The sequence below is a fragment of the Saccoglossus kowalevskii genome, chromosome 20 (genome assembly GCF_978046115.1).
Source record: "Saccoglossus kowalevskii chromosome 20, keSacKowa6.1, whole genome shotgun sequence".
NCBI lineage: Eukaryota > Metazoa > Hemichordata > Enteropneusta > Harrimaniidae > Saccoglossus > Saccoglossus kowalevskii.
This window is the reverse complement of record NC_140660.1, coordinates 26,987,713-27,059,801: the sequence shown is the minus strand read 5'-3', so window position 1 is coordinate 27,059,801 and position 72,089 is coordinate 26,987,713. Positions and strand designations below refer to the sequence as shown.

The 72,089-nt window shown below is 38.1% G+C and overlaps 3 protein-coding genes and 1 long non-coding RNA gene across 5 annotated transcripts; 1 reads left to right on the top strand and 3 right to left on the bottom strand.

Annotated features, from left to right (window-relative positions):
* Nucleotides 1-14,149: 14,149 nt before the first annotated feature.
* LOC144345248 (uncharacterized) lies at nucleotides 14,150-29,522 on the bottom strand. The gene is made up of 2 exons (XM_078006830.2): nucleotides 29,314-29,522; nucleotides 14,150-14,911 (listed from the first exon to the last, which is right to left on the bottom strand). Exons 1-2 carry the CDS (start codon nucleotides 29,399-29,401, stop codon nucleotides 14,301-14,303), a joined length of 699 nt encoding a protein of 232 aa, XP_077862956.2. The 5' UTR covers nucleotides 29,402-29,522; the 3' UTR covers nucleotides 14,150-14,300.
* Nucleotides 29,523-42,438: 12,916 nt separating this feature from the next.
* LOC146730186 (uncharacterized) lies at nucleotides 42,439-47,943 on the bottom strand. Its single transcript, XM_085494630.1, has 4 exons — nucleotides 47,750-47,943; nucleotides 46,441-46,620; nucleotides 45,585-45,684; nucleotides 42,439-43,093 (listed from the first exon to the last, which is right to left on the bottom strand). The coding sequence occupies exons 1-4, from the start codon at nucleotides 47,817-47,819 to the stop codon at nucleotides 42,943-42,945; spliced, it is 501 nt and encodes a 166-aa protein (XP_085350756.1). The 5' UTR covers nucleotides 47,820-47,943; the 3' UTR covers nucleotides 42,439-42,942.
* A 5,548-nt stretch (nucleotides 47,944-53,491) lies between these two features.
* On the bottom strand, nucleotides 53,492-55,495 carry LOC144357716 (uncharacterized). Its single transcript, XR_013421696.2, has 2 exons — nucleotides 55,449-55,495; nucleotides 53,492-53,675 (listed from the first exon to the last, which is right to left on the bottom strand). It is a non-coding gene; the product is annotated as an uncharacterized LOC144357716 (long non-coding RNA).
* Nucleotides 55,496-59,568: 4,073 nt separating this feature from the next.
* LOC144357032 (small ribosomal subunit protein eS27) lies at nucleotides 59,569-71,017 on the top strand. Of its 2 annotated transcripts, none has more exons than XM_085494319.1 (4): nucleotides 59,569-59,654; nucleotides 65,050-65,158; nucleotides 67,680-67,790; nucleotides 70,824-71,017. In XM_085494319.1, exons 1-4 carry the CDS (start codon nucleotides 59,649-59,651, stop codon nucleotides 70,850-70,852), a joined length of 255 nt encoding a protein of 84 aa, XP_085350445.1. In that variant the 5' UTR covers nucleotides 59,569-59,648; the 3' UTR covers nucleotides 70,853-71,017. The 2 variants fall into 2 exon arrangements, with proteins under 2 accessions (XP_085350445.1, XP_085350446.1); XM_085494320.1 differs by lacking the exon at nucleotides 59,569-59,654 and adding an exon at nucleotides 60,136-60,181.
* Nucleotides 71,018-72,089: the final 1,072 nt, after the last annotated feature.

Genomic DNA, 72,089 nt, shown 5'->3' with positions numbered 1-72,089 from the left:
ACATCAATTTTGGTGCTTGTCCTTTTCATGGTAAGCATTCTAGTAATGTGATTGGGACTCACTGGTGGTGATTGTCAAATCAGCAACGGTTGATTCTTGCACTGTGTTTAGGTCAGTGGCGATTTCAGTGGTAGCCACAGATTCCATAGTGCTGTCAAAATAAGTTATGTAGTCCACTGTTGTCTCCGCTTGAAGTTCTACATAAAAAACAAAAAAGTGAAAATTGATGGAGTTTGAAATAAAAAGAAAATAATTGTAATGACACAAAGGAAATAAGAAAGAGCTCTCAAGTGCTGAGAGTATAAGAGGCATATAAATTAAATGTTCTGCATATTTAAAATTAATTCAAAATTTTAGATCATTCCATTCAAATGAGAAGTCTGATAACTAATATAAGTCTGCTTTTTAAAATGAAACAATTGTTATTAAGATACTAGTAGGAAGCTGGATATTGACAAATGTTTATGCAAATTGGGTAATTTAAATACATATCAATACAAAACTGAGCATTGTTCAAAAACATATATGTACTAAGTTTCATTGAAATCTGATGACTGGTTCTATGACATTGATGGAAAGATTGCAAATTGGCTAATTAATTATTATGCAAATTAGGTGCATGATATACATGCATTTTAACCTAATGCTAATCAAATACTTGCATTTCCTCCAGAGCATATACATACCAAGTTTCATTGAAATCAGATGATTATAGTAGTTGACATATCGATGGAAATGCCCAAAATTGACTAATTATTATTAAAATTAGCTAATATGCCTGAATTTTTCCCCAAAATTAATCAGTATAGTACATTGTGCCATAGTTTCTATTTCTATTTGTTATTGAGATGATGTATAGACATAATATTCATGGAGGGAGAGCCCCTTAAATAGTGTTCACTGCTCCAAATACCATAGTTCCATTAATCAGAAAAATAATAGATGTAACAACTTGAGATAATGGAACACTATTTTAGGAGGGAGCAAACATGTCTGTCTAAGGTCTATTGTAAATAAAAGATTCATACATACCAGAAAATTCAACGCTTGATAATAAAATCTCGAACTCTGATGACCCATTTATTGCCTTTACGTAAATATCTTCAAATTCGCTGGCAGTAATATTTGCATCTTTGTCCAACGTAACAGTATTATTAGCAATAACACTTCCTTGTCTGAATAAAAGCAAGATTTTAGTAACCTAATTTTTGATTACTACATAATTTTTTCAGTGATGGGTTATTGATTAGAATGAATGAAATAATTTGATTTATTTAAAGCGAGGATTTAAAGCAAGGATGCTGTCACCTGCGCATGCGTCAGATGGCCATAGCATATCATTGTTTACAAACAAGCGTCTGCTCATGAGCCTTTGCGTTTTTAGCGTGTGTTGTTATCATCGCTTTGGACCCGTGTGTGCACAGGTGACGGCTCTCCCGTTTTAATATGAAGTGGATGATTCGCACATCATTAAATATTTGACAAAAATGCTACATTATAAATACCATATGCATACCTGAATCCTGTAATAGCATTGCAGGTGTAAATACTGCTGAGAGGGCTGCTCTTTAAAGATGTGTCAACCTATGAGAAGAAATGAAATAATATGAAATAATTTAGTCTTTATTGCTATAATTTTCTGAGATGCATGGACAATGTGTGCATAAATGAATGTTTTTATACGAAAACATACAATACAGTATTGGCTGCTGCTCAGCAGAGGTCGATGTGACCATGTACTGCCTGAGTGCATACTTTGAAGTATCCTCGCAATACTTTTATTATTATACATGTTTTCCTCCCAAAACATTTGGAAACAATTTAATGAACTTCTTTGTGTGGGGTCCAGTGAAACCTTGAGGGTGCCAAGTTTGTTTTTATTATTCATGTTTCCTAATATGGCACGCTGTACGATATTAAAAACTTACCAGAGTGTATAAGCTGTGAGCTACTCTTCTGTACAAGCAATCAGTGTCATCCGAATATCTATCATCCCATGCTTGGTTCAGAATTTTGAAGGAACCAACAAATTGTCTCCCTGGAAAGTTACATTCAGTATATATAGGGCAATCAGTGATGTATGTTACAGATGCATCTTCTGTCGTGATCAGTGAAGTTGGTTCACTCGTCATGGTCACATCACCTTCTACGGTGGTTGCAACATCCTGTTGTGTGGTTGCATCTGACACTACTGCAGTTGTATAAACACCCTCATCTGTTGTCGCATAATCTGCTTGGCTTTCATCCACTATATCCACTGAAGTGGGCTCACTCATCATGGTCACATCACCTTCTACTGTGGTTGCAACATATTGTTGTGTGGTTGCATCTAACCCTACTGCAGTTGTATAAACACCCTCATCTGTTGGTGTCGCATAATCTGCTTGGCTTTCATCCACTATATCCACTGAAGTGGGCTCACTTGTCATGGTCACATCACCTTCTACTGTGGTTGCAACATATTGTTGTGTGGTTGCATCTAACCCTACTGCAGTTGTATAAACACCCTCATCTGTTGTCGCATAATCTGCTTGGCTTTCATCTACTACATTCACTGAAGTGGGCTCACTCGTCATAGTCACATCACCTTTTACTGTGGTTGCAACATATTGTTGTGTGGTTGCATCTAACCCTACTGCAGTTGTATAAACACCCTCATCTGTTGGTGTCGCATAATCTGCTTGGCTTTCATCCACTATATCCACTGAAGTGGGCTCACTCGTCATAGTCACATCACCTTCTACTGTGGTTGCAACATATTGTTGTGTGGTTGCATCTAACCCTACTGCAGTTGTATAAACACCCTCATCTGTTGGTGTCGCATAATCTGCTTGGCTTTCATCCACTATATCCACTGAAGTGGGCTCACTCGTCATAGTCACATCACCTTCTACTGTGGTTGCAACATCTTTTCGTGTGATTGCATCTGACACTACTGCAGTTGTATAAACACCCTCATCTGTTGGTGTCGCATAATCTGGTTGGCTTTCATCCACTATATCCACTGAAGTGGGCTCACTTGTCATGGTCACATCACCTTCTACTGTGGTTGCAACATCTTTTCGTGTGATTGCATCTAACCCTACTGCAGTTGTATAAACACCCTCATCTGTTGGTGTCGCATAATCTGCTTGGCTGTCATCCACTATATCCACTGAAGTGGGCTCACTCGTCATAGTCACATCACCTTCTACTGTGGTTGCAACATCTTGTTGTGTGGTTGCATCTGACACTACTACAGTTGTATAAACACCCTCATCTGTTGTCGCATAATCTGGTTGGCTTTCATCCACTATATTCACTGAAGTGGGCTCACTTGTCATGGTCACATCACCTTCTACTGTGGTTGCAACATCTTTTTGTGTGATTGCATCTGACACTACTGCAGTTGTATAAACACCCTCATCTGTTGGTGTCGCATAATCTGCTTGGCTTTCATCCACTATATCCACTGAAGTGGGCTCACTTGTCATGGTCACATCACCTTCTACTGTGGTTGCAACATATTGTTGTGTGGTTGCATCTAACCCTACTGCAGTTGTATAAACACCTTCATCTGTTGTCGCATAATCTGCTTGGCTTTCATCCACTATATCAACTGAAGTGGGCTCACTCGTCATAGTCACATCACCTTCTACTGTGGTTGCAACATCCTGTTGTGTGGTTGCATCAAAAACAACAGCAGTTGTATAAACATCTCCCAGTGTTGTACTATTTTCATCAACATTGTCGGTAATGTCGTATACTTCAGACGTGACAAAATCTGGTGTGGTATGTATGTCCAATGTTGTCCCATATTTTGTAGAATATCCTGTGTCTCCATCCTCTGAAAATATTAATACCCATAGTTACGTTTTTTTTATTTATTTATTTATTTATTTATTTATTTATTTATTTATTTATTTATTTATTTATTTATTTGTTTGTTTGTTTGTTTGTTTGTTTGTTTGTTTGTTTGTTTGTTTGTTTGTTTGCTTGTTTGTTTGTTTGTTTGAATATGTATTCAAATTTCTAGAACTTGAGCAGTGCATTATAATAATTCAAGCAGAGTAATTATGATTTACCACAATAAATGTTAGTTGGGTCAATCTTATTACGTCATTAATGAGGTATCAACAAAAAAAGGTGCAAGATTTATATGTTTAGAAATTAGGCATGACACACACTATCCATAATCCCTGAGACCTGTTTTTTTCACTTGCAAGAAATTGTATGTACAACGTTACAATATTGTATAATGTATACTGTAAAATGCTTTATTTTCACTTGAAATCAATTTTCGCTATTTTCTGCTGAAGGAATAATTCAATGAAAATAAAATCCAGTGATCATATCTTTTTTTCCTATATTTTACATTCAACTTGTCAAAAACTATTGAAAAAAAACTCCATACAAAACACCCAAAAAGTCTTTTCACCAAAAATGTATTCCAGCTAAAATATATTATTTAACAGTATGTTCTCAGTGTCAACATTTCAGTTATGAGTGTTACAAATTGACACTAATGACAAAGGAAATATTTTAAAATTAAAAGAAGGAATATTGGGTTCATGGGCTGACTGATTCCTGTCATAGGATAGGCGCCTGTTGAGTATGTGTCTAATAACCGTGCACAAATTTACGCTCAAATGAATCGAGCGCCCTCTATTGACTACATGACAATCTGGAACATTAGTTATAGCGCCATCTACGTGAGAACAACAATTATATTCGCACTGTATGTAGTTTCTTTGCTCATTTTGCCTCACTTAGTTTTCAGATTTAGCTACCAAACTTTACAATACCTTGATAATTAACGCTTGACGCATCAATGTTGTATCTTGATGAACCATTCAGGACGCTGATTAAAACATCATTAAGATTGGTGGCAGTGATATTGGAACTTGCATCACTAATTACCGTATGAATAACGACCACACTTCCATTCCTGAAATGGGATATGTATTGGTTAATGCAATAGACCATTTTCCGTACACTGCGAGAATCACGCGTTATGCGTGAAATCGAACGTAAAAACAGGACAAACAAAGGACATAGCGTCGTAGTGGCGTCAAACATCGCGTGGGATTCGACAAACGCGAAAGTATTTTGGGGACATTTCCATGCTTAATAATGTGCTGTCCACATTTGATGATAGGCAATTTCGATTAAGTAAGGGTATTCGGAAGCAATATTCCTCTGTCGAAGATCGACCGGTCGGTGTGAGCTACGAAATAAGGAAATTCGAGTTCAAAATCAAATCGTTCGATTTTTGCGGCAGACGTTCGACGCGCGTCTTTCATGCATCTTGCGAGATCTCGCAATTGTACGGAAAATCACCTATTAGGTACTTTGTAAGCTGGAACACTACATGTATTGTCAAACAATCATTGCGTTCAAATGTGTACCGTTCTCTGCGTGATAGTGATCGGTGTACCTGGCTGAGGTCGTCGGGCTGCGCGTTTCCCATATTCCATTTATGCTCAGATTGACGCGTACACAGCAGGAATTGGGCCGCATCGAATGACTCGTATTTAGCGCCTATTGCGACCAGTTCGAAACTCATATTCATGCTTGCCGCCGGAAGAGCGCAGTGGCTTGTAGAGAATTCCTGTTTATCAAAACAAATCTCTATCGTGGTGCAACAACAATCGCGCTTGATATTAACCTTGCTTACCTACTGAAAATGAGTTATCAAACGAAAATCGTGACAACAGCTACGGTAACACTGGCACAAATATATGTCATTAGACGTCACGGAGTTATTTGGTGCATGTAACGGCAAATGACTCGAGTCGCGAATCTCGTCTACATGACTGCGAGAGTGCCCGCCCCGCCAGGGACTGGTGTCAACGTCCTCAACGATTACGATTGTAAAGCATTCTTGATCGAAATAACATTGTAAGCGCGAGGGTCAACGAGGGCACGTCGGTTACAAAAGTGCGCGAAGAAACCAGAGCAGTAGTTCGCCGTCATTTTTCCTGGTTTGGGGGTATAATTGTGAAAGGTTACCGCGTGAGGTCGCACAAATCACTCGAGTCACCACACTTCATAAGTGATTTCACTATTTGTCTTTTGATAGTAAACAGTTTTGTCCGTCAGCTAGCGAGGGTTCTACCAACTTGTTCACAAGGTGTGCATGTTTGTTGGTTGGGGTTAGGGTTAGTTTCGTTGTGAAGTACCTGTACTCGCCCGCCAAATATTATTATGAAAAGTCCGCAATTTACTCGTGATTATATAAGATTTTTTTCAAGCATTTATATTTCCTGATTACACTAACTGTGACGAAAGTTAAATATACGTAAATTGCGTTGGCGTTGTATTATACAAAATATGAACTCGATAGGTTATGTATAGGTACTTATACTGCATACTGGGGGAAGGGGGTAGCTGGTACAGTTTTACGGGAAATAAAAAGGGCTTTTACAATTTACAAGGAAAAAAAGACGTTTTTACAGTTAATTTACAGTGAAAATTGAATGTTTACAGTTTACAGAGAAAATAAAAGTTATTTTACATTTTACGGAAAACCTAGAATAATCTTGAATGTACCGAAAAAATGACACATTTTTACAGTGTACGAAAACAATATTTGATCGATTACGTTGTACGTCTAGCCTGTGATTACAGAATTACGGAATTTATATTTTCAATTTACATTGTACGAACAAAAAAATATTGCAATTACGTTGAACGAAAATAACCATTGCCCCTTGTAACAAATGACTAGAGGAATACAAATGTTGAATAATTTGAAAGCCTATATTCGGAGATGTATTTATATGGTAACGTATTCAATGTAATGACTAGTATTCAGTTATGTATGCTATACGATGTGACTGTCAGGCAAACACAACACACAATACCGTCGATGACACAGCAAGAAAGGAGTGCGACGGAGCGTGAGTATTGTGCGCTTGAATTCTGAAACTCAATCTGTATTGAGAAACACTTATACCTGTAAGTTTCTACGGATACTGTTTTGCACTGATATATGGCTTTGTCGTATACGCGTTATCACCTAGGTGTAAGGTCACCATAAACACCAAATCAGTACATGTGTGTGATATGGCACCGGACTACTTTACAGTCTAGTTTGCCGCAATTGTAAAGTTGGAAGTGTTTTTAAACAGGCACAACGTGTGGGGTACACAACAAAAACGATACATGTACTGGATAAATATTTACAATGTTGTGTCGTTTTAAGTATTTTTGTACGGCGACAATTTCTCATCGCCTTTCCCGGCGTGTGCCGGCAGTGCCTGCACCAGTTCATTGGTATGATTCGTACGATCGTTCGTACCGTTCAAATTGAATTTCACCAACAGAATTACTGACAAATTTGAATTGGACATAACCAGAAAAATAATTTTGTAAATAATAATTATTTTATTAAACATTAGTCAGCTCAATTGTTTGCATTCGAGGCGTTACGTTTTTTGAGACGAACGGACATTCAATAACAATAAAAACTTTATTACACTACTAAAAACCTCCAGAGGGTTTTTGTATGGTAATGAACATAAATACAAAGAAATAAAAAAAACATACAATACATAAGAGATAAAATAAATGTTAGTAAAATGAAAGAAAAAATAAATTAATTATTTCTGTGGTTTTAAAAATTGTGCTCTTTAAGTATTTTGCTAAAGCTATATTATTCTCCATAATCTTTTTAAATATGGAATTCACATCCATTGTGTAAATATTTATTGCACACTCATCAAACAGTTTTTTTCTTTGTTCTATATAGCCAGTACAAAATAGCAGGAAATGTTTTTCATCTCCTAATGCTTTAGTGTTACATTTATTACAGTGTCTATTTTCTAATTCTATTTTGGGCTTTGTTCTTCTACCTAATTCTATTTCTAAGTTGTGGTCACTCAGACGGAATTTTAAAAGCATTTTCCTGGGGCTGAAATTTGAAATGTTTTGCAAATATTTTTCCATATTATAACTTACTTTGAATAGTTTGTATGTTCTCAGTTTTGTTCCCCTATTTTCATTGGTTTCACTGAAATTTAGTTCTTCTCTCCATCTTTGAGTATAAATCTCAGATAGTCTGAGTTTTACTTTTTTTAGTATTTGATTCCAATTTTCCATATTGTGATCATTTTTTATTTTAATTAGATCATGTCCCAGTGTAGCATTAATATTCCTTACGCAGTTTGAATTAATAGACAGTCGGTGGCGGTGTTAGCGAGCAGAACTGTGATAAAAATTGAAATATTTTTCTCGATTTGTTACAATACCTTGTAAATGCGTAACTCAATTGCAGCACATTTCCGTTGAAGTATGTTAAATATTAACACACATCTGTAAAATAGTTAAATCCTGAGAAACTAGCCGAGCGAATCGCGACAATGGAGTTCGACCGCGCGTTAAATAAGCAGTGCGCGACGTATTCCCGCGTTTGAACCCCATCGGACGAGTGACTCCCCCTATAGCTGTGTCCCTCCTCGTCCGCTACACTGGGAGCCCATTCGTCCTCGATGACGTCACGGTCATTCGGAATATTGAAAGAATTATATATATTTATATGTATGTGACTGCATTATGCTGATGTGTGACTATATCGCACTGTTATCCTGGGACTGGTATGTGACTATATTGTGCCAATGTGCGACAATATTGTACTGATATGAGACTATATTGTGCTGATGTGTGACTATATTGTGCTGATGTGTGACTATATTGTATTGTTATCCTGGGACTGATATGTGACTATATTGTGCCAATGTGCGACAATATTGTACTGATATGAGACTATATTGTGCTGATGTGTGACTATATTGTGCTGATGTGTGACTATATTGTATTGTTATCCTGGGACTGGTATGTGACTATATTGTGCCAATGTGCGACAATATTGTGCTGATGTGTGACTATATTGTACTGTTATCCTGGGACTGGTATGTGACTATATTGTACTGATATGTGACTATATTGTGCCAATGTGCGACAATATTGTACTGATGTGTGACTATATTGTACTGATGTGTGACAATATTGTACTGTTATCCTGGGACTGGTATGTGACTATATTGTGCCAATGTGCGACAATATTGTACTGATATGTGACTATATTGTGATGATGTGTGACAATATTGTACTGTTATCCTGGGACTGGTATGTGACTATATTGTGCAATGTGCGACAATATTGTACTGATGTGTGACTATATTGTACTAATGTGTGACTATATTGTACTGATGTGTGACTATATTGTACTGATGTGTGACTATATTGTGCCAATGTGCGACAATATTGTACTGATGTGTGACTATATTGTACTGATGTGTGACAATATTGTACTGTTATCCTGGGACTGGTATGTGACTATATTGTGCCAATGTGCGACAATATTGTACTGATATGTGACTATATTGTGATGATGTGTGACAATATTGTACTGTTATCCTGGGACTGGTATGTGACTATATTGTGCAATGTGCGACAATATTGTACTGATGTGTGACTATATTGTACTAATGTGTGACTATATTGTACTGATGTGTGACTATATTGTGTTGATGTGTGACTATATTGTACTGTTATGTGACTATGTTGTACTGATATGTGACTATGTTGTGCTGATGTGTGACTATATTGTACTGTTATCCTGGGACTGGTATGTGACTATATTGTGCCAATGTGCGACAATATTGTACTGATATGTGACTATATTGTACTGATGTGTGACTATATTGTACTGTTATGTGACTATATTGTACTGATATGTGACTATATTGTACTGATATATGGCTATATTGTACTGTGTGTGACAATATTGTACTGTTATGTGACTATGTTGTACTGATGTGTGACTATATTGTACTGTTATGTGACTATATTGTACTGATGTGTGACTATATTGTACTGTTATCCCGGGACTGGTATGCGACTATATTGTGCTGATGTGTTAATATATTGTACTGTTATGTGACTATATTGTGCTGATGTGTGACAATATTGTACTGTTATGTCACTATATTGTGCTGATGTGTGACTATATTGTGCTGATGTGTTACTATATTGTACTGTTATGTGACTATATTTTACTGATGTGTGACTATATTTTACTGGTGTGTAACTATATTGTACTGTTATCCCGGGACTGTTATGTGACTATATTGTACTGATGTGTGACTATATTGTACTGATGTGTGACTATATTGTACTGTTATGTGACTATATTGTACTGATATGTGACTATATTGTACTGATATATGGCTATATTGTACTGGTGTGTGACAATATTGTACTGTTATGTGACTATGTTGTACTGATGTGTGACTATATTGTACTGTTATGTGACTATATTGTGTTGATGTGTGACTATATTGTACTGATGTGTGACTATATTGTACTGTTATCCCGGGACTGGTATGCGACTATATTGTGCTGATGTGTTAATATATTGTACTGTTATGTGACTATATTGTGCTGATGTGTGACAATATTGTACTGTGATGTCACTATATTGTGCTGATGTGTGACTATATTGTGCTGATGTGTTACTATATTGTACTGTTATGTGACTATATTTTACTGATGTGTGACTATATTTTACTGATGTGTAACTATATTGTACTGTTATCCCGGGACTGTTATGTGACTATATTGTGCCAATGTGCGACAATATTGTGCTGATATATGATTATATTGTACTGTTATGTGACTATGTTGTACTGATGTGCGACAATATTGTACTGTTTTGTGACTATGTTGTACTGGTGTGTGACTATATCGTACTGTTATCCCGGGACTGGTATGTGACTATATTGTACTGATGTGTGACTATATTGTACTGATGTGTGACTATATTGTACTGATATATGATTATATTGTACTGGTATGTTACTATATTGTGCTGTTATGTGACTAAATTGTGCTGATGTGTGACAATATTCTGCTGATATATGGCTGTATTGTGTTGATATGTGACTATATTGTACTGGTATGTGACTATATTGTGCTGATGTGTAACTAAATTGTGCTGATGTGTGACTATATTCTGCTGATATATGGCTGTATTGTGTTGATATGTGACTATATTGTACTGGTATGTGACTATATTGTGCTGATGTGTAACTAAATTTTGCTGATGTGTGACTATATTCTGCTGATATATGGCTGTATTGTGTTGATATGTGACTATATTGTACTGGTATGTGACTATATTGTGCTGATGTGTAACTAAATTGTGCTGATGTGTGACTATATTCTGCTGATATATGGCTGTATTGAGCTGGTATGTGGCTATGTTATAATAATATATGGCAACAATGTACTGATATGTAGCTGTTTGTTTATATAAAGCTGTGTTGTACTGATATGTGGTTGTATTATAATTATATGTGGCGTTCTGGTGAGTGTGACTATAATGCACTAGTATGTGACTGTATTGTGCTTTTTGGTTTACGGGTAAAATAAAATAAAAAATGATCACATAACAGTACAAAATCATGAAACTATGTAGGCAGGCCGGTAACACCGATTTGCCCTTAAGGGGTTACCCCCCCCCCCTCCCGCCAAATTCGAGGGGAAAATTAAAACATATGATATACGGTTGTTTTGTATTGATGTGAGTCTGTACTGTACCCATGTGTGGCTGTACTGTACTGATATGTGGCGTATTGCACTGACACGTGATTTTATTATAACAATACACACTCACCTAAACCCTGTTACTGCATTACAAATGTAAATACTGCCTATGGAACTAGCTGAGAGGGATTCATCAACCTGGAAGACAAACAAATATATGAATTATTTAACAAAATACTGTAATGACACTTTGGTAATGTCAGGTGGTAAGATCCCATGGTAATGTCATGCCTGTGTCTCATATGTATGTACCGTGGTTATTTCCTGTGTAAGTCTGGTGGTATTGTTCAAACTCGAAGTTAAGGTCACGTGGTAATATCATGTGCTATGGTTCCATGGTAATGTTATGTTGTATAGTGCTGCGACAATGTCATGTAGAAATGTATCATGGTAATGCCCTGAAGTATGATCCCATGGCAACCGTGGCCATGCCGTATCTGTGGTAAGATCACGTGTTAAAGGTCAGTCCCATATTTATATCATGTGATAATATCCTATGGTGTTGTGCTGTGCTAAGATCCCGTGATATGGTTCTGTGGTAAGATTTGGTAAGATCACGTGGTAAGGTAACGTGGTAAGATCTTGAAATAATGGAAATGTCCCATCAGTTATGTCTCATGTTATTTTTATGTAGTAATGTGCAATGATTATGTCTCGTGATAATGATCCATGTTTCGGTCCTGTGGGTATGTTTCGTAATAGTGTCATGTGGTAAGCTATTGTATTAGGTCACGTGGTAATGTTCCCCAGTTATGTCTCATGACAATATTCCGTGATACCGCTTCGTGCTAATGTCACGTGGTAATGTCACATGGCAAGGTCCCGTAGTAAGGTCTCGTGGTAATTTTCCTGTCAATTTCCAAAGCAATGTCCTGCTTGTTATAAATTCTCATGTCGTACACAATGATAAGATACTGTACTGTGGTAATGTATACTGGTAGTGTACAAAGGTCAAGTCTGATGGTAAGGTTTTATAGTAATATCCAGTGGTAATTTCACGAGATAAGGTCTCGTGGTAAGGTCATGTAATAATTTCCTGCGGTAAGGTTCTGTGGTATTATCCCGTAGTGATGTCCTGTCGTAATGTTTCGTGGTAATATCCTGTGGTAGTATCCCATGACAAGGTCTCGTGGTAAGCTCCTGAAATAATTTCCTATGGTGATGTCAAATGATAAAGTCTCGTGGTAATACCCTGTAGAGATGTCCTGTCATGGTAATACCCTGTAGAGATGTCCTGTCATGGTAATACCCTGTAGAGATGTCCTGTCATGGTAATACCCTGTAGAGATGTCCTGTCATGGTAATACCCTGTAGAGATGTCCTGTCATGGTAATACCCTGTAGAGATGTCCTGTCATGGTAATACCCTGTAGAGATGTCCTGTCATGGTAATACCCTGTAGAGATGTCCTGTCATGGTAATATCCTGTAGAGATGTCCTGTCATGGTAATATCCTGTAGAGATGTCCTGTCATGGTAATACCCTGTAGAGATGTCCTGTCGTGGTAATACCCTGTAGAGATGTCCTGTCATGGTAATATCCTGTAGAGATGTCCTGTCATGGTAATACCCTGTAGAGATGTCCTGTCATGGTAATACCCTGTAGAGATGTCCTGTCATGGTAATACCCTGTAGAGATGTCCTGTCGTGGTAATACCCTGTAGAGATGTCCTGTCATGGTAATACCCTGTAGAGATGTCCTGTCATGGTAATACCCTGTAGAGATGTCCTGTCATGGCAATACCCTGTAGAGATGTCCTGTCATGGTAATACCTTGTAGAGATGTCCTGTCGTGGTAATACCCTGTAGAGATGTCCTATCATGGTAATACCCTGTAGAGATGTCCTGTCATGGTAATACCCTGTAGAGATGTCCTGTCATGGTAATATCCTGTAGAGATGTCCTGTCATGGTAATATCCCGAAACAAGTTCTCGTGTTAAGTTCCTGTAACAAATTCCTATGGTAATTCCTTTGGTAATGTCAAATGATAATATCCCGTGACAAGGTCTCGTGGTAAATTCCCGTAGTCATTTCCTGTGGCAAAATCCTGTGGTAATATTAAATGATAAGATCTCGTGATAATATTCTGTAAGGATGTTCTTTAGTGTTGTTTCATGGTAATATCCCGTGATTATATCTCGTGGTAAGTTCCTATAGTAATTTCTTGAGATAATATCACAGGATAAGGTCTCGTGATAATATCTCGTAGTGATGTCCCGTAGTAATGGTTGATGGTAACGCACCGTGGTAATGTCTTGTGGTAAGGTCTTATAGGATTACCCTGTGATAATATCTCGTGGTAAGTTCTCGTGATAATATCTCGTGGCAAGTTCTCGTGATAATATCTCGTGGCAAGTTCTCGTGGTAATATCTCGTGGTAAGTTTTCGTGGTAGGTTCTCGTGGTAATATCTCACAGTAATGCATCGTTGTGATGTCCCATAGTAAGGTCACGTGGTAATGGTATTTTAATTCTAAAACATTGTAATCATTTCGGAATGCTTTTATTTGAGGATATTTTGTTTTCACTTTTAATATTTGTTTTTCAATTTTGAGAGTAGAGAGCACTGGTGAATAAAATATTCATTATTTACCAATATTGCATTGTCTTTATACCGCAATGCATTATAGATAAAGCAATGGACCAAATACACACCGGAATTAGAGAGTAACATTATATAGTAACAAAGCAATTATAAAAAGTCGTTTATTTTTCAACTTACCAGATTATATAAGCTGTTTGCTAATGTTTTATACAGGCAGTCTGATTGGTCCAAGTATCTATCGTCCCATTCTAGATTGGTCACTCTAAAAGAGCCAATAAACGTTCTCCCTTCGGAGTTACACTCCGTATAATCGGGGCAGTCTGTCGTAACTTCCGGTACATCAGACGTCTGGGTTTCGTGCGAAACGGAAATTGCTGTGTATAACGCAGTGTCGTCTACCGTGGTTCCGTCTATCGTGTTCTCGTCTGCCGTCGTTTTGTCTGCCGTCGTTTTGTCTGCCGTCGTTTTGTCTGCCGAGGTAGATGCTCCTGTAAGCCCCGGCGTATTATTCGTAAATTCGTCGGTTGACCCTGAGGTATCACTCGGTATGTTTTTTATCGTTTCAATTGTTGATAGAACATTTGTTTCTGATTGTGAACTTAAATTGTCACCAAATGTCGTTGTACTTGCAGTAAATGTATTCTCAGTGCTAAAGCCTTGCGTATTTTCCACGGTCTGTGTTGGCGAAAATGTGGTCCTGGCGGTGGTGCCTGTATATTCAGATTCAATTGTAACATCAGTATAATCCGTGGCGTAGTCCTCCGTGGTTATCGAGAGTGCTGCAAATAAATATATAATATAGATGACGTAATATTACAATACTACAGTTCAGTTAATAAATCTTAGAAATAAATGCGGAAAAGCCACGATACTTGTTTTAACTACCAAATATTTGTCAAGTCTCCTCTGTTATCGCGACCACTTTTCAAAATACCATATTTACATGGACAGTTTAATAGTAGGTGCAAATACAGGAGCACTATTTCAGAACGGCATATCCCCCCCACTCCCTATATTTAGGGGGGGGCTATGCTTGTTCCCTCATTTTTTTTTACCCCCCCCTATCTAGGGAAAAGAAGAAAATTTAACCACCCCTTTCACGGGCTTTTCCGATGAATTTCACCCCCTATCTAGGGAACTTTTCAGTCTAGAACTCCTTTTAAACCCCCCTTTTTTGTATATCTCGGGAAGTGTTTTGAAATACACCCCCTATTTTGAGAATCTCGGGAAAACAAGCAAAAAATACCCCCTTTTCTACGATTTTCTCGGGAAAATGTTCCCGAGACAGATCGTCAAAAAGTACCCTCCTTCCCGAGAAAATGGGAACGCGCATGCGGCCCCCTATGGATCCTGAGTGGGGGGGGGGCATATCTTGTTGCTTTGTCACGTTGGATTCAAAGTATCCGTTTTCATCAAGATGAATTCACGATAATAGTTGTGATTGGCGCTATGGACGATGTTTTAATGGGTTTGTTGTGTTCAAACGCAGACAACTAATTCATAGCAGTCATATCTGTAATCCATTGGTTACTTAATCAGACTGATGGTCGCGTGATCCATACAATGGGGATATTTAATTTTTGTTTTCTTCTTTTCAATTGTCTATGAATGTCTTGTGTTTGTTTGTTTTTTTGCTATCTTATTGTATTACTTTATTGTATTTTCAACTAAGATCCCACTCCGGGATACGGTTTCAATCAAGATTATTATTATTATTATTATTATTATTATTATTATTATTATTATTATTATTATTATTATTATTATTACGAAGGTCAATCAAAACCGGGTAAAAGGACCAGATTTAATTATAATAAATCGATACGTTTCGGCTACAACCGTACATCGGTCAGACTGTGCAGACTAGCGTAACTATGTCTTGTACGTACATGCATCATATGTGACGACGCCTTGTACAAACATCACGACATAAAGATTGTATTGATAACGGCAATAATGCAAGTACATACCACAGTCCGTCTATAGAGGGACTATGTACATACACAATACATACATTCAGTTATGAACATAAAAACGTTTTACAATATACTTCATAAACTTAAAACATCCTTGACTGGTGGTTGACGGAAGCAACAAAGTACTGACTTTCAATTGTAAATAATATTCACACCGTATAAGTGGTCTACGATGGAATGTCTGGTTATATTGATATAAGTGAATGCACATGCCATTCACAGTACGAGTGAAAAACAAATTCGACTTTAACAATCATGGAATTCTGAGAATATTCTGAATTTAAAGCGGGAGTCGTCACCTGCGCATGAGTCAGATGGTCATAGCGTGCATAGACAATCGTCTACCCATGAGCCTTTGCAATTTTAGCGAGTTTTTGTCGTCGCGTGCGCAGGTGACAATCCTCCCGCTTTAATATATATGCTATATTTCCAAAGATAAACGTTTCTTTGCCTTTAAAACATGAACGGTCATGGCCCTGTGACGTCACTGCCCAAAACAGTGTCATTCCTGCTTTTCCTATCTCGGTAACAAGCTTCTGTAGACAACCGGATCATTATAATAAATAAGTAAAGTTATTACGCATTAGTCTCTTAGTTTACTTGTGTTCTTATACGGAATATTAATGTTTTTGTTAGTCTAATATGTATACTATTTTACTATAAGTAATTTTACTTAGACTTTAGTTATTTATGTATTTTCTTTGTCTCGTGTGTGTACTTGTGTTTTATTATATTTAATGTCTTTTGACCACAGATAATGTAACAAAATATATTATTTAGTGTCAAATAAAATATACTATACTATACTATACTATGTAACGAATGGTCACACACATGGTTCATGTAAACAAACGATGTATTTTATACGCGTTGTGGACATCGCTGAGTCCCATATCGAACAGGACGCGGACGACCACAACCGCCCTGGTGATTAATCTTCATATGTGGTGTTACCGTGTTAAATCAAATCTATTGACGTGGATGCATTGTACGAAGGGACAGTGTGACACTCTGCCTTCCACTGGTATATATCTGTTAACATTGTGAGTGTATACGATCAGCAGCGTGTCGTAACGCTAACCCGTCCGTTCTTTTACAGACAATACCATCAACATATGCATACAAAATATAATTTTTGTCCGGGTAAGTCTGCTGTCTCGTTCGAAGCCATTTGTGGATGATAAATAAAATTATTCACCAAATGTCTATCTAGGACATCACTGCATGGCAGATACAACTAAAACAAAATCACAGAATACTGAAAATTTGCATTTATTTGACTAATTTGTTGTTATGCACAGACCGTGACAGTATGTGTCATGAACCAACCTCCAACGAGACTGAAGGAATCGGGAAAATGTCGCGCGCACATAACACCGCGGTTTTCGGGTATGTCACGTGATTGTATACTCTAGTTGTAACCGACCATATTTTGTAATGAGTTACCACGTTTCAACTAATCGTCTAAGGTCATATTTGTTATGAGGTTAATCCCAGTGGGTGTATTTACCTACGTGGCTTTACAATTTAGCTCCAGGTTCATTTGGCGCCCTCTTGCAGGAGCGGCGGCACTGTATTTTGCATGGGGGGGTGAGATCTGCTCACCATCCCCAGCGCCGAAGATGCGACCTTACTAGGGGGTGCTTCCCATTAACAATTTTGAAATTTAGATTCTCTGAAACGCTATTTCTAACATTTTGAGAGGCAAATTTTGCTGGCACAAAGGGTTTCTGATTGTTTTTAGGGGGCGATGCCCCCCTCTCCAATATTTGTTTCGAGGGAGCGACCGCCCCCTCTGCCTCCTGTGCCGCCACTGCTCTGACAAGGCCTATCCATGGGGGTATAAACAAATCTGTTTGTACCTCCATGGTCTATCTAACACGCACATATTATACTCGCATATAAAAGTACTATCCCTCGAAATATCTAAATGCATAAGTCACACAAAGTCACCGCGCTTATGGTCTTTATTATATCCGCTAATAATTTACATTTTAAACATGGTAAGCATATGTGTTTAGAAAGAAACCAAACGATGTGTCATGTGATAACTTGTCTGAAGAGGATAAATACCGTCTTACTAGCTCAACATGACATTCATATTTAAATGGCAATCACCACATTTAAAACATTAGCAAACTGCGTTCGTGGACTCGAAGACATGGAGAAATGCCGAATACATTCATATGATAAGTATCGCAAATTAGTCATACTGATTTACTGTAATGTTTTTCCCGTATAGGCCTATTTAAAAAAATGTATATTTTAGGAAGGGCCTGGTGGGCATGCAGTAACAAATAAATCTCAACACGTTAGGTAGAAATCTGGGACACAATTAGACACAAGTTACCATTTATAAGTAGTGCGTTGACCTCTACTTGTCCCTGCACTAGACCACGACGGTAAACACAGGTTTAGGGTGTTTTTTTCCACAAGCTTTCGCCGATGATTAAAAACTGACATTGGAAAGTAAGCACTTGTTGCGCCACAGATTATTGCGTGCGGGCATGTGCATAGAGCAAAGGCATATGTCTTATAAAAACATACACTGAAATCAGACGAAAGTTGATGTATAAGATACAGTGTTATCGTCTATACTGCACATTTTTCTATTTTACTCACTCCTTTTTTGTTGTGATTTTTTTTTTTCATTTTTTTGATCATTTCTCTAATATTTGAAATTATCTTTTCGAGAAAGCTCGAGTTCTAAAAAAGTAAACACTCGGAGAGCTCACGTTCAACTCTCGCAAATTTCAGTAACCAATCACAGAAGGCTTTATATACAGACATGGTTGGATTTTGACGCTTGCGCACAAATGCCATAATTACTGCATACAGAACCTACTCTGGTTATTTGAGATAACACAAACGAAATTTTCTATGTACGTTGTTTATATTTTTGAAAAAAAAAATAACAATTAAAAGAAAAAAAAGAACAAAGCAAAGCCTAAAAAGATCTGACTATAATAAGAATGAAAATTCCTACAAACTTTGAGTTCTATTGTTGCGGGAAATTGAATCTATTCAAGTCAGAAATATGATTAAAAAATCACCAGAAAACAGAACAACCGGAGACTTTAGGAAATCCCTTTAATTTAAGGTTTCTTTCTAAACTATATACGTAAACTGAACGATGATTCCCAGTTTTATTCAAGCAACATTACATCGCACGACACAGTGCCCGATAAAATTGTTCGTATTTACGTGCCTGCAGTGTATGTAAAGTTTACCTGTGTATAGTGTACGTGTGTATCTGTGTATAGTGTACCTGTGTATAGTGTACCTGTGTATAGTGTACCTGTGTACAGTGTACCTGTGTACAGTGTACCTGTGTAGAGTGTACCTGTGTACAGTGTACCTGTGTACAGTGTACCTGTGTACAGTGTACCTGTGTACAGTGTACCTGTGTATAGTGTACGTGTGTATAGTGTACCTGTGTACAGTGTACGTGTGTATAGTGTACCTGTGTACAGTGTACCTGTGCACAGTGTACAGTGTACCTGTGTACAGTGTACCTGTGTACAGTGTACCTGTGTAGAGTGTACCTGTGTAGAGTGTACCTGTGTATAGTGTACGTGTGTATAGTGTACCTGTGTACAGTGTACCTGTGTATAGTGTACGTGTGTATAGTGTACCTGTGTACAGTGTACGTGTGTACAGTGTACCTGTGTACAGTGTACCTGTGTACAGTGTACAGTGTACCTGTGTACAGTGTACCTGTGTACAGTGTACCTGTGTAGAGTGTACCTGTGTAGAGTGTACCTGTGTAGAGTGTACCTGTGTATAGTGTACGTGTGTATAGTGTACCTGTGTACAGTGTACCTGTGTACAGTGTACCTGTGTAGAGTGTACCTGTGTATAGTGTACGTGTGTATAGTGTACGTGTGTATAGTGTACCTGTGTACAGTGTACCTGTGTACAGTGTACCTGTGTACAGTGTACGTGTGTACAGTGTACCTGTGTACAGTGTACGTGTGTATAGTGTACGTGTGTATAGTGTACGTGTGTATAGTGTACCTGTGTACAGTGTACCTGTGTACAGTGTACCTGTGTATAGTGTACCTGTGTATAGTGTACCTGTGTATAGTGTACGTGTGTATAGTGTACCTGTGTACAGTGTATAGTGTACGTGTGTATAGTGTACCTGTGTATGGTGTACCTGTGTACAGTGTACCTGTGTAGAGTGTACCTGTGTACAGTGTACCTGTGTACAGTGTACCTGTGTATAGTGTACCTGTGTATAGTGTACCTGTGTATAGTGTACCTGTGTACCTGTGTATAGTGTACCTGTGTACAGTGTACCTGTGTACAGTGTACCTGTGTACAGTGTACCTGTATACAGTGTACCTGTGTATAGTGTACGTGTGTATAGTGTACGTGTGTATAGTGTACGTGTGTATAGTGTACCTGTGTACAGTGTACCTGTGTACAGTGTACGTGTGTATAGTGTACCTGTGTATAGTGTACCTGTGTACAGTGTACCTGTGTAGAGTGTACCTGTGTAGAGTGTACCTGTATACAGTGTACCTGTGTATAGTGTACCTGTGTATAGTGTACCTGTGTAGAGTGTACCTGTGTACAGTGTACCTGTGTATAGTGTACGTGTGTATAGTGTACCTGTGTATGGTGTACCTGTGTACAGTGTACCTGTGTATAGTGTACGTGTGTATAGTGTACCTGTGTATGGTGTACCTGTGTACAGTGTACCTGTGTAGAGTGTACCTGTGTACAGTGTACCTGTGTACAGTGTACCTGTGTACAGTGTACCTGTGTATAGTGTACCTGTGTATAGTGTACCTGTGTACCTGTGTATAGTGTACCTGTGTACAGTGTACCTGTGTACAGTGTACCTGTATACAGTGTACGTGTGTATAGTGTACGTGTGTATAGTGTACGTGTGTATAGTGTACCTGTGTACAGTGTACCTGTGTATAGTGTACGTGTGTATAGTGTACCTGTGTATGGTGTACCTGTGTACAGTGTACCTGTGTATAGTGTACGTGTGTATAGTGTACCTGTGTATGGTGTACCTGTGTACAGTGTACCTGTGTAGAGTGTACCTGTGTACAGTGTACCTGTGTACAGTGTACCTGTGTACAGTGTACCTGTGTACAGTGTACCTGTGTACAGTGTACCTGTGTATAGTGTACCTGTGTACCTGTGTATAGTGTACCTGTGTACAGTGTACCTGTGTACAGTGTACCTGTATACAGTGTACGTGTGTATAGTGTACGTGTGTATAGTGTACGTGTGTATAGTGTACCTGTGTACAGTGTACCTGTGTATAGTGTACGTGTGTATAGTGTACCTGTGTATAGTGTACCTGTGTATAGTGTACCTGTGTATAGTGTACCTGTGTATAGTGTACCTGTGTACAGTGTACCTGTGTACAGTGTACCTGTGTATAGTGTACCTGTGTACAGTGTACCTGTGTACAGTGTACCTGTGTATAGTGTACCTGTGTACAGTGTACCTGTGTACAGTGTACCTGTGTACAGTGTACCTGTGTACAGTGTACCTGTGTACAGTGTACCTGTGTACAGTGTACCTGTGTACAGTGTACCTGTGTATAGTGTACCTGTGTACAGTGTACCTGTGTATAGTGTACCTGTGTACAGTGTACCTGTGTATAGTGTACATGTGTAGAGTGTACCTGTGTATAGTGTACCTGTGTACAGTGTACCTGTGTATAGTGTACATGTGTAGAGTGTACCTGTGTATAGTGTACCTGTGTACAGTGTACCTGTGTATAGTGTACATGTGTAGAGTGTACCTGTGTATAGTGTACCTGTGTATAGTGTACCTGTGTACAGTGTACCTGTGTACAGTGTACCTGTGTACAGTGTACCTGTGTACAGTGTACCTGTGTACAGTGTACCTGTGTATAGTGTACATGTGTAGAGTGTACCTGTGTATAGTGTACCTGTGTATAGTGTACCTGTGTGCAGTGTACCTGTGTACAGTGTACCTGTGTATAGTGTACCTGTGTATAGTGTACCTGTGTACAGTGTACCTGTGTACAGTGTACCTGTGTATAGTGTACCTGTGTACAGTGTACCTGTGTACACTGTACCTGTGTACAGTGTACGTGTGTATAGTGTACCTGTGTATAGTGTACCTGTGTATAGTGTACCTGTGTACAGTGTACCTGTGTACAGTGTACCTGTGTATAGTGTACCTGTGTATAGTGTACCTCAGTCACATTCGCATTCAGTCACAATTACATTCATAATTTGAATTGTCATCCTCAACATAACAGGTGGGTAAAAACGAAAAATGTCAAAGGTGAATTCTGTATGTTACGACCCAACATTCGCTGTAATAGGATGTTAACATAGCACATCCACACCTACAGTGGTATCATTATTTTAGCATTACTGAAAATGTTAATGCACATATACGCAATGCATTATGGGATAGAAATTCAAATTTTACTCCTTTGGGTATGTTACTGTGCATATGCAGTGCATTGTGGGATAGAAATTCAAATTTTACTTTATTGGATATGTTACTGTACATATGCACTGCATTATGGGATAGAAATTGCCATTATAAATAATGAAAACTATTAGCATTACTAAGTATCATACTGGCAACTTAATTATATTGAATGTAATTTTGTTTAATGTTTTATCAGTAATAAAAATATTAATAAAATTCTATGAATTTCATCTCATGTCGCTGAGCAATATTTTGAGATATATTTATATATATATTTATTATATTTATGTTATCATATGTAACCAAGGGAATTTTAAGATATAGCATTTGGGTTTTACCATAGAAACCAAACGTGAATGACTCAAAAACACAATGTTCATAAAAATTGATCTGCTGCTTGTGCGAATAGTAATTTGGTAACCACATATTTTTTCAAAAAAACAGCATGAAATAAAACCATATTGCAAAATTAAAAAAAAATTAGTAGCAAACTACCTTCAGATTGTGTTTAGAAAGTCGAATATACAGAGCGATGTATTGAACGGGAGTAATTGTGAGAGAGTTGAGAGAATATTAAAAGACATGCTGCAATTTTTTCACGAATTCTTTAGGTTTTGAACACGTCCATTCTGTTCTTATAACAATACAATAAAATCAATGGGCTGAACACACTGGTATGACTATTGTAAAATACGAAGAATACGGCTAAATCGGTTAGCCATAGAATTTAATACAAAGATATTCTGTTCTTTTGATTCTAAGTATTAACCCGAGGTATCGCTGAAAGTTGATTTTATCTGATATACCAAAGACACGTAAATACGTGGTAAATGATAAACGACATTGAGGTTGAAACCAAAGAATAGTGTAACGTTGTGGAGGGTAAAATAACATTACAATATTGGGAGTCACGTTAATCGCACTGCATTGTGGGCGGATAGGGTGCGCCTGTTTTGTCTCTATTCGCAGTCGATATGGTGTTCTTGCTTTGAAAGAAAAACCTCGATGTCAAGAATATATGTGAATTGACGACCAGACATAAACATTAATTGCTTATAACAAGGCAGCAGAATCAGCGTGTCGCTGGGTTAGAAGATTATCTTTCTTTATTCAGTAGATTTGAAAGCTTATTCCTAACAAGTTGTTAACATCAGGTTTTGTGATCCAAAGCTTCAGTGGAATAGATTTGCAGCGATTACTGTGAAAAGGTTTTATAAAGCGAGCTATCATCAAGTGAAATGGTGTTATTTTTCTTTATTTTTTATTTTTATTTTGGAAATGTCCAAATCAATGTAGATCACTTTACCAAAACACACATTCAGCTCAATATGTCCTAAATATGGTTTTAAATACTTAACGATGTTTGATTGTATATCACAAACAAGCGTAGTTTTTAGGAATTTCCTGAACGCATGTACTTGTACGAAGATTTGTAAATGACACGTCCGTGATGCAGGCGAAATATATTTTTGTTAGTATTCAGTCAACAAGTGGTCGTAATTATGTTTTCTAGTAGCACACGTCTAGTCTCAGCTCGAAACTCAATAAACAATATGGCGTACTAGGACAAAAATGTCACGTGAATATGAAATATCACAAATGACGTCATTGAGTTGGTATGCTTGGTTAGACATTATTACCACGTGAAACTGGCCTGGTCGACATTGGCCATTTACATGATCATAGTCGTATGAGACCAATGTCGAATACGGCTGGCCGTGACCATCCTTTAAGTGTTTTGGTTTGTCTGTATCGATACAAAATATATTGGCATTATACATTGTACATAACTTTGTACCACTGTTATCGTGAATTGGCCAAAAGGCTTTTTTTAGAATTCCCGTAACAGTGGCGGATCTAGGGGTTCTTGGGGTCAGGACCCCCCCCCCCCGTTGAAAAATGTATTCAATTTGTTTTTGTATAATATAAAACAAATCATTAACTTAGTCTGGCAATTTTAAAGTTCCCGCCCCCCCCCCCCCCATAAAAAAATCCTGTATCCGCCCCTGCGCAACGTGGTTATGACATGGTATATCAGATACGATTATGCGGTGCTACTGAAATGTAATTATAAATATGTTCGCCACACAACACAGCCAAATATTTTGTAATATAAGAGACATTCAAACAGAAGATGAAATGACAATACACCATGACTCATCAAATTATCACACATGTTCTCTTCCGGTCATGTATATTATGTGTACACCCAGTATCTATAGCAACTATGTGAACACGGCAACGTTAATGAACACCTTCTTAATGTTGGTGGCGTGTTTTATTTAGCAATATGACTGTAGAATCTCATACTAACTTCATTTATTCTACAATTCTTGTTACCATGGCTCCCAAATAATTTCAGAGAAACCGGAGAAGAAATAAATTCTCATGGATTATCCAGGTATGAAGATCAAAATATTCAGAAATGGGCGAATGTGCGTTGTTAAGTTTGTTTGTGTTCGTCATTTGTTTAAAGCGCGGTGGTCGTCGCGCAGCGCGTGCTCGAATTTCATGTAAATAAACAATGTATTTTACACGCGTTGTATACGTCGTTTTGAGTCCCATATCGGGCATGACGCGACACGACGACTGCCGCTCTTTAAACCAAATTCCAAACTATTATTGTGTGTTTTAATAAAATGAACTCGTTTCGATCACGTGACTATACTGGTGTTGTAACACTATTGTACTAATATTACTGCTCTGTGAGAGACTTATTTGTACAGAAATTCAGTAAGCCCCCCTAACTCGTTCTATATTGTATATGTATACAAACCAAGTATTCATTGGTTTAACGTAGTCACCCCACCCTTTAACCCCAATTTACAGGCGTGTTGGACACAAAGAATGACACATTACACTGCACTGCTTGTCATAGCGGTTAGACTAGATAGGTCTGTGCGGGGCATGCGGTCTATTATTGTCGGGTCAAACATTTGAAACAGTGGGTGACTGGAAGACTTGTTTTAAAAAATGCAAGTTAAACACTAAGAAGGAAAAAAAAAATGCCTTTTAGGTGTTGCAGGAAAAAAATGAAATTAAAAATGTACGACACCGCGGAAAACAACTTACACGCCCAGCGACTCCCCGTGATTTCGAGTGATTGATTCTATAAGCGAACATCGCCGTGTTCCGTTGTTTGCGCGTTCACTTGTTTGCGCATATCGCATGTAATCTCTAATAAATTAGCTGACGACTGACGGGTGTATATATACATACACAGCAACCTGTTGATTTACGTGATACCATGGGTCACGTAATCTCACTGGGGTTTGTTTACATGTAACAGAAATGACAACCGTGTTCTGTGTATATTCAATACTACTCTCAATACCTTGCAGCTATTTCAAATCAAACGTCGCAATTACAACTTACGCTTCGTGTAATAGGGGATTTTCCTTCACTGCGAGATCACGCATAATGTGTGAAAGACGCGGGGTCGAACGGTCCCAAACGAATTGAATGTTTCTTTTTTATAGTTCGATGTCAAAACATCAACCTTTTAGAGAGCAATATGACGTCAAGATATCCATACTTTATTAAAATTGACCGTCATCAAATGTACATATCACATTATTAAGCATGGAACCCCCCCCCCCCAATATACTTTTGGGTTAATGAAATCCTTCTCCTTGTTTGACGTTACTCCGACCCTATGACCTTTGTTTGTCCTGTTTTGACGTGTGATTTCACGCATAACGCGAGATTTTGTAGTGAACGAAAGTGGTTCAATAAGTTGTAGTAGCAATATGCTAGAAGGTGATGGATTCCCCGTATAGCCGCGAATAGACATAGCTGGATATGCATAATACAAGGCGCAGTTCTGGGTCATGAATTGGCGTTAAAAGTGTTATCACTATAATAAGGTTCATCGAATGGGTTCTGAAATGTAGATTGCCATTCAGCGCGTTGTGAGCGAGGACGCCGTTTACGATAGGTGGCCGTTCAAAATACGGTATGCCCCATATCTCCAAATGACGTCACGTAGATACACGATGTGTTGTTCGGGTAGCCATTCCCTTTAAGTTTATTTGACATTTCAAAATTTGTTTGATGTTACTTGCGTACGACTGTGAATATAAAACACTACTATCCTCGGGGGCGGAGCTACGTCACAAGACGTTCCACGTTGCTAAGACGCGCACCACTGTACATGCATTTCTGTTCTGTGCGCGCTGCTGTGGAACGCCGGTCGAGCCGGTGAAAATTCGAGAAAACAACACAAATTCAACTTTGAAGTAATCCCGAACAACCGAATTTATATATGTTACACACGTAGGGCTAATCTTATTACACTGTTCAGGGGAGTCTCAACAATCATCCCAAACAACTGTTTTCTGCGAGTTTTGGGCCTTTGTTTTCACCGCCGCGGGTTGCCAGGCGGTGAAAATGCCCGGATGTCCGCCCCCCGAGGATAACATGAAGTAACAATGGTGCGGACATTAGACAACACCCCTATACATTGCATGTACGTCTTTGAGTAAACGTTGAGACATTCCGTTTGGTACGCGTATTACGGTAAAAGCCTGCTCACAATATTTGAGAAAGTGATAAAGTTGGTCATAAATCGAAAGACAATGTTCATTGGTTTATTACTATGTTAAATCATGCCGCTATTGGAACAATGAAATAGCATTCTGTTTTGGGTTACACTAAAATTATGCTGATAAGCCCTCCCCCTTTTTTGTAAAGTCAATATTCTTAAATTGTCCGGAATTACAATTTATTGCAAATGAATAAATTGGTATCGGAAATCATAATAGTAGGCTTCTAGCTTAAAGCGCGGTGGTCGTCGCGCAGCGCGTGTTCGAATTTCATGTAAATAAACAATGTATTTGACACGCGTTGTATACGTCGCTATGAGTCCCATGTCGAACAGGATGCGACCGCCCTTCAAGGTACATTTTCCTCAGTGCACGAGGATATTTGCTCTAACGGTTTATATTCATTTGATGTTCGCTAAAATATGTGTATGTTTTGACTGTCCAATTTACACCTACGAAGGCATAGTTGGGAATAAGCCAGAGAACAAACCTCAATATCGGTAAATAAGACTGCACGAATTGTGACACCAACATGAGGCGTTGGGCAGCCATTTATCAAATCATCAAAACGATAAAAGTGCATACAAGTCAAAAAGAGTGGGTCAAGTGCGTTGTATTGAGGAAGTTTTTTTCTGAATAAAAACTCTTGACATGTGTTTGTGTTTCCCACTGTCAAGCGAACAAGTGCGTGACATCGCCGTGACATTGTGTGAATACATGTCAATTCACTGGTATCAGAGAAAGCTACATAGCCAATCAAGTAGACATATGCACCACACTTTAGTGGCATTCTGCGGGAGATCTGTAATTCGCAATCGCGAATCACGACACCTGTTCCACTCTACAATCGCATGACCAGTAGGTGAACTCAGTGATTACTCAAACAAACTCAGTCCCCTGCGGTTCTCGTTCAAATCCTCAAACACGACTGTACCCAACGTGGTAATTAAGCGACAGTTCTTGTGTCGCCAGTCAACGCCGATTGTTTGTTTTCTTCAGAAAATCGAACTTCGATACTAGTTGCATATCGACTGGTTTATCTCTCGGTGTGGTTGAACAATGCTTTTTCCATCAAGGGCAACTTTCGGCACCGACCATGTTGTCTAATTATCATTGATGAGTAGGTGTTATCGAACCACTACATTCTAGCCGCGTAAACACGGGGAACGTAAAGGATTATGAGAGATGTGTGACGATTGCACATGGCTACGTCGAAAGCAATCAAATTAGTATTTTTTAAATAAAGAATTGGAGTTGTTATAATGCGATAGTTGAGTGAAATCACTGAGTTGCTAAGTACCATGGGATACTTAAACGTAAACTTGGGTTCCGCCAAAATGAATAACAGCACTGTATTATTCTATTGTTTTGTTTGTTTTATTTGGAATGCCTATCGTCACTGTCAATATTATCCTTAGTGACGTCATACTTGGTGTATGACCATTACGCGTTACACCTTAAATTCAAATTCAAATATTAACTATTCCCTTTACTCAGAAGTGGCGGTATACAAAAATCTCAACGGATTTCATCCGTTACTGCGATATTATTGCATCTGACAATTGACACACTCCGTGTTTTAGTCGTGGCATGGCTCCAATGGCGTGCAATAAACAAACATGACATCCGTCACATAGCGCGTATGTGTTCTATGGGTTGGCTGAACGCCTGCCGGTGTTTGGTACGTAGCATAGCAGCGCGTGTTGACATTCTAATAATACGTATCGAGTCTGCACGCTACTCTGTATTCTACTTCAGTTTTACTAGTTTGTTGACTTAAATAATTTGACATTATGCGAGTAAGCATTAAAACAAAAAATAACAATAGATTGTGAATTGTCAGTGTCCGAAGCAGGCTTGGTCGGTCTTTAAGTCACTCACAGCGTGTTTTCAGTCATTTATTCGCTTAAGTTAAAAAAACATCCTAGGAAAATGTCAACGTATTCACGTCGTTAAGTTTTGATGATACAACATATAGTTTGTTGTTAGCGGTAAAACTTTTGGGAAAATTCACCCCCTCAAAAAAAAAATGATAGTCATCGTTACAATGGCCGAACTTGAATGTCTTCGGTGTCAGGATGAACACCCCTATAATGGGAATAGGCCAAGGATAAACCATAGTGTCATTCCCACGGCGAGTAACGTAAACTAGAACGACATATTACGTCAAGCAATCAACATGAATTGAGTGAATGAAATGAAGTGAGTATATACACTTACCTGTGGCAGTGAGGAGAACTATTACAACAAACACGCACTCAATCCCAAGTAAGTAGCCACAACCGCCGTGGCGGTAGTCGCCTCCCATTCCCGAAATTGCTATATATAATCCTATTTTTTCGTTTCGATAACGAGAAGAAAAAACTTTCCTTAACAGTATAAATTAAGCAGGATCCAGCGATGTCTGCTTTCACTAAATGCCACAATCGAACCATGTGATCATTCTATTGGTCTGACAATGTTCACACCCATTCTGTTAGAGTGAATAGGTGCAGTACAGGGTGGGGTGACTTATTATCGTTATTTTAAAAGAAAATAAAACATTTTAAAAAACATGATATTCACCAGTATAGAAAGTATTGTCAACTATTAAGACTTGTTCATGTTTCTTTTTGTTTTGCTTTAAATACGAGATATGTCGTGATTTTGATAAATTGAGTTTTTTTTTTTTTTTTATAAAGCAGATCATTTGAATATCAATACAGTACATCAAGTTCTCATTGATCACAGCTAAAGAGTCAAGTTGAACCAGATTCACGCAGGTCTCTGAACCACACAACTAAAACTCCGCGCCTGAAACACGTATGTGCGGTCCGTGGAAATGTCTCCACTAGTCTGTCTGGACATTGAAGGCGGGGCTCGTAACACAACTCGTTATGTTTCCTATGGCGAGGATTACGCTCCCTTCTTTGCCATTTATTGTTGAATTTTCTGATAGTGAGAGCACAATAAGAAAGTACTCGATATTTTTACCAGTGTGTGAATGTCTGTAAGTATGGCATTGTTCCGTAAGAAAGTACAGTTTAAGGCACTGAGCTAAGCTATTGGGTTCATGGATGATGACATCGTCAACAACCTGCAGTCATCCACATCTTGAGAATTCAAAAACATTTCTGAAGTAGGCACGTTTACTTTCCTCTCTCGTAATTATGTCGCATTCTCGTTCAAATTCATTGTCACGATCAAAGCATAATTGCCTTTCTTCACACACGTTCTTTAGTTGTATTTCTTTTGCTTGTCAAGTTTGGTTCGTATTAGACAGATTTTAATCTCAGGTTCGCCGTGTTTTCATCCAAATAACCGACTCCGCTATGATGAGTTAGTTGACCTATATGCGCCTGAAAGCCTTACAAAGCATCATTGAAGTGAATTGAATAATTATATACACATGGCCCATACGTCTCAACTTTAATAGGGGAACTTGCATTCTATTAAGAGGTGTGTTGCAATAAATTCGGGCTATTAGCTTTTATGGACCCTACACCGAATCGTATAACCCAACAAACAAATACTATCCAACTAACATTCAGCTATTAAAGAGCGACAGTCGTCGTGCCACGTCCTGTTCGATATGGGACTCATAGTGACGTATACAACGCGTGTAAAATACGTTGTTTATTTACATGAAATTCGAATACGCGCTGCGCGACGACCACCGCGCTTTAAGCGTCGTTATTTCCACTCACTGTCATTCTCTGAGTTTATGTGTTCGCTTATTTGAAAAGCCACGTAATTCGTACGTGTCAGACGTCATCTTTATATGAACAAGTAATGTCGTGTGTCGTATAGTGCGGCATGTTCATCACTTTGCAAATACCAATACATCAGGAATTTCTTCGAGGTACTGACGTCACACCTCGAATTACTTGCAGTGCATAGACCGCCACAGTAACTGCTGTCGAACTTTGAGCGCGTTGACGTCACAGTGCACGCTAGAACCAGTCGTTTACGTGATAACGGCTCTGTTCGCTGCTGTTATAATATAACGTGTAACTGTCGCCTGAGTTTATAATTATTTATGTTTATACAATATTGTATATCGTACCAGCATTTAATATCCGAAGGCAGTTTATTGGAAGTCGATATACTGTAGAATGGCTAATTTTCACTGGGTTTAAATTTCACTGATTTATCATTTCAGGCATATTCAGTGGGTTTTAAATTCACGGTTTTGTCATTTAGATAATGTGTTCTATGCTAAATTTTACATATTCACTGGGTTTTAATTTAGCGCATTTTTCAATCAGCAAAATAAGCAAAATTAAAACCCAGTGAATAATTAACCTTTTTACATTACCTGTATTGTTCAACTAATTTATTTTTTGTAATGTCAACACGTAGTTGACCCTCCCTCTTCTATTATGTGTTGTGAACGTTTAATGAGAAGACGTCTTCAAGTTCTAATAACACAGTCTCCTGTATATTTAAAGAACAAATTATTGAAAATGAATTATATTTATTGGTGAACCTCTCCTTTGTTTAAAAATAGATAGTTTTTTTTTATAAAAGTTGTGGCCCAGTCAACGCTGCAATAGTTTCCATTAACTCCTACTAGGACGGTCAATATCATATAATATGGAATGTTCAGGGTTGGGCAATATTGTACACTAGTTTCTCGTAACGTTTACGTAGAAGCACAATATCCTGTACTGATCTCCCATAATATCTGCAGATATCATAGTAGGGGAATCACCTTCATAGTTTGAGAGCATTGAAGCGTGGTTAATGATGCGCAATGCACTTTGGTCTTTGGTTTATAGTCTCAGCTTTCTCTAATCCCTCGGGTATTGAACGTTGTTCAGTCATCAGGTCAATGTATGCACAGCGTGTCACACAATGCACAGCGAACATCCAAACTGTACAGTCGTCTGTTTCTTGTTGGTATTTCTGCGCAATAACTCACACAGAATCCGACTTTAGAAAAACACATAAAATGACTGGATGAACACCGACTATGTGTAAGCGCACTACTAGTCGGTCGGACTCGGGCATCTCAAAAAACCTCTGAGAAAAATGTTCCCTTCCACACACACACACACACCACCTTACCCCATGCAGCGATGACTGTCCACTTATTCCAACATTTGACAGAGAATAACACAAACACCATGCCGTCTATACAATATACAATACACAGTAGACATTTTCATTGAATATGCCAACGTTTTTTTTTTCCATGCAGCACCTTGCGTGCTTACGTCAGCACCTTGCATGCTTATGTCAGCACCTTGCATGCTTATGTCAGCACCTTGCATGCTTATGTCAGCACCTTGCATGCTTATGTCAGCACCTTGCATGCTTATGTCAGCACCTTGCATGCTTATGTCAGCATCTTGCATGCTTATGTCAGCACCTTGCATGCTTATGTCAGCACCTTGCATGCTTATGTCAGCATCTTGCGTGCTTATTTAAGCATCTTTCATGCTTATAGTTCGCTCGGTCTTCAGCTTGCATTTTTTAAAACAAATTTCCGCCCATCCCCGTAATTTCAAATCGTCGACCTCTTTCACTGAAACAACTAATTGATATGACAATCATGTGTTCATTTAACAGAAACCAGTAGGGCAAACTTGACACTAGAAGAATATGTCTTTGTTAGTGACGTAGTGGACACATTTCTTGAACCAACCACCAATGATTAGTAAATGGCTTTGAGAAAATAACCCACTCCATTATTCAAGTTTACCACCCATCAATCACGAACAGTAGTTAAACACATACACGACATGCAGTCGTTATTATATAGCCTGATTTACGGGGACAGTTTTGTGTTTTGACCTTAAACATGCTTCAAGGCATTTTCCATCGGTAAGAGTTCTTTAGGGCTCATATCGCTAATTAGAACTCCGACGACAAACTTAACGTTTGGGTAAATTTACACATCAAGAAAAACAAAATCAAAATATTGTTTTAATTTGTTGAAACTACATGTATGTAGTAGAATTCTGGCCAGAAAAACGTACGTTCGCAAGCTCAGACTTGTCAATATTGTCTCAAAAGCGGCCAGTCTAATCGAAGCTGAGAGGCTAATTGGTGGTATGAGACCTTAAAGCCCCCCCCCCCACGACCACAACTCTAATCATAATACCGGTAACCTTGTCCCTCTAGTGCCCTTTGTACATCGTTTATTCCAGTCACGTGTTGTTATCTTGTCGGCATATATAATTACATTTAGGAGTAGAGTGTTAGGGTCAGGGGTCAGGTTATTGGTGGGGGTAGGAACGCTTCATTTTTTATACATTGATGTTAAAGAGTGCAGAGGCTGTTTGTAAAGCACTAAAAACTAGACAATCACAACAGTAATATGAACATCACACTTCTTATGTCACTTCATGATAAGCTTATAATAGCGTATAATATAAGTATGTATTGGGTGACGAAGCTACTATAAAATCGGCAATTGAGGATGTTCATCTTCATTCTGCAGATTTGTACTAGGCATCTCTAAGCACACATAATAGCAATCCATGGTGAATTGATACTTGGTTGACATATTCATTTGACTTATGTAGGGCAGTATTTGTCTTATTCTGGGCAGTATTTGACCTATGTAGGGCAGTATTTGATATATGTAGGGCAGTATTTGACTTATGTAGGGCAGTATTTGATTTATGTAGGGCAGTATTTGACTTATGTAGGGCAGTATTTGTCCTATGTAGGGCAGTATTTGAGTTATGTATAGCAGTATTTGTCTTATTCTGGGCAGTATTTGACCTATGTAGGGCAGTATTTGATATATGTAGGGCAGTATTTGACTTATGTAGGGCAGTATTTGATTTATGTAGGGCAGTATTTGACTTATGTAGGGCAGTATTTGTCCTATGTAGGGCAGTATTTGAGTTATGTATAGCATTATTTGACTTATGTAGGACAGTATTTGACCTATGTAGGGTAGTATATGACTTATGTAGGGCAGTATTTGACTTATGTAGGGCAGTATTTGTCTTATTCTGGGCAGTATTTGACCTATGTATGGCAGTATTTGATATATGTAGGGCAGTATTTGACTTATGTAGGGCAGTATTTTTCCTATGTAGGGCAGTATTTCATTTGTGTAGGGCAGTATTTGACTTATGTAGGGCAGTATTTGTCCTATGTAGGGTAGTATATGACTTATGTAGGACAGTATTTGACTTATGTAGGACAGTATTTCATTTATGTAGTGCAGTATATGACTTATGTAGGGCAGTATTTGACTTATGTAGGGCAGTATTTGTCTTATTCTGGGCAGTATTTGACCTATGTAGGGCAGTATTTGATATATGTAGAGCAGTATTTGACTTATGTAGGGCAGTATTTTTCCTATGTAGGGCAGTATTTGATTTATGTGGGGCAGTATTTGACTTATGTAGGGCAGTATTTGTCCTATGTAAGGCAGTATTTGAGTTATATATAACATTATTTGACTTATGTAGGGCAGTATTTGACCTATGTAGGGTAGTATATGACTTATGTAGGACAGTATTTGACGTATGTAGGGCAGTATTTGACTTATGTAGGGCAGTATTTGACCTATGTAGGGTAGTATTTGTCCTATGTAAGGCAGTATTTGAGTTATATATAGCATTATTTGACTTATGTAGGGCAGTATTTGACCTATGTAGGGTAGTATATGACTTATGTAGGACAGTATTTGACTCATGTAGGGCAGTATTTGACTTATGTAGGGCAGTATTTGACCTATGTAGGGTAGTATATGATTTATGTAGGACAGTATTTGACCTATGTAGGGTAGTATTTGACTTATGTACGACAGTATTTGACTTATGTAGGGCAGTATTTGACTTATGTAGGGCAGTATTTGACTTATGTAGGGCAGTATTTGACTTATGTAGGGCAGTATTTGACTTATGTAGGGCAGTACTAGTTTTATTTGGGAAGCGTAGCACCAAGTGACGTCATTATACATTATACTGGAAATGTATAATTAAAATGCAAACATATCGTTTCTAATAATGCCACATACTAGCCACGTGTCGCAATGCATGATGGTGGGAGTGTCCAAGTGTAACACCACCTACCATCATCGTCAGAAATCAGGAATCCATATAGAGTGATATACAAGAGAACTGGTGATGGTTGTGAACCATAACTGCCTCAGCACAAATGCTGCTGTGTAATACCAGGGAATGTAAAGGGAAATGTATTGTAGTGTTACCTCTGTGTAATTTACAATATATCTGCATTAACCTTCACTATTAAGGACAATATGGGAGTAGAAGCAAGGCTACGCAAATTTGGCGAAATAGTAGTTAGTTAGAATTACCAGACATTGTGGGATATAATGAAGTGGCCTATTAACCCATGAAACATACTCGCACATATCCATACATGTCTTATTGTGTGGGACAAAGCTGTCATGTACACGATCATAATAACTGGAAATGGTTTCACAACAGAAAACAAGTGTTATTGCTGTAAATAATTATGAACAATAAAAACTGAAATTTAGAAAAACTATGAACAAAAAAAATGAAAGTCTGTGCTTTTCTGCACAGTTACCAGGAAATTATTAACCGAACCATAACATTTATAGAAAGCACAGCGCTGAGATTCACTTCGAGTATATCAGAAATATAATCTTACAATTGCATACGAGTCATCAAAACGTACGGTTTGGTGACACAATTCAAATTTTGTATAGTTCAATATGCATACAACCACCCATATACTAGTACATTTTGACAATAAACCCCTCTTTCACATTGTGCAAATACAAACAAGACATTAAACCTTCTTGACATTAACATGTAAGGGTTGTATAAACCCGAATGAAAAGTCTTGAGTCACGGCGAATACTTCTATCGAGTCGCCTATTTAAAAACCGCTTCAACTATCCAAGGCCAGTCAATAATGTGCGGGGTCATTAATTAAATAATATTAATTGTATTAACACTTACACATTCCCCGGAGGGATTGGCAATGGCTACAAATGTTTAAGAAAGAATAAAAGGTTAAAAAAATTAAATAAATAATATAAAATAAAAACATACACAAAACTAAGCTAATACATTACTGTGACAGAGAAAGAAAATATTAAGACTAAATTATTATACAATAAAAAGATAGAAAATACGCAAAACTTAACTGGAAAAGGAAATCACTGGGGTTGCTGTCTTATTTCAAAACACTTCTTTAGGTACCTTTCTACAGGGAGTGTTAGACCACTGTTGTTTAGCAAGGCTATGAATTGTGTCTTTTGGTTTTTGACATTTCTATCGGGGGTATAAATTTTGCATGACATCATTAGGTGATACTAGTCTTCTACTTGATTCTGATCACAAAGGTTACATAATCTATTAGCAAGGGGTATTCCGTTGTGTCTGTCAGTCTCAGTTTTCAAGTTATGGTCACTGAGGCGGAATTATTTAAATTTTCGCGAATCTCAATATTTTGCAGGGTAACAAGGTAGGTTTCAAAAGCAAAATTGTTTGTTTTTTTAATTCTCTGTGTGTTCTTAATTTATTTATATTTCATTTTGGTTTGATTGATTGTCGTTTTGTAATTCACTTTTCCAAGTTTATGTAAATGATGTTTGTATATTTTTATTATTTTGTCCTAATTGCCTTGCTGTTAGAATTTCATTGTTGTCAACCAGGTTAGACTGGTTGATGTTATTCAAAAGGGAGTCTACCATTTACTATTAATTTCTTAATATTAATAATTTACTATTAAATTCGAAAACATTGTAATGTTATTACTTCTACACCAGGTAACACCAATTAAAACCAACATCGATTTAGAATTACTGTGGCCAATGACATTGAAATTTGCTCTTCCATAAAGCAGCAGTTTCCCTTTTTTAATAATCAAAACTACCCTTGATACCCTGGAGAAGTATGTCCATTGTTTCACAACAACGACTGTCCTAAAAGATTTTCGTCTTCTCAATTTTTCAAGATAAACGTCCCAGGGTTGTTTTGTTTACTAGAAGGAAATGTCCTTTAATTTCCATTGCACAAAAAAGCAGCAAATACTCTTACTGAAGCACAGAATTGGCATGAATTATTTCCCCGGCCATTCACGCAAACTGCAAATCAAGACTTTTACCGCATCCATAGTTGTTGACAGCCGATGGATGATGATGGATGTATTGTGACGTATTTTGACCCCCGGATTCTGACCTTGCATTCTTGCCACATTTTACTGCCCTTTCATACCCGTTCAATTTCCTTTTATTATTTCATCCAGATTCCATGATATTTTATATTTAAAACCAACCTTTATTTCACAGTCACTCAAGTTTTCACTTTTCTAAAATTATCTTACTGATTGATCAAAAGACTTTTCACTCCCATCATGCAATCTCCCATAGTACTTCCGCAGACACAGCGACGATTGCCAACATATCTACAAATAACCTCGCTCTCAGGACTCGTTTTCATAGTTCATGCATCATCCCCACCATGTCAGGGACAAATGTGACGTGGGTCATTGATTATAGTTGCGGGGACATTGTAACATGTTATGGTTCTCGTAAAAACAGGAGCCAATATACAACAAAGCAGAACCGTGACATCAACTGGTGTCAAATCGATATATATATAGTCGAGATACAAGGAAAAACTAAATAAATAAATAAAGTCAAAAAGAGTGCGTGGGGGTATGTTAACGTGAACTTCCACTTCGCGGTTCTCGTCTCAATTATTGAAGCGCGGTTGTTATCACGCAGCGCGTGTTCGAATTCCATGTAAACAAACAGTGTATTTTACACACGTTGTGTACGTCGCTATGAGTCCCATGTCGAACAGGACGCGGCGTGACGACCACAACATTAAAGCGGGAGAGTCGTCACCTGCGCACGCGTGGGAATTGAGTCTCAAGCAACGATAACAACACACGCTAAAAACGCAAAGGATCATGGGTAGACGCTTGTTTATAAATAACGACACGCTATGGCCATCTGACGCATGCGTATGTGACGACTCCCCCGCTTTAAGTTAGAGATCTACAGTTTTAAGTACAACTTACAAATTCTCAGTCTGATTACATGCAAGTCGTATTACAGTTAGTAGTAGCACGGTTAGTAACCGTGGTAGTAGTTGGAGTCAGATGGAGGTAACATTCCGTGATAACGTTACAGTAACATAAACAACACAAGCGCCTTACAATGTTGCGTGTCAAGTATAGAGTAGGTTTATACGTTCCACTGTATGCTTCACTGGATTTGTTTTCTCTGCGTCTTGGAGTTGATTTCTCAAGGGGATCATTTAAAACACGAAGTTCTTACAGATCCGGTGGAATGTGCTGCATCGCTTGTGATTGTGATTTCTACCGGTAATCGACATACAACATAGATTGGTTTAAGTATGACAATCGTTGGCTTGTCCAAACACTAGTTGACATTCCGGTTAACACCAATGTCAACATTCTACATCGAAGCTAACTAGTGTGTCGATTGAACGATGTTATTAGCGATGTAAAACCTAATTGAACATGGAACCAATTGCAAAATTTAGTTTTCCTACATACTGTGATCACGTTAAAGTGAAGGGTCGTCACCTGCGCACGCGCGGGAATTGAGTTCCCAAGCGACGATGAAAATGCACGTTAAAAACACAAAGACTCATGGGTGGACATTTATTTGCAAACAACGACCCCCGCCTCTTAAATATAATCTTGTGGGACAATCTCTGACTGTCATCAGCAAAACCTGTCTGATCAGAACGGAATTACTGGGATTATAGTGACATTTGAACTCCATTTAATCACTTTATATTCTACATGAAAGAAAATAATACTTTGTCTCTAGGTGGATACGTAACGATTTACTAATTAGCATAACACCTGTAACTTGTTGACAACATTACGTGACACGTGATTACATTCTCATTGTCAATAATAGTCACATGTTTCTGTTTTTGTTGTTGTTGTTTTTTAAATCAACGCGTCGTTATTTTGAATTGAGACCAAATCCAAGCTAACCCATATACATGTCATTGCATTCACAAATATTCATACCGTGATAATATCATATCAAAATCCTAAAAAATATGAAAGTGCAATGCAAGATGTCCAATCAATAAAGCCCTTACTTACGAAAGCCTCATTACGAAATCGTCGTCCACAAATGTAAGCCCGTCGCTGATCAATGTTCGAATTTTGTTGGCGGATGGCTAAAAGTTACTCCCAACTAATAAAACGATTTTCTTACGATTAAAACAGTATATATATATATATATATATATATATATATATATATATATATATATATATTGTCACGTGTATATATATATAAATATATATATTATTTTTAATGATTTTATACTATATATTTTTCAAGCGTCGTACTCGTGTGCGGCCGCTGTCACGGTGCTTTCATTGTATTCAGTTTTCCTAGCACATACTCGTACACAAACACGTGAAAGACACGATGTTTTCAAAGACATGATGTACTAGTATTCTCTCAGATTGTAAAAGTATAATTGCTATTCTCCAATAATACCACCACCAGACATTGAAAACACATAAACCATTAGTGACGTCACGAGTTGTACAATTACTTGTTTCTTGTCTCCGTTAAAAGCATTCCAGTACATGTTCATTACATCCTCGCCCAAACTTAAAAACTTTCTCCACCCAGAAATACTAAGTAGATATGTACGGATCCCAAATCAACAAAAGGGCGCAGCATGTGAACAAAATAACGGACTTAGGTTTTACCGTGAACTTTGCGGGGATGGTAAAATAGTAGGACTGTTTGTTAAAGATTTGCCTTCTGTCCTGTGTGGCAATTTATTCCCCCCGAATGGCTTCATTCTGATTATCTAGGTACGAAATAATATTTCAATGTGATTGGGGGGGTTCTATCAAAGCCAGTCCATTAAGAGAAATCAAAAGCGGCGGCACGAAATTTGTGCATGGAGGGCGAGATCTGCTCAGCATCCTTACCTTACTAGTTAGAGGGTTCTTGGGTATCCTCCCGGGGGGGGGGAATTGAAATCTAGACCCTCTGAAACGCTATTTCATGTATTTTGAGGGGCAAATTTCAGCTTGATTTTTGGAGACGACGCCGCTAAGACGACAATTGGGAGAACAGCCTTGCTGATAATGGGAAATAAAAGCAGTATCTTCACTAAGAGAGAATGAACTGTTTCCCTCAAGAAAAGCGAATACATGCATGAGTCAGATCGACCCCATTAAGTCTTGCGTGTCTTGCGATACATTCTGTAGAAAGGAAGGGCGTTGGCATGGAAAGCGAATGCTCTATTGATCGACACAATACCCACCCTCTACTGAAATTGATGTTGTTTCAGGCGAACTTGCAGACTGTCGACAGTCCTCGGGCCTAATGTAATTGTGTATCCCAGACATCCAAAGACGTTTGAATGGAAAATGCATAGCATTTCACACGAGGGACTTTATACCCGATTCCCACTAACGGCACTCCATATTTCCTTCCCGGCGTTCGTAATTTATACACGCCTATTAAGTTTATACATAATATTTACTAATAATAATAGATTAATATTAGGTATGACCGACTGTCGATAGTCTAGCGAACTTGTTAAAACACTTTTTATAGATGGAAACAACTTTGTTAAGTCTTGAAGTAAGACGCTCCTTGTCAGAGATTCCTCAGGTATACTTGAAACCGTGTGGTAATGGTTTTTATATTTTCTCGGTAAACGAGGCTTCACTTCCCTTGCCTCTACGTTATTTAAGGTAGATGCCTACTCATGATTTCAAAAACCCAGAATTTATTCATTTTTTAATATATTGTACTTCCGGGCAATATTAGAATATTGACTCTGAAAAAAATGTGGGTTACCAGGTTAATTTTCGAGAAAATCATGGTTGTATTTTAGTGGATAGCGGCCATCTTGGCAGTATTAGAGTGCTTTTACCATAGGTTCCTATGGCAGAGATATTACGCCATATCTCAAATTGTAGGCTGGTGACATAGGCTGCAAAAATAATATATTGTTAATGGCCTTTTTTTTGTTTTCCAGAATTTTTTCAAAAATCTGGGTTTTAAAAAGTGTTGAAAAATGCAATTTTTGTTTAACATTGCGCTCTATGGAATTGTTCTAAAAATAGCTATTTTTGAAAGAAATTTAGAACAAGTTTCTCAAAATACGTCACTGTAACACACAATAGAATGCTATTTCAAAGTGCCATGAGACAATAGCTCCATGATTTTACATAATAAACCAATGAACATTGTCATGTGATTTGTGACCAAATTTCTCAACAAATATGGGGTTGAGTTACTGAGTCTGTTGGATTTCTAAAGACCGTCGCGTTTGTGTACGTTTTGCGCACGTGTGCGTGCACAGTGACTGGTTGTCGAAGATGAAAGGGCGTCGTCTTGGTGACTGTTGCTATTAAATATGCGTTCATGTCGATAACAACTTATGAGCAAGGTGTGCTGAGCAGATCACGAGATAATGCTAGTCAGTGACATCTACTATTGTCTTACTCTTATTTTAAAGGTAATTATTGAATTGAATTTTGAGTTGGGACTGTGTATATTCGGCCCGGGGAGGGAGCACTTGATACATAGCTGGATAGGGAGGTGCCCGCGAGTGCTCAAAAGTGTGACCATTTTTATACCTGGATAGTGGCAAAATCTATACCCATAATTATACCAAAGTACCATTTCTGTCAACACTGTTTATTCCAAATAAAACAGTTACCGTATTTGCTCTATTAGAAGAGCATCTCCAATAGAAGCACATGTAAGTCTACAGTTGCATTGTATATTGATTTATTAAAATATATATTACGGCCGGATCCATAAGTATACCAAATCGGGAAAATATTACCGATATTTATACCTATTTTGACCAGAAATAAGACCGATACCTAAAATCTAAAAAATAGACCCATTCCAGGGGCACGTCCCCATTAGGCAAGTTATATGTATTGCCCCCCCCCTCCGGATATTCGGTACTATATGGGTTTCGCTGGTGCGACTGACGTAGCAAGTTTATGAGACCCGGTGTCAAGAAGTCGCTATGGCATGTGCGTCTTTTACACTACGATTGCATTATTCCATGTTCATTCAGATTTGAAGATCCAACATTTCGATTGGTTGATGAAATTAGATGTGGCGAGCCTCAGCCAATCAACGATCGGGACTGACTGGTCGCAATATCCAATGAAGTTTAACACTCTGATTTCACCACATGTTAGTTTGTCGGAGTGCGCCCTCCCAATATTCCCTATTCGTAGCTAGAGTGTAATGATCACTAAAATACAATTGTTGATTGGAAAAAGCGCAACTCCAAAAAATAAAATATATATTATAATAATTGTGTGTGTAACCGTATGAGTAATGAAACAACGAACGATCCGACAAATTGATGACGTAGTGGGACAGAAACGAGACAGAGCAACATATATTGATATAAAGTGTTATTTATTTTTAATAATTGTACATGTACAATTATTTGAAAGGCAATATTAACCAGATTATAAGCGGGGAATGGGCATACGGGAGATTACACGTCCTATCAAAGAACGTTATTGCATTAGCGTGGTAATAATATAAAGACAACTTTGCGTGGGTGAAATAAACCCAACCCAACCAAACATCCATGCATCCTGGGCAAATATTGAACGCGTCCTGTTACAACTTAACTGCAAGTATTCTGGGGCGGCGCGTACAACTGCTACACAGTAAGAAAACAACCCAGGTGTAACAGTGTTTACAAATACCAACCCCGTACGTTTTAAACGGTTTCCATATCGGTTGTTCGTTCTCTTAAATTATATTGACAGATGTGACCCTATCCACCATTGTTCGATGCAGGTTAAGTCGGGCTTAATGCTCTCTCATGCGGTACGTTAAAAAACAACAATAATTGTACAGCCACGTGACTAGATATTCACTCCCGGTTGTTTTCAAATAACAGCAGATTTCGTATTTTCCATTCCATCGTCGTCAGAGTCCAAGTCAACTTGTATTCCGAAATCTCGGCATAAATCTGGATTGGTGGTACCATCATCTATGTAGTATTCCCCCTCCACGTTACATAGGAGGGCGTTCTTACGTCTGATGAGATGAGAAAGAAAAATGTCTCTTATTAGATATTGTATTATTCACTGGGTTTTAACTTTTAGCTATTATTTTATTAAAATTTTCTGTGAATGCGCATGGTTACATTGCTATGCACAACAGTCGTCGTAGAGGGCACCATTGTAGTCGTGCGGAGCATCTTCGCCAGCCAAGGACCATTTATTCAGCCGAAGTCTCAACATTATGAATGAAGAGTTTTAGTGAAACCCTGCGATTCGGACGATGAATTTTGGATAACTGTGGCACTTTAATGCTTTTATAATAAATGGTGTTGCGTTGTTATGCGAAAATTACAACGATTACGTTATGTGGTTGGAGGGTTTGAATATGTCGTACGTGAATTAAAGCCAGAGAGTCGTAACCTACGCATGCGTCCGGTGGCCATGGCGTGCCATTGTTTACAAACAAGCGTCTACCCATGAGCCTTTGAGTTCTTAGCGTGTGTTGTTCTCATTGCTTGGAACTCAATTCCCGCGCATGTGCAGGTGACGACCCTCTCGCTTTAAATGAAAGAAATATCATGGTGGGTAGTGGTCTTATTAGCCGATATATAATTGGATATCGGGGGACGAAGGCGACGAGTGACTAATATAAACAAATGTTACACGTCAAATCTGAGCTCCATTTGTGGATGAGTACATTCCGTGAATTACTAAGCGAAACATCAAAGTGGTGACATTAAAAAATAAAAGTAATTGGTATTTCTACATCTTGATGGTACGTCCCTCAGCGGGCCACGTATTAAAGCGAGGGGTCGTCACTTGTGCACGGGCGGGAATTAAGTCCCAAGCGACAAAATCAACGCATACGCAAAAAACGCGTAGGGTAGACGCCATCTGACGCACGTGCAGGTGACGACTCCAAGGAGGGGTTCTCTGAATAAAATATGGTACGCAAGCTGAATTTTAAAAAACGCGTAAAAGTGATGCTATTTGGGTATTTGACGCGTATATGGGTGTACCGGATATAACTTAGAATATAGTAATAAAGTGTGAAAAAAGAAATCTCATGAATTCATGTTACCTCAACTTGTGAACAATATGATTTTAGTATGTATATAGGGTATCTATTTTAAGTTTCTGTATATTTTTAAAAGATCGGTTGGTTCGTATCTAAGCAACGCGCTGGAATACCATAAATACCGTGAAAACGACGAAATTGTGTGTATTACCGTGCGAAATGAGACTATGCAGGTAAGCATGGTTTGTTATGTGTTTCAACTGCTGTGTGGTTGTTCAGCATAGAATAAATACCAGTATATCCTCGGGGCGGAGCTACGTCAAACGATGTTCCACGTTGCTAAGATGCGCACCACTGTACCATGCATTTCTATGGGCTCTGCGCGCGCTGCTGTGGAACGCCGGTCGAGGAGCCGGTGAAAATAGCTAAATTCGTAAAACCAACACAAACTCAAGTTTGAAGTAATCCCGAACAACCAAATTTATATATGTTACACACGTAGGGGTAATCGTGTTACACAGTTCTGGGGAATCTCAACAACCATCGCAAAGTACCGTTTTCTGAGAGTTTTCGGCCTTTGTTCTCACCGTGATGGTTGCCAGGCGGTGAAAATGCCCGGATGTCCCCCCCCCCCGAGAATAGTCAATCACTCAAACGTGTTCTTAATGACGGGCGCCCTCAGACATAGTAGGCGGGTACTATAAAAACGTCTTTTTAAAAAAGCCAACAAGGTATTTTAGCCCCTTTAGCTAACATAAAATATATTCTCACAATGTGATTCGTTGTATTTTGCTAAATTAGGATTTTGTTAATTCATGCATTGAGTTAAATTTGCCAAAATTGCATGCAACATTTTTACATTCTTTCTTATAGCACATCCAGGTCAAGTGAGATGTCACCACGGAGGGCGCTATCGCAAGACGTTCCATGCAATTACAATGCAAAATTCCTGTTCAGTATCTTGTATTTATTCTTGCATATTCTCACATTCTCTATGGGTGATTATTGCGTACAACAGTGATTATTGCGTGCAACAGTGATTATTGCGTACAACAGTGATTATTGCGTACAACAGTGATTATTGCGTACAACAGTGATTATTGCGTACAACAGTGATTATTGCGTACAACAGTGATTATCGCGTACAACAGTGATTATTGCGTACAACAGTGATTATTGCGTGCAACAGTGATTATTGCGTGCAACAGTGATTATTGCGTGCAACAGTGATTATTGCGTGCAACAGTGATTATTGCGTACAACAGTGATTATTGCGTACAACAGTGATTATTGCGTACAACAGTGATTGTTGCGTACAACAGTGATTATTGCGTACAACAGTGATTATCGCGTACAACAGTGATTATGGCGTACAACAGTGATTATTGCGTACAACAGTGATTATTGCGTACAACAGTGATTATTGCGTACAACAGTGATTATTGCGTACAACAGTGATTATGGCGTACAACAGTGATTATTGCGTACAACAGTGATTATTGCGTACCTTGTTTGTCTGTCATCGTATTGTTTATACGTGTACGCCGATATAAGTACAGCAAACACCAGCACCATTAGTATAACTCCACACAACAGATATATTGTATCTGAAAAACAAAACATGAGAAACTATAATTTGGCATGGTGTCGACAGTGTTTATTTATTCTTGAAAACTGACCTTTCGCTGTTATTTACGGTACATAAGCAGACATTTTTCGCCCAACTCATTAATGAGATGGCAAAATGCTAAATTGAAATTTGTACAATTATTAAAAAATAACCTGCACTGTTTCACAAGCTCTGTAACAGACAATCGAGTAGAAAAAATTCGCGATTTATTAAGTTTGTATTTTGTACATGGCATTGATGGCTGTATTTTGCATCTCGTGGCGCTTTGCTTTGACGTCTATCCTCTGGCCAGATAATGTTTTTCGACCAATCAGAATGCTTCATTGCAGGACCTTATATAATTAAATGTCCTGTTTCTGTCAACTTATTGTTCTCATAAATTGTCCTAGGAATTTAATATCAGTCGATCACGTGACATCAAAGATGAACCACTTTTTAAGCTTTACTTAAACCCCACAAACAATAAACATACGTTCGTGTAATAGTAGTGGGTCCTTCGTTGTAATGTAATTAAATACTAAATGAACGTACTTTATATTTCTCGCGGTATTTCAAAAGATGTTCTACGCATGACGCAGTTTTTGCGTGATGTCACGTGAGTGTTTTATAAGCCATAAAAGTATATCATACACATATATGACAGGTATTTTCTGTATTTTGCCTCGAGTGTTTAGACCCCTTAACGCACTAAAATTCGTAAACGCAAACTTTGGGAATAGAAAATATAATATACCTGTTTCGGTCGCTATTTCAGCCATGTCTGTTGCATTCACTGTGCGCCATTCTGTTACGAATGTTGTGTCATTTATGGTTTCACTGCCACTAGATGGCGCTGGTGTACCGGTGGTATTATATTCCAGTGCCGTGACTATTACTGTTTCCAACGTTTGCTGGTCAGTTCTTGTTGTTTCCGCTGTGATTAAAACATAATTCATACATCACATTCAGTATTTAAATCATTCAAATGTACATTAAAATTTATGAATATGAATATTTATGGTCGCATAAAAACAAACATGCAGCCTCTCGGCTGAGAATGTTCCGCACATTTCAATTAAATAACTGAAGATATCATAAAAATGAACAAATCTGAGAGAGGTATAATACCTGAGGTACATATATGATTTGCTATTTTCAACAAGAAGCCGAAAATATAACGTTTTACCAAAAATATTCATCATTTGTTAGAAAATTGGAGATATTATCACGAAATGAACAATCTAAGAGAGGTCTGCCTTAGGTATATATACACCAAGTATCAAAGCAATAAAGCTTGTAGTTGTCAAGAAGAAGTCGAAAAAGTAAAAAGTTGACACGGACGACGGTCGACGACGGACTATCACTCATATGATACGCTCCGTTCGACAAAGTCGATAGCAGGACAAAAAATGAAAAGCCCGGGAAGTGTTAGTGCCGTTACAAATACAGAGTAATCACTGACCTCGTCATACAATGGGACATTGGAATTATTGTGAATAGAACGCATTTCACCCAATTATGCTGGTAGTAGTCGACCGCCCTCTAACAAAACGCCATATCCTACTAGTAATGTACCCATATTCACTTGGAACTACTTTTTGCTAACAATTCAGTAAAAATAAACTTCATACAAAACAGCCAAAACGACTTTTCAGCGAACATAATGTCATAGTACTATATAGTCCAGTGACTTTGCGGAGAACGATCGCATCGTCTAGACAATACAGAAATAAAATGATACATACCTTCGGGTCGAATCCAGTACACACTGAATTCGAATGCAAATCTAAGTACGCGTTAGCTGGAACAATTACAGTCTCTTGTTAGTTTGTATTAAAGTCTTGTTCAATATAATATATTATGAGATTTATTCGCGGTAACTCGGCTTTGCCATTTATACACTCACATTATATTGTATTATATTGAAACGAACTCCAGAAACAAACAAGAGACTGTATGCAAGCCTGGCTAACTGGCGGTTACAGCATAGAACACAACGACATTGAAATAACCCGCACCTATCCGTGTAAAACGAAAAGCCAAGGGCGATGGCTTTACAGTACCTGTTGAGTTAGATATCACCACGGACACCAATGAGCAAAATACGATTGAGAAGACGACACCCGACTTCATTATTGCTGCCAGTCACGATTTAGCAGCCTAAATATCCATTATTTGGGGGAAAACCGGCAAACTCGATCGATGATGTCTGTCAACTAGGTCAGGCACAGCCCATAAACATTCGTCTCAATCTGTGTTAACCATTGATATGTAAATCACTTTCTAGAGCAAAGAATGTTGACCTCGGGGTCACGACAAAACCCCAGTGAATAATAAACAGGGCACAGAAGTGAATAATTTAGCTCCATGAGTGAATGCATTAATTATTCACTGGTATTTAATTTCGCCGATAATTAAAAATTCGTTAATTAAATCTACGTGGACATGTAAAATAACCATCAACTCAGTGTTCCCCTGCCAAGTTCGTGAACTTAAACCTCAGTGCAATTGCTTAAAACATCGAGTAGGGTGACATTATTAAACTCAGGAAAAAATACATGATATTTACAATATAGGTTAGGATATGGAAATGAAACGTATTTTTTTTAAATTATATTAAAACTATTTTCGTATCCATAGTATGTGGCCTGGAATATAGAACTCTGAATAGGTTTGATATAATCAAAATGTACACTTTAAAAGAACTTATAATATGCAAGACATCAATAAACAAAAACAGTTTATATGAACTATGTAGATATGAAAATAATGGCACAAGTATTCATAAGAAAGTTGTTGTTGAAATGGTGCTGATGTAAATGAACAACAAACTGTACAAATGACAAACACCGAAATTTAAAGCGGGAGGGTCGTCACCTGCGCACGCGCGGGAATTGAGTCCCAAGCAACACACGCTTAAAACGCAAAGGCTCATGGGTAGACGCTTGATTGTGAACAATGACATGGCCATCTGACACATGCGCAGGTGACGACACCCCCGCTTTAAAGCGAACCTAAATGCGGCCTTAATTTATAGTTGTGTATATTCTAAACTGTATTCGAAATAATATTGCAGTGGTTTAATTTTGTTTTAATTATAACTGTAGCTTGGATAGGCATTTGAAGTGCTTGCAATTAAACACCATGGAGGCCATTCATGGAGGGCAATAAATAACGAACGAACATATTTAACATCCGGGTACTTTTGAAAGCTATGACGTTTTAGTATCTGATCGTATTCGTATACGCCATTGTACATAGCCGTTCATGCTGCCAAGCATTGTGTACTACTAGTATAAACTCAACTTTTATATGCACAATGTGCTTTTTAAAACTTTGGTTAGAGCCTTATGCGTTTGAACCACAGTATTATGAGAGTGGAGGCCCAATTGCGTTAAAGTACCGTACTTCCCCGATCGTAAGCCCTTCCCGAGTATGAAGCCGATCCCTCTATTTTTACGAGGTATTTATCGAGTTGAGAGCATTCACGATTATAAGCCCAGAGTGTTTTTACTGGGCGTCGACGATATTCTTTAAAATATGCGTGTAAAATGTGTGTTTCATTTCATAATAATCGTAATTGGCATGGTAGTTTGGTTCGTGCTTTTAGTTTTATGAGAAAACTCTCATTAATTTCAGAGTGCATGACGAACGTACACAACTTACGTGGTTCGCATCTTTCTATTCTGTCATTTACTCAGGATGAGCCCCGATGTTGCAATAATGGAGTAATCCATATTTCTTTGAGTAGTAGCTTTCGAAAAGCCAAAAATGTGATCGTCAAGACGTGTACCTGGTTATTGGGCATGGTTTACTTTGAGACTATCATGAAAGGCCTAGGGTTTGAACGTTGTGACATGTTGGCGACCGTGAAAGGTGTTTAAATTCTTCCTCCACACTAAGTTTACCCACGGTTACTATTAACTGCCGTTTACTTAGTACTTTTCGGAAATTGTGAATCGCCAGTTTTTAGGGAAAAATTATCGTTTTTTCGTTGCAATCAGTCCGACAGATCATATTTTAAGATTGCGGTAATTCACTTCCGCGTTGCGTTAAAAAATCATCCTCAGTAATTGGAAAATGTCATCATTACGACACATCATTTTGATTGATTAATGAAATACATGATCTGTTAGGTCAAAGGAAGTTGTTTCAGGTCAAATCGTGCTGAAAAACCTCATGGTGAAAAATTGCTTTGCGTCGAGAGTTTGCGTACTACGATCGAAAACATATCAAAACGAAGATAATGACTGACTGTTTCCCCACAGACCCTACCCATTATTTAACCGTAAATTCAGACGGTATGTAAATCGTATTGAAATAAAATGTGCGTGTTTTTTTATGAACATGTTTGTTTTTTCATTGTAAGTGTCGTGGAAATCAATGACGCATTTTTTTTTCAAAAATAATTATTATTTTCCCGCGCCCGGCGTGGTGAACGAATATTTTTTTTGGATAATTTTTCTTTGTTGGCAAGATGGTTACAGTGTTTAACCCCAAAACAAAATCATTTTTTCTGAGTTGGTCCTCAAGTATAAGCTCATCCCTTATTTTTCTCATACGTGTTCATGCCTCCGGGCTTATGATCAGGGAAGTACGGTATATACTGTGAAGATTCAGATCAGTCCAGTGTGAGGGATGAGAGTATATTGTCGACGATGCCCCTTGTTCGGATGAAAGTTTTATTTCAAATTACACGGAAGTCTGTGAACAATCTGCTTGGTGTACCTGTGACACTTGTCTCATGATTTGCCAGTGCAGCCCCGTGAATACATGGACGAAAATGTTTCCACCACCACCCTACGAACTCAAGATTGCATACTCCAGCATCCAGACTTTGAAATAATTTGCACGCACAGTGCAGTACTGGAAACGGCATTTATTCGACATTAGACAAAAAAAGTGCCTGTCTCGATCAATCGCACATCCATAATGTTTGTATGTTGATACGCTTGTAAATAACATTAACATAAAAGTCGAAACAACCTCGACTGGAAGTCAATTCACCAGTCCAGCCAACTATGGCTCCCTAAGTTGTTTATATTTAATCAGATACTATTTCGTCATCATGCTTTGCTACCTTACCTGTTTATACCTCATGAGGGCGTTTTTTCATGGCAAGATGGCGCAAACGGAAGTCCTTCGCAAGTTTATGGTTTCTCATATTTAAATCATCATAACTCTGAAGATAATCATTTTTTTTTTTTCAAATTTATAATCAATATACATAACTTGATAAATACAAACACCAAATTAGGCCCTATTTAATTCTCCTTTGAGCAATAGCATGGAGGTTACCTTCATGGCAATAGTAACAACATGATTGTATTGGATGTCATTGTCATTGAAACAAGTGTGATAGGTATTTTTGATGGTTAAAAACCTTTCACTTAGGTTTCCGGGATTCGGTCGTTTCCACGCTAGGCTGACAAAAGACACACACAAGCTTCGTTCATGTTCCCAAAACGATTCCCTGCCAAGTCCCTGGTTTTCACCCGAGACAGCATTAAATCCATCTTTATTTCTTTTCACCCCTTAACCAATTACAATCAGTATAAGAGACTCCAAGGCCTTGCCTTCCAACAAACAACCAATCACATGAAAGTTTTACACATCATAATCAATTAATTACTCGTCAAGCTGTCTAGAGAAAACATTTCTATACATTGTCAACGCTAACTAATATTGATGGGATAATAATCTCGCACTAACATTCCACCAAGATACTACCTTTTTTAAACTCGCAAACAACATTGGTTTAGAATTACAGCTACTGTCTTGTATCTTAAAAACTGCAGAGTCATAAGATGTTTTTGGTTGATTTCGACCAGCTCGCCATCTGGTCTTGTCATTAACCTTTATCAGTATATGTCATGGCAACCACTGTCAAACTGACTGAAATATAAATCATGATACAAGCAAGATTGGGCGTATAAATGATACTTCTAGTACTTCAGTGTTTATTTTTATACACATCGCAATCGTCGCAACGTGTAGTATTCGACGTGGGTGCCATGTCATGTATACATCGTGTCTACCGTGACACCGTGCAGATATGAACTGAAATTCATTGAAGGAGGTATATTTCTGATATGAATATTAAAACCTGTGTGAACTCATTGAGGTAGAAGCAAAAGTTGTAGTTATTTGAAACCCGCATGATGTGTAACCATTGCCCGCCGCTGGTCTTTCGTGCAAAGTTGTAAGGTTTTATGAGAATAACAATTTATTATTGATTATTTTAACTGTGAAGTCAATATGCTAATAATCATGTCAACGGAACTGTTCACAATTGGTGTGATAAATCATGGACGTTTGTTAGTATATTCATGGATAGGTGAACATTGTGACCAAATAAACAACGCAATGCTCTCCTGAGTTGCGCCCTCCGCGGTGCTCCAAACCCAACACACGCCTGACAGAACGATGTAGTTTTTCACTTCCCTCGACGATTTTGTGTCGGTACCAATCAAATTGCAGGAACTTTAGATAGTGACGGCCATTTAAGAGTAACAATTCACGGCAGAGTTTAGTGAGGTATGATGCCGTTCCGTCGGCGAGGGCCTACTCACGCCTACACGTCAGGCTAGACAGAACTCTGCTCGAGGCCGCCATTACCCCGACCATTACACACCCAAAGTATGAAGTAAACTGGAAGTGACGCCAATACGCTAATAATCATGTCAACAAAATTGTTCACGATTTGTTTGATTAATGAACATTTTGACCACTTACAGTTTGTTTACGTAGTGGGTGGGGTTTACGTCAGTGAATTCAAATTGTAAAACCATAGACTCTCTTTTTAGAGGGTCTATGGTAAAACGTTCCATACAGGCGCACACTTGTAGTGAAATAAAGAAAGCAGCCTGCGGGCTGCAAAGACACTAGAAAAACACTAGTATCTTTGGCAGGTTGGGGCTGCGACCATCAGCTGTATGTAACAAAACAAACAAAACACGGTATATATCTGTTATGTTTAAAGGGCGGTAGTCGTCGCGCCACGCATGCGCGAAATATGGCTCTCATATTAACAGCGACTTTGACTGTTACACAGATCAACAAACTGAGACGTTACCAAGCTTTAATTAGGTATATTGTTAAATGATTTGAGGTATCGAGGGATTCACTGACGGTAATTAGTGCAAGTCGCGCCCAGGTCGCAGCGCGACGACCACCTCCCTTTAATCATTGGAATGGGTGTTTTATTATTCCATGTAGTGATGTACCCACAGCGATAGATACCTGGGTGGAAGAACCCATGGTGCAGGAAAGTTCACCATACAACTTACTATATAGTAGTTATGAACAGTTGATTTGCATATATACCTCCTGGATATACTTGTACATATTTATTCGGTGACCAAATTTTGATTTTGATTTCACTTTTCCACCATAATGAAATTGTGAAAAAAAAATGGAATGATTTTCAGTTCATTTTCATTTTCAGATTTTCAGAACCTCTATGGGTGTCTGCAATTCAATCTGATAATGGAAAAAGTGCAGTTAATCCAAGCATGGTTATAAAGCCGAATTTATTGCGTCAAAGAATGTCAAGACGTTCTCTGATTGGTCTTTCAGTTAGGTGTTAGGGTTGGGTAGCCAATCAGGTACAATCTTTTATGTATTAATAAAAACAATGGATTATGTGATATGTCACATTCTACTGTGCACGATGCATTTTGTGTGTAATTTCGGATTATTTAAAAAACAGTTGTGAATAAACAATTCCTCTAACATTCACATACCAGGTTATGTGATGGATCATAGAAGGTTAGTATCTTCCATGAATGGACTAAAGACAACAATTGAATTTGCATAATGATTTATTGACTGTCAAGCTATCTAATATTGTCGCCATAAAAACTAATATCAAAACAATTACAGATAAAATAGTTTGTTTTATATGTCTGATTGGCATCATTGATCGATTTAAAGATGACATTTTTTTAATGTTCTGTTCAGTCCGACTATTAAAGCGGGAGTCGTCACCTGCGCATGCGTCATATGGCCATAGCATGTCATTGTTTACAAACAATTGTCTACCCATGAGCCTTTGCGTTTTTAGCGTGTGTTGTTATCGTCGCTTGGGACTCATGCGTGCGCAGGTGACGACTCTCCAGCTTTAAGCCATACCTACTTACTGTTGTTCAATCAATCGGTGTTTTCTACATTCTCAATTTTATAATAAACAAATAATTATTGTTGCTGAAGAAATATTTAGTAATAATGATCAGAAGAGCAAATTACTGACAGGTTACAACTGAATATTGACCGATACAGAGATAATTACTAGACTAAGTACGTTTCATAATATCGAATAAAATAACATAAATTGAACGTTGGCGTCTGTGGACAATATTTCTGTAAACAACTTCCCATTCGTCATAACGAAATCGAAGTCACTGGATTTTCATTTTGTTGAATACTGCATGTCTTTGTATTGTCCGACCAACGTGACGATCTTGAACTTGAGGTATAATTCACACTGATATTATATCTTTACAGTATTGAAAGTTGATCGAAGGAAGGGTATGTTTGTTTTGAAAGTTACAGTTCGACGATGAAGTTGTTGTTTATATAATCACTACTAGTATAATCACAGGGAGTTGGGCAAACTTATGTATTTAAATAAATTATTAAATAATAAAATGTTATATAACTTTTCTTTTACCCCCCTCCCTCCTGGTATCGATTTCAAGTAATCACTGATCTTTGTTTATACCACTCTTTTCTTTACCACAATCTTTGTTACGCGCTAATGTTATATGCAAATTTTACTGCGCGATGTAGACACACCCTATGATATATTTTAAATTTTAATTTGCATATAACATTAGCGCGTAACAAAGATTGTGGTAAAGGAAAGAGTGGTATAAACAAAGATCAGTGAATACTTGAAATCGATACCAGGAGGGGGGTAAAGAAAAGTTATATAACATTTTACTATTTAATAATTTATTAAAATACATAAGTTTGTCCAACTCCCTGTGGTATAATCAAGAGATGCAGTGTCTACCATTGAATGTACAGACAGAAAAATAAACAGGTTCGCGTTTTTTCCGGGTATTATCCAGTCGGTTCCGCTTCACTGCTGAGTTCCTGTGACCCGTTAAAACCAATAGGTTCTGTTGAGGCAAGTGTCTTCACCAGTATGCGAACGCCATGTACCTTATTCCCCTGTTGGTAGGTTCTGAGACATCACGAAACTGAATACAGACTGCGAATCGTTTGCTATGCTACTAAAGTTAGATGCAGTACAACCATGTCAATCAGACGATGTGAGGAAATCTTTAATGTTAGCACAACCTATTTCCATAGCGTTCATATAAAATAACATTCGATGTCTGCGTGACTCGGTGTGACTCGAGCATTTAAAATATATTGAGGAACTTTCTTCAAAAGATTTTTTAGTTAAGCAGACACAGTTGCCATGGTTACGGTCAGTTGAAGCATTATATGAGAATAACCTGGTGTTATTTCGTGCTATGATTTCGACACATTTGATATATTTTTCGCGCGATCCATTATTCTGACGGTCGACGAGGATGGAATATTCCCACTGGATTTTACCTCATTATATGTTTGCTGTACCACTTGTCTCGTAAGACACTTTTTATCGATGGCAGACGTAAAAACCGGTCGTCCATACCTCATAAGCATATACAAATGCGAGCACATTACTACGGCTACACAAAAGACAACACATCGACACCAGGTACATCTCACTGGTAACAGGATTCTCAGCATTTTGGATGATGTCACAGATATCACACGCCAGAGCCACCAGCTTCTCATAAATGCGCCAGACAGGGTGAATGATCACGTGGTCTCGGGTATGTCCATGGTGACCTGTGAGACTGACCCGAAGTTATTTGCGCTTACGATTAGGTCATTGTTGCATTAGTAGGTGGGTGTGGCTGCTAATACAATTTTGTTTACAGAGAGACTGATGCACGTGATAGAGCAGACGTTAAAGGGAGCCTAATCTCACAACAAATTAACTTTCTGAATTAAAATTACAATGGATAACAGAAGATTAATTAACTTTGTAAACAACATAAACAATAGTGTCCCATGATTCTTTGGTGCAATCCATGGGATTGAGCGGTTCCCCTTTAAGAACTCGGGTACGTACTAGTATTGATGAAGTTAAAGGTAGTTGTCCGCCGTTGATGGGACTCCCTAAGGAACTCTTTCTGGTACCTATATTGAGTATGCAGACTACCACTTCTGTCTTGCGTCGCTTTATTCAGTTGGCGAAAACTTTAAAACAAACTGTTTTATTCCTCGTTATTTAGTGAAAGCGTAGATTCTTTTTTTTACTGTAACTGCATTCGGTGTAAAAAGTCTGAGTTGTAAAAATTAGATGCGAGTATCTTCTTTTTTCGCAAACTGTTTGCTAATAAAGCTGTTCCTGTAAAGCCCCGTGTCAGAACGCAAAGTCAGAAAACCAGGTCACAGTGACATGTCACAAACTATTTCTGATCTGATATTTGTGTGTAGTTGCTCAAGTATAATGGGCTTTTAACGAAGTCTTACCGACAATACAACTTCAATAAGGTCACATGATCGCACCACTGTTTGTCTAGTCAATATATGTCATTCAAAGGGGGGTACAGTCACTTCGCCCGAAATCCAATTCGCCCGAACTCCTTCGCCTGATTACCAGTTCGCCCAATTACCAGTTCGTCCAATTACCGGTTCGCCCGTTTTCCTTTTCGCCTAAAAGTGACCCATCCAACAATCTAACTTGCTTGTAGTTTTTTTTTAAAAAATGGCAATATAATTTTGTTTTTCTTTCTTGTGAAATATTCCCCAAAATTAAAAGGTTGAACAAAGTATATCCGATATACCGACGTATCAAAGCAAAATGGCTGTCATGTTTTACAAAGACGTCAATAACAACATGATGTCCCCTTAACAACTCGCTAAAATGATAGGGGGACTACTTCAAGTCTACTACGGTCTTCAAGAAGAAATTTTTCATTCCAAAAGTTGACTCAGATGCAGGAACATGGACGACGATGAACATATCCTTCATGCACAGCTCCATTATGTCCTCCTCGTTGACTAAAAAGCTGAACGAATGAGACGTGTGCCGGAAATTGTGAATCGCCAGTTTTTAGAGAAAAATTATCGTTTTTTCGTTGCAATCAGTCCGACAGGTCATATTTTAAGATTGCGGTAATTCACTTCTGCGTTGCGTTAAAAAATCAACCTCAATAATCGGAAAATTTCATCATTACGACACATCATTTTGATTGATTAATGAAAGACATGATCTGTTAGGTCAAAGGAAGTTGTTTCAGGTCAAATCGTGCAGAAAAACCTCATGGTGGAAAATTGCTTTGCGTCGAGAGTTTGCGTACGATCGAAAACATACCAAAACGAAGATAATGACTGACTGTTTCCCCACAGACCCTACCCATTATTTAACCGTAAATTCAGACGGTATGTAAATCGTATTGAAATAAAATGTGCGTGTTTTTTATGAACATGTTTGTTTTTTCATTGTAAGTGTCGTGGAAATCAATGACGCATTTTTTTTCAAAAATAATTATTATTTTCCCGAGCCCGGCGTGGTGAACGAATATTTTTTTTGGATAATTTTTCTTTGTTGGCAAGATGGTTACAGTGTTTAACCCCAAAACAAAATCATTTTTTCTGAGTTGGTCCTCGAGTATAAGCTCATCCCTTATTTTTCTCATACATGTTCATGCCCCCGGGCTTATGATCAGGGAAGTACGGTATATACTGTGAAGATTCAGATCAGTCCAGTGTGAGTGATGAGAGTATATCGTCGACGATGCCCCTTGTTCGGATGATAGTTTAATTATAAATTACACGGAAGTCTGAACAATATGCTTGGTGTTCCTGTGACAATTGTCCCATGATTTGCCAGTGCAGCCCCGTGAATACATGGACGAAAATGTTTCCACCACCACCCTACGAATTCAAGATTGCATACTCCAGCATCCAGACTTTAAAATAATGTGCACGCACAGTGCAGTACTGGAAACAGCATTTATTAGACATTAGACAAAAAAAGTGCCTGTCTCGATCAATCGCACATCCATAATGTTTGTATGTTGATACGCTTGTAAATAACATTAACATAAAAGTCGAAACAACCTTGACTAGAAGTCAATTCACCAGTCCAGCCAACTATGGCTCCCTAAGTTGTTTATATTTAACCAGATACTACAGTATTTCGTCATCATGCTTTGTTACCTTTTCTGTTTATACCTCATGAGGGCGTTTTTTATGGCAAGATGGCGCAAACGGAAGTCCTTCGCAAGTTTATGGTTTCTCATATTTAAATCATCATAACTCTGAAGATAATCATTTTTTTTCAAATTTATAATCAATATACATAACTTGATAAATACAAACACCAAATTAGGCTCTATTTAGTTCTCCTTTGAGCAATAGCATGGAGGTTACCTTCATGGCAATAGTAACAACATGATTGTATTGGATGTCATTGTCATTGAAACAAGCAAGATTGGGCGTATAAATGATACTTCTAGTACTTCCGTGTTTATATACGTTTCATAATATCGAATAAAATAACATAAATTGAACGTTGGCGTCTGTGGACAATATTTCTGTAAACAACTTCCCATTCGTCATAACGAAATCGAAGTCACTGGATTTTCATTTTGTTGAATACTGCATGTCTTTGTATTGTCCGACCAACGTGACGATCTTGAACTTGAGGTATAATTCACACTGATATTATATCTTTACAGTATTGAAAGTTGATCGAAGGAAGGGTATGTTTGTTTTGAAAGTTACAGTTCGACGATGAAGTTGTTGTTTGTATAATCACTACTAGTATAATCACAGGGAGTTGGGCAAACTTATGTATTTAAATAAATTATTAAATAATAAAATGTTATATAACTTTTCTTTTACCCCCTCCCTCCTTGTATCTACTTCAAATTATCACTGATCTTTATTTACACCACTCTTTTCTTTACCACAATCTTTGTTACGCGCTATTGTTATATGCAAATTGTAATGCGCGATGTAGACACACCCTATGATATATTTTAAATTTTAATTTGCATATAAAAAGCCAGATACCGGAAAAAGATGAATAAAGCGCATCGCCCGCCAATGTGTTTTGTTTTTTGCTGAAAACAATTGTGTTTATATAAATAAAAAGAAAGTAAGTATGGTTTATGAGAGGTGGGCTGCACACTCCTACCCACTTAATGTGGAAGTAGCTCCCCCCCCGGCCAAAATCTCGGTAATTACCCCTCCCTGGGAATTTGTGCATGCGTGATGAGATATATTTGGCATAATAGCGAATTGCTCAAACGTCACCATGGACGTGGTCACACTATGCATTGTAAGAAAATAAAACAACGCTGTAAAAGTCAATAAAATCTGGCAGTAAGGCCAGATTTTTTTTATTCCTTGTTTCTCGAGTTTTTATAAGGCAGTTGTTTTTTGAGGAGGGCAGAAAAAAAAAATTAACTCTTTTTTTTCTATTAGATTTGTGTGATTCTCAAAGAATTGTACGTGAGATAATTGATCGGAGAGAAGAAATGAAATGAAATGTTATTTCATGTATAACCTTGTTTTTCATCTGCGCGAGACTTTGGTTCTTTAATCATGATACTCCCACGAAAATGCAACTTGGATTTGTTATGCGGCGGGCGGAAAAAAAAATAAAGATAAAAATAATTTTTTTCAGCAATTTTTTGCACCTTAAGTCGGCGGGCGTGAGAAATCATGCTAATTTTATTTCATTTTCGGCTTCTGTTCATTCGGCGGATTCGCAAAACAAAGGATAACAAAAGTCTGGCCTAAATAGTGTTACTCGAGAAAGCCCCCCCCCCTAAATGTTTAGGTTTCTAGGTTTATCCCTTTGTACCGTGTAAGGGAAACCCGTCCAGTCGAGCAAGTCACGTGACATCAGCCTTTTTAGCTGTACTGATAAGCACAGCCGTCATGCCTGTAAGTATTAGGCTGAAACTATGTGATTTATCACAGTTTTTGTTCATCTACATTTAATTTCTTCACAATTTTGAGGATGATGAATGCTTAGAGAGTCCATCCCCGTCGCATATTGCAAAATTCGACCCCTGTAAACGTGAATCCAGATCAAAAACTGGTTGTATGTGAATGAATCGTTTAAAGTTGTGTGTCGTCCGCCATTTTGTGTGCGGCATGGGAATTACGTTCCAATGTTTACATCCGACTTTCCGCATTTTGTACGGCTCTCTGCGTCCTAAATAAAAAAAAAATACTTATCCTTAGATTGTGAAATATGTACGTGCCTGTCAATTGTTTTTTTATTGCGAAACAACGTCCGAATACTGTCAAAATTCAATGTTCGTCTGGTTTCGTTGGAGTTTGTTCTGGGCATGCGTGAGACTTGCCATTCGTTGTGCAATCATCTTGTTTTGGTTTCGACATCGTCACTAGTTCGCTGAAACTCTGCGAATTTGAAAACACAATAATTCTGTCCGTACAACATGCCTGTAAGTACCCGTTTTTGCTCCAATTTTTCCACCAGTAACTATTACCAACTTCTCATAATTATAATTTACATAATTTAGACTGTCCCCTGGAGTGCGTAGTCAAACCAAATTTTGTTCTTTCCCTCAGGAATCGTTTTTAACAAGTCCAATAGTATGGCGTAATTATATTACCTGACCAGTGAAACCACATTCTGAAAACCTTGATGCATTAAGCTAATTATGAAGTTTCCAAAAAATGCAGTTATCAGTAACTGCCTAATTTTGATAATAAAATGTAGCTGTAAAAGTAATTATGTGGCTCAGCATGAACCTGAACAAAATGAAAACATTTTGGATGGTTAAAATTTCCGGGCTCAAAATTTAAGGAGACAATTGCCTTAGAGACTCTCCAAAAATAGTTGAATATTTCCATCACAATATCAATCAATACAGGGATTAACCTTCACAGAAGCATCATCTTGATGCCTCGTGTTTTCATAGAGACCCTTTGATGTTCCAAATGTTGTTTATAAATTCTTCCCTTGTAAATCTGTGCACTCCAGTTGGCCTTTTAAACAGGATTTAAAATGGAAATCCCCAAAGTCAAGTTGCATCAGTTTGTTGGTCAGTCTTTAAAAATTAAAATTGTATGTTTGTGTAGGTAACTTGAGGCACAAACAACAATTTTATGCCCCAGATTTTCCTAGTTTTTACACTTATTTTATTTCATTTTATCAAATTACAAATTTTGTATTAACTAGAGATATTTTGATTACCCTATCACACTTGTGCTCTTGTATTTCAAGTCCAGTAAGCGTGAGGCATTCTTTAGAGGTTTTGGCTTCAAATTTTCCTCATAGTGCAAGAATAGTAACATTTTTTTATTAGTATGCTTAATTAAATTAGAGATTTATGTCTATTGTCAAAATAAAATGTACAATAAATCAGTATTCAAAATTTCTCGGAATTGTGTACCAGACAATTTGTCTCGGTAAAACAGTTGTTTGTAAACATGTTCAGCAATGACACGTTGTTTTCACATGAAGTTGCTTTGGAATAAAAAAAAAATACTGTTCTGATTGCCATGAAAAAAATTTATAAACTGAAAAAGAAAACTATTCAATTACAAACTCTCAGTAAACTAACCTGGCAGCCAAGTTTGATGTTTTTTTTACCACTTTCCCAATTCAGTATACTGTTTCCTCGTAAATGAGGTACGCCATGCTGTTTCTAGATGAAAATCAAGCAAACATTGTAAATACGGCTAGAATTTTAATTTTTGTTTGAGTTTACAAGGAATCTGCTAATACATTTTTTTGAAAATGGGAGTCTTTGCAGTTAGTGTGTCTGTCTGTATGTGTGTGTGTGTGTGTGTGTGTGTGTGTGTTCGACTGTTCCACTGCTATCTCAAGAACCATACATCGGTTTTTGATGAAACTTGGTGCATAGATGCTCTGGGCCAATGCGCAGATTTGATTAGGTTTTGGTAAAAATCCATGCTCGTTAATTACCTAATTTGCATGATAATTAGCTAATTTTTAGCTGTTCTATGACTGTTCCACTGATATCTAAAGAACCACTCATTGGATTTTGATGAAACTTGGTACATAGATGCTCTGAACATATGCGCAGATTTGATTAGGTTTTGGTAAAAATCTGTGCATATTAATTATCCAATTTGCATGATAATTAGCTATTTTTAGTGGTTCCATGACTGTTCCACTGATATCTAAACAACCACTCATTGGATTTTGATGAAACTTGGTACATAGATGCTCTGAACTAATGCTAGGTTTTGATTAGTTTTTGGTAATAATCCGTGGATACTAATTACCTAATTTGCATAATGATTAGTCAATTTTCGGTTTTTCCACTGATATCTCAAGTACTAATCATCACATTTCAATGAAACTTGTTACATAGATGTCATATGACACTGCACAGACCTGATAGTTTTTATGGTAATATCAGTACATATAATTACCTAATTTGCATAATTAATTTTCAGCTTTTGATACAAGTAGTGAGCATTACATTTCAATGAAACTTGGTACTTACATACTCAAGGACTATGCAGAGATTGATTGTTTCGGATAAATATTTGTGCATATTAATCATCTAATTTGCATAATTAGTTAATTTTCAGCTTTTCCACCGGTATCTCAAGTACTAATCATCGCATTTCAATGAAACTTGGTACATAGATCCTTTAGGACTATGCAGAGACCTGATTAGTTTCAGGGTAAATAATTGTGCATATTAATTACCTAATTTGCATAATTAATTTTCAGCTTTTCTACTGATATCTAAAGTACTAATCATCACATTTCAATGAATCTAGAATTATGCAGACCCAATTAGTTTCCGGTAAATATTTGTGCATATTAATCACCTAATTTGCATAATTAACCAACTTTCACACTGATATCCCAGGTACTATACATCACATATCAATGAATGTACATGGATGCTGTAGGACAATAGACAGACCTGAATAATTGTGGGTTAAAATCTGTACATATTAATTACCTAATTTGCATAATTAACCAATTTTAAGCTTTCACACTGATATCTAAAGTACCGTAAAAACTCCAAAATTTCGACCGGTTTTAAATAATTGGTGTTAGATATGTGACGTGTTTTTAGAGTCAAAATTAAGTTGCATTTTCGGACGGTCGAATTTTTCAGAATAGAAATCAGCAAATGAAAAAATGGGGATAGACAGTGTGCTTCATTAGTTTTTAAAAAATGCAATGTCCGTCAATTGACGTAAACTTCCTCATGTTTCACGGTAAAAGCAAAGGTCGTGGCCGAGTTGTAACTCAAAATCTAAACAAAGTCATCAATCAGTGAGTATTATGACAAGCAAAACAAAACATCAAGACGCGGAGAAGAGGTCAGCACAAAACTAATAGGTCAAAAGACGAAGCTGTCTCGCACTACCTAGAAAAACTTGCGAATGTTCGAAGTACAGGTACCCATTGGACAAAAGATGCATGGAAGTTTAGCAAACTATCTCCCCGACCCAGTGCAATGTATCCGGTTAGAATCAAAGCTCACGTGTCCCTTATTTGAGGGACCAAATTCTGCCGTAAATTCGCCCTTGGATTAAAAAATAAAATGGGATTTAAGAAAATAAAATGGGACTTTTAAGGTGTATTTTGGCATCATTTTTCGGATATTTCAATCAATCCTGCCGGCTAAAATAGTCTAAGTTTTACCGTAGTCATTGATGTTTGTTTATTCAAGAGTACACGTGTATGATTTTTATCATGACTAGCGTGAGCGGGTAAGCTTCCTTTCGAGAATGAGCTGTTATCACTGTGAACAATGTTAAATTATTCTTCAGATGACCAGTTTATTTTTTAAAAACAACTAATTTTTTTTATTTAAAAAAAATCATGCCATTTTCGCATCAAAATCCAAGCCAAAATATCGTGCTACAACATCAATCTCTTCCGCATTGCGTTCAATAACATTAACATATTTAAATAAGCTATGGTAATTTGAACACGTTGGCATCATCCAGCTTTTTGATTGGTTAATTAGCGATTTGACCTATTTGACCTAAGAGAACATGGCGGATATCCTACAGCATCAAACGTTTATACGAGACCGGAATCATTCGCTTACGATGAAACTAAGTTGACTTTTATTTGTATTTCATAACCATTCAACAAATTTATTTTGTGTACATTATTATAATCACTACTGAGTACAGTAATAATCAACAATTCAGAAACGCAGCATGCCGAGATTTTTGTGTTCGTTTTTATTTGAAACTTCGTTTATTTAGAATATATTTTCGTTACCAATAAAATAAAAATCTCTCAATCAGAAACCCGGATTCATGCCTTCGAGGAAGGTCCCGTTTGAACGCTCACATCGTGTTTTTTTTCGTTTGGGGGAAAACTAAAACTGGTCGCAATTTTCGAATAAGAATGAGTCGGCAATTTTTAGTGGAGTCGAAAATTTGGAGGTAAATTAAACACCGAAACCCGGCAAATAAATAGGCGGACGAATTTTTAGAGGGGTCGAAATTTTGGAATTTTCACGGTATTAATTATTCCATTTCAATGAAACTTAGTACAAAGATGCTCTAGGACAATGTACAAACCTAATTAGTTTGGGGTAAAAATCTGTTCATATTAATTCCCTAATAAGCATAATAATTCATAATTTTTTGGTTCTAATCACATTTCAATTAAACTTGGAGACATAGATTTTCTGTTACATTGCGCAGACCTCATTAGTTTTACACTCAAATCTGGTCATATTAATTTTCTGATTTGCATAATTAGTTTTCAGCTAAGTAATTTCAAATTATATTTAATGTGTCTCCAATACTCTCAGCACATGGGAGTTCTTTCTAAGCTTTCTTTGATTTACCATTCTGTATACAATGCATGTTGGTTCACATGCGCTCCTAATAAGTATTGTTAATGTATTTATTTTTGCAGTTGTCCCAATGGACAACCAGTTTTCAGATTTTGGTCGTCTGAAAACAATGTACAACTGCCAATTTTGACCACTGCCGTGTGATCACAACTCCACTTTCTCTCCACAATTTTTTTAATCAGTGTGCCCTCTAAGCCAGTATTACATGCCACTTTGATTCAATTGAAAATCATAAATTCATTACATACACCATGGCAGTTATGGAATTCATAGTTTGGTTAAATGAAATTCATATTTTTATAAGCAAAATAGGTGTAAAAAATACAACTGTCTTTGTTTTTGGACTTGCTAAAATTTGTCTAGCAAAGTGGCTCCGAAATTGTTGTCGCGAGGAGCCTGCATGGGCCTTTAAAATTCTACTCCAACCTGTAGTCTTGGTTACCATGCATTTTACCTGGTGTTTATCCAATATTTTTTTATTTGGTTTGCAGCTCGCTAAAGATTTACTGAATCCAAGTCCGGAGGAGGAGAAGAGACGACACAAGAAGAAACGTCTTGTACAATCTCCCAACAGTTATTTCATGGATGTCAAATGTCCAGGTATAGTTAAAAATATTGTCAACAGATAATTAAAGCGAGTGGGTCGTCACCTGTGCGTGCACGGGAGTTGAGTCGTAAGCGTAAGCGACAACACACGCTAAAACCACAAAGGCTCATGGTTAGACGCTTGTTTGTAAACAATGACACGCTATAGCCATCTGATGCATGCGCAGGTTACGACACCCCCCCCCCCACCCCCCACCCCCCCGCGCTTTAAAACATACACGTACAGTACAATTTGGGCGTAACTTTACAGTTTTCTCTCCATTAAAATAACAAAGTATCGACCAATTTGCATAACAATGTTCATGACTTGTATTCATTGTTATGCAAAATGTTGTTGGGAACCCTTGCTCTATAATGCCCTGGAGAAAACCTTGCTTAACATTTAGTTAGCTTTAATCTTCAGGGGTTGAAATTGAAAATTAAAGTTGCCTGTCCCAATTCATGATGTACCTGCCCCTAGCAAGATATATTATGACATATTATTCAAAATAAATAAAATGTTAAATTCAAAGACATCAGCAATTTTGGGCTACTCCATTTGGTCACTGTCCAGAGGGAAAGGCAATTTTTAGCTTCGCTGTCGACTTTGTCGAGCGGAGCTTATCATATGAGTGATTGTCCGTCGTCCATGTCAATGTTTTACTTTTTCGACTTCTTCTTGAAAACTACAAGCCTGAATGCTTTGATACTTGGTGTATATGTACCTTGGGTAGACCTCTCTTAGGTTTGTTCATTTCATGTTGATATCTTCAATTCTCTAATTTTGGTGAATATTTTTATCATTTTTGGTAAAAAGTGATTTTCGACTTGTTAAAAACTGTAAGTCCAATTGCTTTGATACTACATATATAGGTACTACATGTGAACCTCTCTCAGATTTGTTCATTTCGTGGTGATATCTTCAATTCTCTAATTTTGGTGAATATTTTTATCATTTTTGGTAAAAAGTGATTTTCGACTTGTTAAAAACTGTAAGTCCAATTGCTTTGATACTACATATATAGGTACTACATGTGAACCTCTCTCAGATTTGTTCATTTCGTGGTGATATCTTCAATTCTCTAATTTTGGTGAATATTTTTGTAATTTTTGGTGAAAAGTGATATTTTCGATTTCTTGTTAAAAACTGTAAGTCCGATTGCTTTGATACTATACATATTGTTCATTTTCTAATGGACAGGTGGACAGGTAATTTGTTGGTTTATCTGCCCCAGCTAAAATCTGCCGGTCTGGGACAGGTGGACAGGCAATTTGTTGGTTTATCTGTCCCAGCTAAAATCTGCCGGTCTGGGACAGGTGGACAGGCTATTTGTTGGTTTATCTGCCCCAGCTAAAATCTGCCGGTCTGGGACAGGTGGACAGGCAATTTGTTGGTTTATCTGTCCCAGCTAAAATCTGCCGGTCTGGGACAGGTGGACAGGCAATTTGTTGGTTTATCTGTCCCAGCTAAAATCTGCCTGACAGGTGGACAGGTCTAAATTTTGATCCCTGACTTTGTTTTCAAAACTACTGTATATTTAAATTGTACATTATCTACTGAAATACGTATCATACCTAGTAACATTGTAAATACTGCAAAGAAGGAAGTTGAAATTGAAACCGTTGATACTGAATTGAAAAATGTTTTTATTGACAGACAAAGCAAAGCAATTTGGTTACACTTGTACTGTACTGTAATCTCGTCACTAAACCTTCACCCGCTTATACTTTTCATTAAGATTTGAAGTACAGTGTCTATTTATAAGAGGGACAGAAACTGTTATTTTCAAATTGATTTATAAATTTCTAATTTCAAAGTACCCAGACAAGTTGGCAGTCATTGGCTTCAGTTACCAGATTTCAATAGAAAGCCTGCACCCTCCCCATGAATAAAAGTTAGGTATGCGTTGACAGGCAGATGAAGGGAACGTACTGTAAAATACTTTATTTTCGCTTGCAAAAAATTTTCGCTGAAGGAATGATTCAGTTAAAATAAAATCCAGCCAATATACATTTTTCCTATGTTTTACATTCATAACTCGTCAAAAATTAGTGAAAATAAATTCTATACAAAACACCCAAAAATATTTTCATCGAAAATTAATTCCAGCTAAAATAAAGTATTCTATAGTACGCGACATCATTTTTTTTTAGGATTTCTGTATAGACAGGAGTGTATATTGTATGTTGGAGAGGTAGGGATGGTGGCACCAGCAATCTGTCCCATACCCCCTAAAAAGGCCGATCTTTAACAGGGAAATAATGCGTTTGAATACCCTTACTTCAATGAAATTGATAATCATCAAATGTGTACAGCACATTATTAAGCATGGAAATATCCCCCAAAATACTTTGGCATTTGTCAAATCCCAAGCGATGTTTGACCCCACTACGACACTATGATCTTTGTTTGTCCTGTTTTGAAGTTTGATTTCACGCATAACTCAGGATCTTGCAGTGAATGGGAAATTGGTTTATTGTAATCTTTATCCACAGTTGTGTATTTACGTAAGATTGTGATTATTATTTTTTACAGGATGTTATAAAATTACCACAGTGTTCAGCCATGCACAGACAGTTGTACTTTGTGTGGGGTGTTCCACAGTGTTGTGTCAACCAACAGGCGGCAGAGCAAGACTCACGGAAGGTAAACATTCTTTGCTTTGATTCCAGAAATACTATCCATCATTTATTCTAGCATGCGTGTCAAATTGGCAACCCAGCCTGTACTTGTTAAATTACGGTCATGTTACTACGTATAAACCATGACGGTTTGTGCCATGACAATGATTTAAATAATTTGTACCAAAGCTGCCACAAAATTGGGTGGTTTCAGCCTGTAAAATTGTGACCGGAGCTGTAACCAAAAAATAGGAAGTAACCTGTCTAAAAACTTCATAGAAATTAATTTTTTTGTTGGTTATTTACGGTTATTTCGTTGGATTGAAAATTGGTTCTGTTTTGCCTATCAGTTGAAATTTTGATTCTGTCTAAGTAGCGTGCCTGCTAAATGACAGGCAGACAGGTGGCTGGTTAAAAATGACAGGCAGACGGGTGGCTGGTTAAAAATGACAGGCAGACGGGTGGCTGGTTAAAAATGACAGGCAGACGGGTGGCTGGCTAAAAATGACAGGCAGACGGGTGGCTGGCTAAAAATGACAGGCAGACGGGTGGCTGGCTAAAAATGACAGGCAGACGGGTGGCTGGCTAAAAATGACAGGCAGACGGGTGGCTGGCTAAAAATGACAGGCAGACGGGTGGCTGGCTAAAAATGACAGGCAGACGGGTGGCTGGCTAAAAATGACAGGCAGACGGGTGGCTGGCTAAAAATGACAGGCAGACGGGTGGCTGGCTAAAAATGACAGGCAGACGGGTGGCTGGCTAAAAATGACAGGCAGACGGGTGGCTGGCTAAAAATGACAGGCAGACGGGTGGCTGGCTAAAAATGACAGGCAGACGGGTGGCTGGCTAAAAATGACAGGCAGACGGGTGGCTGGCTAAAAATGACAGGCAGACGGGTGGCTGGCTAAAAATGACAGGCAGACGGGTGGCTGGCTAAAAATGACAGGCAGACGGGTGGCTGGCTAAAAATGACAGGCAGACGGGTGGCTGGCTAAAAATGACAGGCAGACGGGTGGCTGGCTAAAAATGACAGGCAGACGGGTGGCTGGCTAAAAATGACAGGCAGACGGGTGGCTGGCTAAAAATGACAGGCAGACGGGTGGCTGGCTAAAAATGACAGGCAGACGGGTGGCTGGCTAAAAATGACAGGCAGACGGGTGGCTGGCTAAAAATGACAGGCAGACGGGTGGCTGGCTAAAAATGACAGGCAGACGGGTGGCTGGCTAAAAATGACAGGCAGACGGGTGGCTGGCTAAAAATGACGGGCAGACGGGTGGCTGGCTAAAAATGACGGGCAGACGGGTGGCTGGCTAAAAATGACGGGCAGACGGGTGGCTGGCTAAAAATGACGGGCAGACGGGTGGCTGGCTAAAAATGACGGGCAGACGGGTGGCTGGCTAAAAATGACGGGCAGACGGGTGGCTGGCTAAAAATGACGGGCGGGTGGCGTGGCTGGCTAAAAATGACGGGCAGACGGGTGGCGTGGCTGGCTAAAAATGACGGGCAGACGGGTGGCTGGCTAAAAATGACGGGCAGACGGGTGGCTGGCTAAAAATGACGGGCAGACGGGTGGCTGGCTAAAAATGACGGGCAGACGGGTGGCTGGCTAAAAATGACGGGCAGACGGGTGGCTGGCTAAAAATGACGGGCAGACGGGTGGCTGGCTAAAAATGACGGGCAGACGGGTGGCTGGCTAAAAATGACATGCAGGCGGGTGGCTGGCTAAAAATGACAGACAGACGGGTGGCTGGCTGGCTAAAAAGGTCCAAGTTTATTCTGCCAAGCCTAAACAGACCTTGGCAGAACGACCATCAAATATGCGTATTCTAACAGCGCCCCCAGTAGTCAGTTACGGCTAATCATTGTCCAATCAGTTTGCGCGTTACAAATCCCTCTTTGGTGTTTCATTTTAAACAAAATGGCGGTGCCCATGAATCGTGATATTTATGATAAAATTGCGAAAGTTTTCGGTGTTAGTGCCCTCAAGCCTCATCAGGTACAGGCAATGGACGCAGTTTTGTGTGGAAAGGATGTCTTCATAGCGACAAAAACAGGAAGTAGAATTTTGTTTTATAATTTGGTACGTCCAAGCTGATTGGGCGCCTTGTTTAGAGGCGCGCCCAATCAGATCTCGCTGCTTAAGATGCGCAATTAGCCTACGTGATCCCGCACGGTATCATGTAGAGGCCTATGGGTCGAAGACACAGGACCGTGTGATTCGGACGATGGTGTACACGTAGCTAAAATTTGTTTTATACTCGCATATAAGAAATTCTATTAAGTTCATTGGCCAATTCAAGGAGGTTGTGGTCGGAATAGTTGGATTATTTCTTTGACTGTGCTTTACTATGTACGTCCCACTTGTGATACAAATGAAGCTAGAGAATTGGTATTCTGGATGCTTGTCATGGCTTATACTTTTACAGTAAAAACCACCAAGACTTTGTCATTGAGATATTGAGATTGTTCTGGATGATCAGAATTGATTACTTACTTACATTGTTTCAAATTATTGTTGAGTATCTGCAGACTTGTCTATAGCCTAAAAGCATTTATACTATTTCTGTGAGTATATATCTTGCTTAGGTTTTTCTAGCAAAAAAAATGCAAGAGGGAGCACTGCAATTCAGCGTGCCACCAAGTGGGGGAGATAGGGTTCTCCCTACCAGGGTGTGGAGTTTTTGATAATTCTAAGTTAAAATGGAGCATTCTATGGCTTCCTTGGGGCCAAAATTACTATCAGACCTCATGTGATCCCTGGTCATTCAGGGGGCTCATGGTCATTCCCCAGGGTAAGGGGGTGCATGGCCATGGCATGAGGGCGCTGTAGTTGACAATAGTAGGTAATCCGTTGCTCTCATCTTGCAACATCTAGAGCAATCTCAATGGAAAAAAAAAAAAATCTCTGGTTTTCACATGTCCAATAAATTTGTTATTTCCTGTTAAGCCAACCTTCCCTTCCCATCCCATATTTTTGCATACTGTAAAATACTTTATTTTAGCTAGAATTAATTTTCACTGTAAATACTTTCGTAATAACGCATCGTTTTCTTTCCAGGTTGTTCATTCAGGAGGAAGGCACATTAATTGAATACATTGGATGCAGGGATGGGTGCAGAGATGCATGCTGGGATGGACGCTATCAACATCTGTGGTTTCACCATGAATATCAGCGACACATTATAAATTGTACTTTTTGTAATATTATTGCAAAAATGGAGAAATATTAAAAATGCAACTATCCTTGCAGAACTTGTCAATGTCTTATTTTCATAATTTGCGGTTACTAGGGTTATTTAGCAGAAATCAATACAATCTTGAAATATCACTGGTGTATGGTGCTACATGTGATATTTCACACTAAACATTATTCACCACAGTGATCAGGGATTTCACAAATGCATTTAATAGCAGGCCATCATCCTGCAACAGGCAAAAAAATGGCTCTCTGCATTGCGAAAGACCAGAATATAGATGGCCAATTTTGGCGTGTAGCAGGTCATATGGAGGGTGGCCGGCCGGCTCTCAACAAAATCACTGGCGACACAAATATTTCAGAGTAAATAACTACACCTTGGGTTCAATTAAGATGACCCGTCGCAAATAGTAGCTCCATAATTTAAGAGAATAACGAGAGAAACTAACGAATTAAACAATGTGCAAGGAGAAATATTATTCTGTGATCGTAATGCAGAATAAAATTCAAGATGTTATTGATGGCTGCAAAATGCACATCCACGCCATCTCTGGTGTTAACTCTAATAAGATGTACAAGTGTAAAATTAGGATTACTGTATTTGCTTTATTAGAAGCGCATCTTTAATAGAAATGCGTATCAACCAAAAATCACATTTGCTGTATAGTGAAATGAAATTATTTTGACCATGGAAATGCCCGGGTTTTTTTTTGTAAGCATGTGCTACTAATATAGCAAATACATCAATTATGCTAACTGGAGTTGTGCATCAGGGCAGCAAAAGCAGTGTCCAGTCCATAGAGGGGTAATTACAATTTTATCAACGTAATTTAGAATGACATGTTTTGTTTTGAATAATGAAAGCCTGGGCCAGGAGTGATACGGATAATTATTGCCCTGATATGAAAGCGCACTTCCCATAGTGTAAGGAGGCTGGGCAATACAAGGTGTATGATAATGCATAATATTGCCAGTTAGAACTGGGGGTAATGAAAGTAGCAGTTGCTCGTGTACACAAACTACAAATTGCGAATGGCCAACAATTAAACAACCAGTAAGTAATCAATGTTTGGAGCAGCCAATCTTGAACGGTGTTTACTGGTCAAAATTCCCAGACTGCAAACTTTG

Bases quoted from the DNA above. Each gene is read 5' to 3' on its own strand.
- LOC146730186 (XM_085494630.1), bottom strand. From the start codon at position 47,819: ATGAAGTCGGGTGTCGTCTTCTCAATCGTATTTTGCTCATTGGTGTCC. The intron at 46,621-47,749 runs GTACTGTAAAGC...TTTTAATCACAG, and splicing joins GGTGATATCTAACTCAACAG to CGGAAACAACAAGAACTGAC. The intron at 45,685-46,440 runs GTATATTATATT...TTTGTTTTTCAG, and splicing joins TGAAATAGCGACCGAAACAG to ATACAATATATCTGTTGTGT.
- LOC144345248 (XM_078006830.2), bottom strand. From the start codon at position 29,401: ATGGGAGGCGACTACCGCCACGGCGGTTGTGGCTACTTACTTGGGATT. The intron at 14,912-29,313 runs GTAAGTGTATAT...ATTTATTTGCAG, and splicing joins AGTTCTCCTCACTGCCACAG to CACTCTCGATAACCACGGAG.
- LOC144357032 (XM_085494319.1), top strand. The intron at 65,159-67,679 runs GTATAGTTAAAA...TATTTTTTACAG, and splicing joins CATGGATGTCAAATGTCCAG to GATGTTATAAAATTACCACA. The intron at 67,791-70,823 runs GTAAACATTCTT...TTTTCTTTCCAG, and splicing joins CAGAGCAAGACTCACGGAAG to GTTGTTCATTCAGGAGGAAG.